Source organism: Hemibagrus wyckioides, linkage group LG29 (assembly GCF_019097595.1).
Source record: "Hemibagrus wyckioides isolate EC202008001 linkage group LG29, SWU_Hwy_1.0, whole genome shotgun sequence".
Taxonomy (NCBI): Eukaryota; Metazoa; Chordata; class Actinopteri; order Siluriformes; family Bagridae; genus Hemibagrus; species Hemibagrus wyckioides.
Window position 1 is genome coordinate 14,042,337 of NC_080738.1, and position 65,000 is coordinate 14,107,336.

General features: G+C 40.0%; 2 protein-coding genes across 2 annotated transcripts; both read right to left on the reverse strand.

The window, feature by feature from the left end:
- Positions 1 to 26,528: 26,528 nt before the first annotated feature.
- Positions 26,529 to 35,993, reverse strand: LOC131349187 (leucine rich adaptor protein 1-like). The gene is made up of 2 exons (XM_058384635.1): positions 35,506 to 35,993; positions 26,529 to 28,061 (listed from the first exon to the last, which is right to left on the reverse strand). The coding sequence occupies exons 1-2, from the start codon at positions 35,695 to 35,697 to the stop codon at positions 27,678 to 27,680; spliced, it is 576 nt and encodes a 191-aa protein (XP_058240618.1). The 5' UTR covers positions 35,698 to 35,993; the 3' UTR covers positions 26,529 to 27,677.
- A 2,915-nt stretch (positions 35,994 to 38,908) lies between these two features.
- On the reverse strand, positions 38,909 to 43,450 carry LOC131349186 (5,6-dihydroxyindole-2-carboxylic acid oxidase-like). The gene is made up of 7 exons (XM_058384634.1): positions 42,811 to 43,450; positions 41,801 to 42,123; positions 41,473 to 41,677; positions 40,910 to 41,077; positions 40,617 to 40,793; positions 39,595 to 39,741; positions 38,909 to 39,431 (listed from the first exon to the last, which is right to left on the reverse strand). Exons 1-7 carry the CDS (start codon positions 43,166 to 43,168, stop codon positions 39,229 to 39,231), a joined length of 1,581 nt encoding a protein of 526 aa, XP_058240617.1. The 5' UTR covers positions 43,169 to 43,450; the 3' UTR covers positions 38,909 to 39,228.
- Positions 43,451 to 65,000: the final 21,550 nt, after the last annotated feature.

Consider the following 65,000-nt stretch of genomic DNA (forward strand, 5'->3'; position numbering starts at 1 on the left):
TGCAGGCCAAAATAGCAAGTAGTAAACTTTTAAATGACAAACGTGTAGTGCCCCTAGAAAATTATATAGTAAAACCCATTAGTATACTCACCCTTAACGAGCCTTGAGGCAATCTTGGCAACTGCAAAAATCCTGAGAAGGTTCCTAAAAGAATAGTCCAGCATACGTTATCCCTATCTGCTCCATTTGTAGTGTACACTAGTTAAGAAGTGCAGGTTTTCAAGCCTACAGTAACTCAAATAAATACTCTTTACAACCGAGGTAAGCAGAAAAGCATCTCAAACATGTGTTTGAAGTGGACAGGTGAAGACTGGGAAAACATCAACTAGTTAATCTGTTCGGTCGACCTAAAGATCTTCTGCTTGCTGTTGGTTTTTCTGCACCATTTTGTGTAAACTTTGGAGGAAAACAGGAAGCCGTTTACAATACGAACACAGAAATTTTGCCTGCAGTGAAGCGTGAAGGACTGCTTACCTCCTACAAAATCACTGGAACACTCATTAGAGGATGTGTAGGTGGATGAAATCCTTCGAGGACTGAAAGGTAAAAGTTTCGTTCCGGGAAAAAAGCCAAATTTGCATCCAGCAGTGGAATTTTGTGCTCACACCCATGAGTGAAAGATTACCAACAAAAGACTTTTGACTTTTATGTGATGAGCATATGATTGCCTTTAAGTATCAACCACGTCAATCACTACAGAAGCAATGGCAAGAAAAATGGGAACACACCTCCATAAACATGAACCAGCAGGAGAGGGTGTTTCTGAAGCTCTTGAAAGGGCTGGGTCTTGAAGGTTGGAAGGTACTCTGCTGGTAAATGTCTGATTATGGGGGAATATAGTGATTTCCCAGGTTATGTTGGGTTGATTGAGTTATTTGAGAAATGGACCTGTGGCAAACTTGGTGCAAGCCATCATTTAAATTAACCCAGTCCCTAAAGCCTCACTGGGGTTCTCAGTTGCCATCTTTCCAGATGTGGAGCCTTCAAGAACTATCCAAAACACATATAGGGCTGAAATAAAAGGAACCTTGGAAAGGAATCTTCTCCACAGGTTTGGCAGTCCAGCAATGACGAATCAGTGTAAAAATCCGAAGAGAAATCCAGAATGTATCAGCGAGTATCATTTAGGTTCCTCATTTCCCTCAATTCAGTGTTGTAGTGAAGGACCACAGTTGTTCCTCCTCCGTCTGTTTTGGCATTGTAACCGGGAATTTACTGAATCAAGGAAACACAAAACCTATGAGTGTTCAAAATTTTTACTTCTGAATGACTTTTTCAGATGAGCTGAGACATGGGACTTGAGCAGAGCTTCCTAGGTTTCTGCAAGTGCAAGCAGCAGCACAGCCAAAAAGGTTTCCGTTTTCAGTTTGGATTGAGCTGAAAGAAGGCGAAAAAAAAATGTGGATTGTGTAAGAGAGATATTAAGATACAACGAAGACGTGCAAACACAAGTAACCAAGACTCAAAAGCCACTTGGTCGATTTCATTTAAAGAAAACGACATCGTGTGAAAACTTGCTTAAGACCTTCGTCTCAACAAAACAAATCCCTCTCCAGTCCCTTGCGCTGTCTCATAACGCCTACTCATACATCACGTCTTATCAGCTGTGTTTTTAGTGCTTTCAATGGATTTTACTGAAAATACACTGTAGGTGGAAAAAAAAAAACTTGTCTGAGCTCATTTTAAAACAGTCAGCGGAGCAAGGTCATCTAAGGATACGTTCAACAAGATACCCATAGGCATATTGCAAAGGTGGCGAAGATCTGAAATAAACAAGTACAAAGCTAGCATAGAGGTGAAATATCTGAAGTAAAAAGCAAGCACAGAGATAAAGTGTACAAAAGCTATCATAGAGGTAATGTACAATATGCAAAACTAGCAAAAAGCTGAAATTTATGAAGTAAAAAGCTAGCATTGAGATGAAATTCGTGAAAGAAACAGATAGAGCGTAGAGATGAAGTGTACAAAATACAAAGCTAGCATCAGTAGGAAGTGTACAATATGCAAAACTAGCATAGAGATGAAGTAAACGAAATAAAAAAGTTAGCATAGAGATGTAATTTCTGACATAAAAAGCTAGCATGAAGTTGGAGTGCAAAAAAACAAAACAAAAAGCTAGCATCGAGAGGAAGTGTACAAAATAAAAAGCTAGCACAGAGAGGAAGTGTACAAAATAAAAAGCTAGCACAGAGAGGAAGTGTACAAAATAAAAAGCTAGCACAGAGAGGAAGTGTACAAAATAAAAAGTTAGCATTGAGGTAAAGTGTACAAAATAAAAATTAGCATCAAGAGGACGTGTACAAAATAAAAAGTTAGCATTGAGATAAAGTGTACAAAATAAAAATTAGCATCAAGAGAAAGTGTACAAAATAAAAAGTTAGCATTGAGATAAAGTGTACAAAATAAAAAGTTAGCATTGAGATAAAGTGTACAAAATAAAAATTAGCATTGAGAGAAAGTGTACAAAATAAAAAGTTAGCATTGAGATAAAGTGTACAAAGTAAAAAGCTAGCATCGAGAGGACGTGTACAAAATAAAAAGCTAGCATTGAGATAAAATTAATCAAATTAAAAGCTAGCGTTGAGATAAAATTAATCAGATTAAAAGCTAGCGTTGAGAGGACGTGTACAACAAAAAAGCTAGCATTGAGATTATGTACAATATGCAAAACTAGCAAAACGCTGAAATGTACAAAATGCACAGCTAGCGTAGAACTGAAATGCACAAAGTAAAAAGTTAGCATAGAGATGAAATTTTTTAAAATAAAAAGCTAGCATCATGATGAAGTGTAAAAAATAAAAAGCTAGGATAGATATAAAGTTTAAAAAAAAATAAAAAGCTAGCATAGAGATAAAGTGTACAATATGCAAAGCTTCAGCGTCGAGATAAAATTCATGAAATAAAAAGCTAGCATTGAATTGAAATTCATGAAACCAAAAGCCGGCTTAGAGGTGACGTACAAAATGCAAAACTAGCATCGAGGGGAAGTATACAAAATAAAAAGCTAGCATTGAGACAATGTACAATATGCAAAACTAGCAAAAAGCTGAAATGCACAAAATGCAAAACTAGCATAGAACTGAAATGCACAAAAAAGAAATCCTAGCACTGAGATAAAATTCATGAAATAGAAAAACTAGCATTGAATTGAGATTCATGAAGCCAAAAGCTAGCTTAGAGATGACGTACAAAATGCAAAACTAGCATAGAGATGATCTGGATGAAAGCTAGCTGCTATGATGTCATATAACACAAACAGCTATGATGTTCTGTTCAAATATTTAATCGTTGTTCTGTGGCTTAGAGAACATGGTGTAAGTACACACACACACACACACACACACACACCTACGAACCGTGCAATGGGATTAAACAGAGCGTGCCGTCACAGATAGGTCTGAGACAGAGACCGGAGAGAGTCTCGCTCTAATGCTCCATTATTATTTCCATGGCGACAAACCAGCACACCTTGGCACACGACGGTTCGAGGTGTTTCAGACAGTTTCGCTTGCACGATGTGTCTCTTATCTGCCAGAGGATTACATTTTAGAGAACATAAGAAGCCTGAGGCTTTCCGAGGCAGCCAAGGTGTCTGCAGAGAAAAACATGCAGACGCATTGTATCGCAACCGGATGATCGGGTTTCGCCTCGGCTCACTCCGAGGTTCAGAGGTCAGATGTGACGAAGGCGGCGGGGGAACGTACGAAGGGAAAAGTTAATGAGCTACTCGATACGGTGAACGTTTCATACGGGCGTGGCCGTCTGCCGGTATAGGTTTCCATCCATTTTTACAACGCCTTAATTAGTTTAACCTTCTGCAGTCAATCACTCTACGGCTTTATGTGTCAAAGGCGATAGAGTGTAACCCTCTGTGTGTGTGTGTGTGTGTGTGTGTGTGTGTGTGTGTGAGACAGTAGCTGTTAGTCATTTCCGACGTGTTACTCAATTTGAGGCCAAGTTTCTGAAACATACAGCTGATTCCAAAAGTATTGGCACCCCACACAGGTGTAGAGATTTGCATCAACGCGTTCTAATAAGAACTCAATATTTCTTATCATGCTCGTTATTATGTAATCAAATTAATTATAGTAGTCCATTTGTAAATGTTGTTCTATTTACAAGTACACCGATCAGGCATAACATTATGACCGCTGAGAGGTGCCGTGAATGAGACTGACGATCTCCTCTTCACGGCACCTGTTAGTGGGTGGGCAGCAAGTGAACATTGAGGACAAAGTTCATGTGTTAGAAGCAGGAAAAATGGACAAGCATAAGGATTTGAGCTTTGAGTTTGATGAAGGGCCAAATTGTGATGGCTAGACCACTGGATCACAGCGTTCCCGGTCTGCAGTGGTCAGTATCTATCAAAAGTGGCCCAAGGAAGAAACAGTGGTGAACCGGTGACAGGGTCACGGACGGCCGAGGCTCATTGATGTATGTGGGGAGCGAAGGCTGGCCCGTGTGATCCGATCCAACAGACGAGCTACTGTTGCTCAAATTGCTGAAGAAGTTAATGCTGGTTATCTCTGTCAGGAAATGAGGAGTTTTTTTGGTATTTTTGATAAATAATTAACTCTAACGATCGTCCAAATTCTCACATGCAAACGCAGACATGGTTTTGTGCTTAAGACAAGAATAAAAATAATAAAGGAAAAGGAAATATTCTGGACTAAGTGAACACTTTAGCAAATATGAATTGTGTTCCGATACTTTTGAAACTCATATTACAATTTTATTGATGTTTTTAGAATTTGTTTCATTCTGGAACTGACTACTTATTATTTTGTCTTAATACCCGTCCACCTCTTTACATAATTCCAAATATATAAATACAGGATACAGTAAACAGTGTTCCCATGTGTGTAATTATGGGTGCCAATACTTCTGGAGTTAGCAGTATATTGTCTGTTACCTTTTCTTCTTTTATCAACAACCGTTACTCATTAGAAGATTAGAGTACACAGGAGCTCTCTCTCTCTCTCTCCCTCTCTCTCTCTCTCATTCTTTCTCTCTCCCTCGCTCTCTTGTCCCGCCCTTGCTTCCTCTCTTGCTCTCCACCTCCCTCTGTCTTACTCTGTCCACCTATCTCCCTCTCTCTCTTTCTCTCTCCCTCTCTCTGCCTCTCTCTATCTCTCTCTCTTTCTCTCATGCCCCCCCTCTCTCTCACTCCCTCTCTCTTTCTTTCTCTCTCTCCCCCTCACTCTCTTCATCTCTCGTGCACTCCTCTGCCTCTCTCTCTCCCCCCTTTCTCTCTACCCCCCCCTTCTCTCTCCCTCCCTCTCTCTCCTGCTGTCCACGTCCCTGTCTGTTTCTCTGTCTTCCTCTCTCTCTCTCTTTCTTTCTTTCGCTCTCTCTCTCCCCCTCACTCTCTTCCTCTCGCTCTCGCCCCCCCCTTCCCCCTCCCTTTCTCACTCTCTCTCTCCACGTCTTCCTCTGTCTCTCTCTCTCTTTCTCTCTGCCCCCTCTATCTTTCTCTCTCTCACTCTCTTCCCCCTTCTCTCTGTCTCCCTCTCTCTGTTTTCCTCCCCCGCCCTGTCTTCCTCTCTTCCTCTCTCTCTCTCTTCCCCCTTCTCTCTGTCTTCCTCTCCCCGACTCTCTCGGTCTTCCTCTCTTCCTCTCTCTTTCTCTCTCTCTCTCTCTCTCTCTCTCTCTCTATTGTTAACTCTCACCTTTAAGATAATACAGTGATCTGTGCACCACATCCACAAACCACTGGATTGTTGGCGTTCATGAATAAGTGATAAATGTCTCTCGTACAAAAAGCTCTTTGAAATGCGACCCCTCCTACAGCCCGAAAATTTCATGTAAAAACAAATTACTATTCAGTTCTGCTCTTTTCTCCTCCAACCATCTTGGACTCGAAGAAATAATTCCAGCCTCTGTTTATTAGAAACGGACCGATTTTAAAGGTTGGGATTTGCATGTGTGTGTATTTACATTCAAAGAAATAGAATAAATCTATGGGTTTAACCTTCAAGATATAAGTTGGAGATGCTGTGATGATAAATAACTCTTGTCTTAGGTGCTAATGAGATGGTAAGGAGTATATTTATGAGTCTGACTCGGAAAAGTATTATATCTGTATCAGCAGAGTCTTTAGATTTGATTTACAGCAAAGTTTTGTGGGGAAAAAAGGCCTTTAATCGCTTTTTAAATATAATAAATTGATTTAAATAAATGTATTTATTAAAATCATTTTAATTAATAAAATTAATAAAGTGTACCTGAAGTATTCATCTGGGAAAAAAATTCCATAAAAGTCACAATAATTAATTTAATTCTCCATTAAAACCTTTATTAAAAAGAAAAATTTTTAGTTCATGATTAAAAGGCAGTTTGATGGATGCATTAATTTATACACAAGGGTGTTGATTGTGAGAGAATCCAGGCTATGAGGTTTCCTCAGGCATTTTTATTCTCCACATCGAGCCCTCTGCGTTCTCTGATATTTTAGCCGAGGTGACCTTTGACCCCTTCTCACTATGCCTGGGTCGCACACGGTCCACTGTTTACACACCAAAGAGCCATTCAGAAACTTGTTTATGGCTAGAACAATACTTGGGGTGACTTGAAACTATTGCTAGCACACACACACACACACATTAACATATTAAGCTCTAAGCATACAAATTACGTTACCGATAAAGATAAAGGCCGGGAATAAAATCAAACACACCACATTTAGCATAACTAAGTGTGTGTTTAATGGGCGTAATGACTTCCCTTGGAGACTGCACGGCTGATGGGAACAGCATGCATCCATCCCTCATTTAACATTTAGCATTAAACCTCCAGCCGGCATTTATAGTCTCGTTCTCCACCAGCACTGACCACAAGATTACTGACACGCACATATGAGAAAGGCATTACAAGGGCATGAGAATGGTCCGAGTTAAATGGCATTGACGTGACTCCTTAACTGTGACTTCACCCGAGAGGACTGTATAGAGGAGATCATAAATGGCTTATGCTGCAACTTTTTATGCACTTATTATTTTCAGTATAAGTCAGACCGGCTATCAGAGACTCGCTTTCCATAAAACTGAGACAGATCATCGGATCATGTGTGGCTCATTACAATGTGTATTATATTTGATTTATTTGTACTTACTATTCTGTTTCCGATAATCAGATCCAGTGTTTATAGAAATCCAACCTCACAGACTAGTCATATAACTCAGTTAGACACAGACTGTGTATTTCCAGTGTGTGTGTGTGTGGATTCCCTCCTTGGAGCCACTCCTATGGTAATAAACCCACAGTGTACAAAACTGACTCAGTGTTTACGCTAAGTTTACAAGATTTCTTTGGTGTGTACACGTGCGCATGTGTTTCTGTCATTCATCAAAGTCCAAAAAAAAAACAAGATTTCGCCAAATATTCGTGATGATTACTGCTTCCATTTCCCTCAAAGCATTGTTTTTTTTTGCATAAAGTTGAATGAAACCGGCTTTCTGCTGTTCAATTTTTGCTAAGCACAGCTTTAGAATTAGATTAAGCTGACGGTGGTGGTGGTGGTGGTGGTGGTGACGGTGGTGTACGTTCAGCTCTATGAGCTAAATATACACATGTAATGACTGTACACACATCTGTATATTATCTATATTTGTACGATGTTCCAAATATCTCTGTTTGGATGATAAATGAAGTACACTCATGTCTTTGGAACCAGTGGAAAAACACTTGAGGGGGGAAGAAAAACAAAGCAGTGGCCAAATAAATGTGGTAATAAAAGTGGCCTTTATTTGTCTGGTAAGATTCTTATTCACACGAAGGTGAAAACGTCTTCCTCTGCCTGAGATTTCTTCTACTAGTACTACTACTACTTGTACTAAATATAAAAACAAATAGTATGGCCCATATTTGTATTTGTATTCATCTGTATATTGTGACTGCACACTTATCTACAGTTGTGGCTGCTCCCTGTTCAGGGTCACCACGGCGAATCATTTGGTCCGGGTTTCTCGATTCGATACAGGTTTTACGCTAGATGCCCTTCCTGATGCGACCCTCCCATTTTATCCAGACTTGGGACCGGCACTGAGAGTTAGCTCCCTGCCCGGGAATCGGACCCAGGCTGCACCAATGAGAGCACTGGATCTTGCCGCTGGACCACAAGGACGCTGTACACTTATCTACAGTTAAACCTAGAAAACACAAACTGCTATTTTATTTAGACTTATCACGTCTTTCTGTGGCCCTGAAACAAGAACGTACCATCATGGAATCAAGGCAAGACCTCACAGCTGCAGTCGAACACATGACTCAGCCCTGAACCCCAATGACAGGGTGCTCGCTGTTGGTGTTGTCGGGATGAGTAACGCCTAAATGCGTTTTAACATCAGTGGTCTTTTTGTGGTTTTCATACCGTGCAATTACATGACTCAAAGATCTCGTATAGCTGCGCTAAACGTGCTATCAAGCTATCAAAACAAGCTGGAGTTGACACATAGTCATAAGAGCTGATGTCAGCTTATACAGCTACATTAACCGTGTTACACCGATCAGCGCGAAGAGCTGACAGCGTCCGTGTCTGCTCAGCATTTCTTAACGATTAGTGAAGATAAAACAACGCAACTAATAGGCGGTTCTCGACGATCCATCCAGGTAAAGTTAAGTAAACAAACTGAAGTCCACTTGACAGCGGTCACATCCTGAGAAAATCTATATAAACTCAAATCTCTAGCCGTTTACTAAAAGTTCAGTCCCTTCTCATATACAAGTTCTATCTGTTATCATTTGAGTCCTGGAGAATAAACGGTTAAAATAATTTTCCCAGGAGTCTTTGTAGTGTGTTATGTGGGCCATTAAAACAGCTGTTAAAAACTAGCCATGAAAACATGAACCTTTGATGCGTTAATCAGCGCACTGGAGTGTGTTCATGAACACGATCAAAGCCTCGGGTTTAAAAGCATAGCGTAAAGCTTGGGCCGTGCTCGCAGTGCTGTCACTCTGATTTATTGAACGTGTTGAAGTTTCCCCCACGCTGGTATTATTATCTTATCGCCTCAGCCGGGGCTTAGAAGCTTTACGGAGTTTGGATGAACTGTCACGCCGGAACATTCTCCTCTGATGACGACGTTAGGGCACCGCAGCCTAGAGAGACTCTGTAGATGTGTTGGGGAACGCCTCAGAGCGTCAGTGTCAAGTGTGTACAGTTCTGTGCAAAGGTTTGTAGCATCTTTGGTTTTTTACGGGGGTCGAGAAGTGCAAAACACAATAACAAACCCCAAAAACACACAATATCAAAGACACAACGACAATTCAGACAAGCCGGAAAAGGTAGGTATAGTTTGCAAATGGAATTCTTACCTCTGATTGGACAAGACATCTGTCACTCAAGATATACAGCAAGTCCAGCAGGCTGCAGCAGTAGAAAGTTAATTCGTGTGTAGCTATATGAACACAGCTCTGCTCTTATAACTTATCTTATATCCTTTAATCTGGAACAGTTTGGTCTTCAAACATATCTCCGTTCTTCAGGTGTGTTTTTAGAGATCGCAAACTAATCTTTACGCCATGATACGCTATCAGTATATCCACAGTCATGCCACACAAAATCCTTCCTCAAAGTAGCAATGAATAAATTCCATTTTCTTGTAAAGATACATATATACAGTATATATCTTCTTCTTTCGGCTTTTCCCTTCAGGGGTGGCCACAGCGAATCATCTCTCTCCACCTATCCCTATCTTCTGCATCCTCACCACTTGCACCCACTAGCTTCCTCATTTATTAGATCCATATACCTCCTCTTTGGCCTTCCTCTTTGCCTCTTTCCTGGCAGCTCCATGTCCAACATTCTCCTACCAATATACTCACTCTCCCTCCTCTGGACATGTCCAAACCATCTTAATCTGGCCTCCCTAACTTCATCCCCCAAACGTCCAGCATGAACCGTCCCTCTGATGTACTCGTTCCTAATCCTGTCCAACCGTCTCACTCCCAAAGAGAACCTCAGCATCTTTGATATATATATATCAAATTGCACTACTGAAAAAAAAATGGTTTAAAGTGAAGGCAGAACTCCAGAAATGTACAAGAACTAAAGTTAGATACACACCTTCTTGTATATCTTGAGTGACAGATGTCTCGTCCAATCAGAGTTAAGCATTCTATTCAGTAATTATACCTAGAGTACGTTTTCTGGTTTGCCTGAATTGTCGTTGTGTTTAGTTGAAAATATTTTGCCATGATTTAAAGCAGAAACTGTCCAGAAGACTTACAAGACAACGAGACTCCTACATTTAAATCAGGTTAAGTGTAACGTCCATTATATGTGACGTATATATACGTCTCTAGGAGTTCACCTTTCTAACCAATCAGATTCAAGCTGCTCAAGTTAAGATGAGAAAAGAAGCAATAAAGTCAAAACATTTCCTGGAATAATACTACCTTATTCTAAAAAAAAATTACAATAAAATGTTCCATGCTACGACGTTTTATGAACTACTTCCTTCATTGTGTTGGTTGAAGACAAGAAGCTGACTTTATCATAACGGTGTATTATAATCTTTAACTTACTTAACTATAGTGTCATTTATTCACACATGCAATGGTTTACTCACACAGACGTCACCTAGCACGGCTAAGAAGACTGCATCAAGACTCTAGGTGTTTTATATGTAAGACATCTGGGGCTGTGTTCATGCCTATAAACCCATAACATCCCGATTTACAGGCATTCATAAGAACATCATTTCTGCACTTGTGTGGAAAAAGTGGCTTTGCTCTATCAAAGAATTAGCAATGGATCTTAATTAATCTCCATTCCAACTTTTCCAAAACCCAAAATCACTGTGTGTGTCTTTAGTCTCTGTCTCACACACTGAGATCCTTTCAATACATCTACTGGAATTGGGATGCTCCCTCATAACACTAGTCCCTAAAAAACTCAATTAATTAAGCCCTCACCCTGGACAACATATGGCGGCCTTTTCACCAGACGTGTTTGACTAGATCCTCTGAGCGTAGAAATGTGCTACTGGCTGAGCGTCGTCTCCTCTGGTGGGCCGCTGTGGAATCCCGAGCATGCGACGGATGACAAAGCCTTCGGGGTTCTTCCCACGGGAGCGCGTGCTTCATAATACAACAAGTCACATCGGCAACCTGATTGAGTGTGTCGTTCAGCCCGAACCGTGCTAGCAAGCTTCAGTTACGTAGTGTTAGCCAAGACTTATTTGTCATGCTAATGATGGATGTTTGGATAGACGAAAAGGATAAATATAACGGAATAAAAAAGGTTTTTTTAGTATGTCTTGCTAACATTAAGCTAACTAAGCCAGTTAGCTTCCAGTGCTAAATAGATATATAGAAAGCGAGGAAACCCCAAGAGAGCTGATAAAAAGGTTAGCAAACACTAAAACAACCCTTTCAGCTGTTTATACCAGTGCCCTATTGATGCAAATAGCTGCTAAGGCTAATGCTTAATTAATTATTGACACTGATAACTGCTAATTTTGCACACAATATTCTCCTGAGCCGCATCGCTAAAGGCTAGGTAAACACAAATCACGACATCCTTGAAATTCTTCAGCTATTTCAGGAGCTTTGTGGCCTTTATCTCTCCGTTCTATAAATTCCAGGCACACACGCTGATGCGATTTACACGTAGCATTACGCCGATCTTTATCCCGGAGTATATGTGTGCACCAGATTTCTCATTAGCACTTGTGGATAGGAAAGAAAGCTTCAGGATGTGTTACACCGCCTCAGGAAGGCTTTGCTTGTTAGCTAATTATCATGTCAGTCACATGCTAATGGATTTTTTTTCATGCAGTTTATTGATCACATCCCAGCCTGGTTCCACACACTAATTAGTCCAGGGCTAATTACATGGACTTAACAGCAGCATTGCCTCTGGTCTGACATGACGTGACTTAAGCTAGCGTTGCTCTTCAGGACAAGGTCAAACACAACAGGATGCTAGATGAGGAAAAGGAGGAGCACATGTTTATATAAGTCCGGTTTGCTGCGTTAGTATTAGCTAATATTGGCTAGCTAGCGTTACTGTGTATACTGGTTTTCTTGTGGTTCCTGCAAAGCTCTGAGGAGGTTCAAGCTCCACCGTAGCGGATTTTATACGAGCGTTGAATAAATATAGAACGGAATTGATGTTTTCGTCGTCGCTCTCTCGGAGGAAAATCAGTCAGGATTCGAATCTGACTGAAAATTTGCACATGGATGTAAAGGGAAAAAATCCTGAATGAAAGATGGACCAGGATCCTGTGACATGTGCTATATTCCTATTAGCACTGGTTTTGAAACATTCCCTTAATTAAGTCTCAAAATATCACCCATAGTGTCGTAAAGGTAGAATGTAAACATAGACTGTTGGGGGGGGGGGGTCGATAAATGTGGTTTTGTTGGACAAGCGTAAGCTTCTTCCCACTTCCGACAGAAACAGTCTGATCTTTTTATGTCTGTAACATTCGATATCCTGAGCACACTTCCTCTCGCTCTCCCTCTGAGATCCCTGGAGACGTATCGCTCAGCCTGAAGAGGCTTTTCTAACCGTCACAATGGAGCAGTGTCAACTGGAAGGACAGGTGGTTCAGTCCATAGGGGCTGGGAGAGAAAACACACACACACACACACACACACACACACTGAAACATACACACACATGCACATACTCACACACTCAAACAGACACACATATATTCACATACATTCAAACACACACACACACTCTCTCTCTCTCTCTCTCTCTCTCTCTGACACACACACACTCTCTCTCTGTCTACCTCTCTCTCTGACACACACACTCTCTCTCTGTCTACCTCTCTCTCTGACACACACACACTCTCTCTCTGTCTACCTCTCTCTCTTTCTCTCTGACACTCTCTCTCTCTCTCTCTCTCTCTCTCTCCCTCCGACACACACACACACACTCTCTCTCTCTGTCTACCTCTCTCACTCTCTCTCTCTCTTTCTCTCTCTCTCTCTTTCTTTCTCCCTGACACACACACACACTCTCTTTCTCTCTGATAATCTCTCTCTCTCTCTTTCGCTCTCACCCTGATTGTACTATATATAATGTGACTTGTATAAATAAAGGATTGTATAAAGTCAAAAAGTAAAAAAAATTCCCACCCACCCACACACACACACGCACACACACACACGCACACACACACACACACACACGCACACACTCACATACACACACACTCTCTCTCTCTCTCGCTCTCTTTTTCCCTCTCTCTCTCGGACATCCACTCACACACATGAAGAAAATTTCAAATGCCAATTCCTGACTCGGTAAAATGAAAATTCACCCAGTCAGGATTTTTTTTTTCCTTCATGCTTTCTCAGTAGCTAGAGCCATGTTTGACAGAGTCATTGACTCATCACTGACTTTAACTATCCTTACATTCTCTTCAAAGTTGTGACTCGCCTCAGCTGAGCTCCATCTGCTTGTTTTATTTTTAAACCATTAGTCGCTGTTCATACTTCATCACCATCACCACCAATGTGTGTCTGATTGAATTGCTATTTTTTTTTTTTTTTTTTTTCCAGCAGATGGAAAATCAAGAAGATCCAGACCCAATAATGACACAAGATTGGTTTTTCATATAGCTTCAGAGTGGCTTGGTCTTTCTGGCTGGCAGCCGACTCCACTCATTCATCAGGCAGTGTTTAGACAGAAATATCCACTGTGAAGACACGGCGCCAGTAGGGATGTGCTGCTTTGTGTGTATGTGTGTATGGGTGTCTATGGTGAAATCATTTGTAGGAACTGGAGTCCATCCAGAAGCACTTCAAGTGCTATCTCTATAAAAATACCTCCTCTTCTTTATCCTTCTTCACGGCCTTTCTCTGTCTAATGATATCCGGATATAATGGTTTTCCTGCTCCTTGACCCACCTAAAACGGTGGAGATGATATCTCTGGGTTTAAGCTACACGATTGTGTTTAGTCTTTCAAGAGAGACATGACAGTTGTAAATGACGTCACACGTGACTCTTACGCAATACTTCTTCTATATTACGTCAATTCCACAATACACATAGTATACCGTGATATCTTCTGGCTAGTTCAAGTGTTTTAAAGAATGGTGTGAAAGCAGAACGAAAGCAGATTACACAACGGTCACGATAATGAACTATGCTTTGATCTTTCAAACCAGTGCTATTTATCGAACCGTGAGAAACATGCAAGTGGGAACAAAAGTGCTGGAGAGAAATGAAACACAAAGGCATTCCGTTTTAAAAAGAAATTTTTGAGCAGATGTGATAACAGAACAGCAATTTAAAGGCATTTCCAGCGCAGAAGGGACTCTCCCGAAAATTTTCCTGTATCTGTATCAACGCCTAGAAATCCCGCATTCATGCATCCAGAGAGAAACAGATTTAGTTCTCTGTATTGTGCAATTTAAAACTTTATTAATTAAAATGTTCTGAAAATGGTTACCACCTAGAATTACACTGTATCGCCAAACTTTCTGGGACGTCTGCCTTTACATGCACATGAATGTAATATGGAGTCGTCCCGCCCTTTGCAGCTATAACAGCTTCAACTCTTCTAGGCAGGCTTTCCACAAGGTTAAGGAGTGTGTTTATGGGAATTCCTCTAGAAGCACATTTGTGAGGTCAGGCACTGATGTTGGACGAGAAGCTCTGGCTCACAGTCTCCGCTCTAATTCATCCCAAAGGTGTTCTGTCATGTTGAGGTCAGGACTCTGTGCAGGCCAGTCAAGTTCCTCCACACCAAACTCCATGGACCTTGCTTTGTGCACTGGTGTTGGAACAGGAAGCGGTCATCTCCAAAACTGTTCCCACAAAGATGGGAGCATGAAATTGTCCAAAATGTCTTGGTATGAAGCTGAAGCATTAAGAGTTCCTTTCACTGGAACTAAGGGTCTGAGCCCAACCCCTGAAAAACAACACCTCAATTCAATGATTTGGAGGGGTGTCCCAATACTTTTGGCACTATAATATATGTGTTTGTTAAAAAAAAAAATCTGTCTGGACTACATTACCTATCAGCCCCTGCATGTCCCATGACCTATCTTACTGAGCACTCTTGTGCCTTTCACTTAATCAGCAATAGCGCCTCATTGTCGTGTTTTTGTTGACGTCATGCTCAAAGCCTTGTACATAGTCTGTACATTTTGCTAATTTGGCTCAATTTATTCTTCCAAAATAAAAGTCTGCGGTTATATCCATCGTCTCAACAATTCCTAGAAAGGTTGCTGCAAGCAGCGATTTGACGGGGCCCAAGCACCGAGGCTAAATCGGGGGAAGTGGTGAAGCAGCAGGTATGTGTGAGGTATAACGTAGAAAAACAGTTAGTCAAATTCACATGCAAATTTTATTTGTCGAATATCCGGGTTCTAAAAACAGAGTCAAATGAAAAAAATGGAATTTAAAAGTAAAATAAAATAGAAAAAATTATAAAGAAATAAAATGGAAATTTGCTGTACAATAAAATGCGATTAGGTGTGCAAAGAAAAATAAATAAACAAAATATTTTTAAAAAATCTAGCATGTGAGAAAAATGACTTATCTTTATATATATATATATAAATATATATAACATTCATATATATATATATATATATATATATATATATATATATATATATATATATATGAATGTTATTTATATAGTTTTGCTTCAAAGTGCAAATTGTGTGCAGATTTTAAAGCTTTTTAACTCTGTTTGAGGTAACGGGGGTTAGTCCTCCCAAAAAGGTATTTATGCCCTGTTTGTCTCTAGGCCTGGTTCTACTTTAGAGTAAAAGGGGAAGAACAAATGCACATGTGTCATAAAAGAGAGACGGAAGCAGATGCAAATGCAGTTTAGCTGTTTATTGAAACGGCACTGGCAGAAATATCCCAAACATGAGTCAGGAGAGTGAGTCAGTATTTTTTACTGGACTTTTCTCCATACACCAATTTCAAGAGGAGCGGCTTTTAGTGGCTCTGTATATTTTCACCAAATTAGATCAAGAAACTTGTTCATTTCGTAAAGTCAAGTTGTTGTGAATGTTTCATTAAATTTGACATGAAAATATTAAGCAAAATATCTTTATCGATACACTGATCAGGCATAACATTATGACCACTGAGAGGTGACGGGAATAAGACTGATGATCTCCTCATCATGGCACCTGTTAGTGGGTGGGATATATTAGGCAGCGAGTGAACATTTTGTCCTCAGAGTTGATGTGTTAGAAGCAGGAAAAATGGACAAGCGTAAGGATTTGAGCGAGATTGGTGATGAAGGGCCAAATTGTGATGGCTAGACCACTGGATCAGAGCGTCTTCAAAACTAGAAGTTTTGAAAATCTTCAAAAGCTCTTGTGAGGTGTTCCCGGTCTGCAATGGTCAGTATCTATCAAAACTGAATCTATCAATCTATCAAAATAAATCTGATTCATTCATTCCAGATAGGTTCAAGCCAAATTAGATTTCTTGTCATCAGAAGTGTCAATCATTTATAGTGTTTCTTCGCCTAAGAACAATATAAAATGAACAGGACAGGATCCTTTTCTAAACCTAGCAACTACATCGCTAATAGCAGTGTCAGCATCTGGGTTACTTGCTAACTGGCTCTGATTAGTGAATATGTACTTGCGTTGCTGTCTGAATCGACAAATCACATTTCGGTGTGAACACAGGCTTATCGAGATCAGGCGAATCTCTAGTTCTCAGCCAGATATAACGTCACCCATCTCTCCTGAGTCTTATCACTTTTATGTCTAATGGATAATGCAGCACCATGTAAGCAGGGCTCAGGCTTTGGCATGTGGATTAAATAAGGTTTTCTTTCTTTCTTTTAAATGTTAAACTCCAGCAGAGATAAGGTGTGTGTGTGTGTGTGTGTGTGGACGCTGCGGATCGATTAAGTAAAGATTAAGCCAGTTGAGGGTTTGAGAAAAGACAGTCAACCCTTAACCCTAGTACATACTGAATCACAAAAATAAACTCTTTTATCTGAAGGCGTATCAATTAACAAATCTCATGGGGAATCTGCTCAATCCTGGCCTCATGGGAAATATTGCAGCCGGACTTATCACTAGCTGGACTTTTGGTTTTTGCCTTAATATGTCCAGATAAATGGTGCAGTATTCTCTCTGGTCATTTTCCGTAGAAATGATAAAAGCCTTTCTGTAAAAATGGGTGTTTCCTGGTTTAGGGGTCAACCAGAAGCAAGGTGAGAGACAAATCAGCAGAATGAGAGTCAGGAGATGGTCAAAGATATGGTTTGTTGTGTACAAAGACAGTCCATAAGTTGAAATCTTTTGAGTTTTATCTGTACTGATGTGTACGTGCAAAGGACACACTCGAGATGATGTGATATGAGAGAAAGACAGGAAGCATGAACAATGACAGAAGCATGATGAATGAACAAAGAACAGACATTTGTACATCATGTACGTTCGAAAAATGACACAGAGTTGATCATTAATAATTAAATAAATAATATATCTTTTATCGTGTAATCATGAATAAGAAATAAAAGACCTGTGTCCAGAGGTCCAGACTAATTCACATAGTTCACATAATTCAAATAGTATTAAATAGCTTTCAGATCAATCACAGACAAATAAAATGATTGTTTAAAGGATTACACCAGACATTATATAAATTAAGTAATAATTAAGAAGACTTCACGACTGACAATTCTGTCTCGTTTCCTGTTTCCGGATTTTATTCTTTAATTCTTTCTAATGGAAATGATCGACGCAGGACCAATGCATCCAGAAATTCATTCTCTACTGTAATGACAGTACCGTCATCCAAACAGACTTATTTTCATCCCTAGCTGGATGCCAAGTGTGTCATTATGCGAGAGAGAGAGAGAGAGAGAGAGAGAGAGACGGGAGGGACGGAGAGTGACAGACATAAAGGGAGAGAAATACTGAGCTGTGGAAAAGGAAATTTGAGAAAGTTTGGGGAAACTTGGAGAAGATGAGAGAGAGAGAGAGAGAGAGAGAGAGATGGGGGAAAGGGAGAAATAGAAACGAGACACAAGGGTGAGACAGGACGAGAAAGAAAGAGAGTGACAGACATAAAGGGAGAGATGTTGAATGGGAGAGAGAGAGAGAGAGAGAGTGAGAGAGAGAGAAACAAGGGAGGGATGGAGGGTGAGATGGAAAGAAAATGACAGCCATAAAGGGAGAGATGTTGAATGGGGGGAGAGAGAAGGAGAAAGAGAGAGAGAAAGAGAAATAGAAACAAGGGAGGGACAGAGAGTGACAGACATGAACGGAGAGAAATATTGAGATGTGGAAAAGAAAATTGGAGAAAGTTTGGGGGAACTGGGAGAGGATGAAAAGGGGAGAGAGAGAGAGAGAGAGAGAGAGAGAGAAGAGAAACAAGGGTGAGACAGGACGAGAAAGAAAAAGAGAGAGATATATATATATAAAGGGAAAGATGTTGAATGCGAGAGAGAGAGAGAGAGAGAGAGAGAGAGAGAGAGAGAGAGAGTGAGTAGGGGAAAGAGTTGGAAAGATATAGAAGGAGAGGAGTGGGAAAGAAGGAAAGAAAAAGATGGGAAGAAAGCGAGAGAGAGAGAGAGAGAGAGAGAGAGAGAGAGAGAGAGAAACAAGGGAGGGATGGAGGGTGAGACGGAAAGAAAATGAGAGATGTTGAATGGGGGGAGAGAGAAGGAGAAATAGAAAAAAGGGAGGGAAAGAGAGTGACAGACATGAAGGAAGAGAAATACTGAGATGTGGAAAAGAAAGTTTGTGGAAATGGGAGAGGATGAAAACGAGAGAGAGAGAGAGAGAGAGAGAGAGAGAGAAACAAGGGAGGGATGGAGGGTGAGACGGAAAGAAAATGAGAGATGTTGAATGGGGGGAGAGAGAAGGAGAAATAGAAAAAAGGGAGGGAAAGAGAGTGACAGACATGAAGGGAGAGAAATACTGAGATGTGGAAAAGAAAGTTTGTGGAAATGGGAGAGGATGAAAACGAGAGAGAGAGAGAGAGAGAGAGGGAAAGGGGGAAGAGAAAAGAGACACAAGGGTGAGACAGGATGAGAAGGAAAAAGAGAGAGAGATATAAAGGGAAAGATGTTGAATGAGAGAGAGAGAGAGAGAGAGAGAGAGAGAGAGAGAGAGAGAGAGAGAGAGAGAGAGAGAATAGGAGAGATGTGGAAAAGGAAATCAAATGAGAAGAGGGAAGTGAGGGAAAAAGAAGAAGAAGAAGAAGAAGAAGAGAGAGAAATTAACGGAGAGAGACAAGGATGGGGGGATGAATAAAGTGTGTGTTTGTGTGTGAGAGAGAGAGAGAGAGAGAGAGAGAGAGAGAGATTTAAAGGTTAACAGCTCTGTTCTCAGTTATCATTAATTGTCTGGGTTTTTCCTGAATTATTTTTTGTGCCAAACTTCATTTAGGAAAAAATCCTTAGCTGAAGCAGAGAGTCCAGGCCTTTAAATGACATTTCTATCACACTCTATAATTCAGACATCTCATTTATTACACAGAGTTCTGGATAAAGTCCCTAATAAAAATAAAACACAATATTTGAATGGCATGTTTTGTAGCCATATCGCCTTCTCTCTCTCTCTCTCTCTCTCTCTCCCATAACCACGGCGACCACAATCACTTCCTGTTCACTGCATTCCAAACACGAAGCAATGCCTTATGGGAAATGGCAGCTCGCTGCTAAGACACCAGCTACATGCTTTGGCTTGTTTATTTTTTATTTTTTTGTACGGGTAAAAATAACCTCGCCCCGAATGACACATCTCAAGCAGCCTGTGCGTATAAGGCATTTCATTTCCCACAGCTTCACTCGGGGCCTCGATTTAACATCCACGTTCCTTCCATCCCGCTGTAAATATTTACCACACGGTGACTCTGGGAAGCCCTTTAATGGTGATACTCTATCTGATTCCAAATGTTTGGACCGAAGTGAATGTAGCATCTGTCTTTTTCATGTATATTTATTTATTTATTTATTCTAGCTACTGTCCTTTCCACTTCAGCTCATTGAACTTGTAACTGTAATGCAATAACGAAGCTGTGAGTTTAATGACGTGCTTCATTTGTTTAAATAATCAGCATCGGAAGACGCCGATACTTCCACTTAAGGTGGAAAAAAAGGTGCAGAAAATTGCTTAAATGGAATAGAAGTGGGACGGTGGCTTATTGGTTAGCACTGTTCAAGACGGTCCTGGGTTTGAACAGGCAGGGGCCTTTCTGCGTGGAGTTTGCTCTGGTTCCCTCCCACAGTCCAAAAACATGTACATTACATTGATTGATAATTCTAAATTGCCCATAGGGGTGTGTGTGTGGCCCTGTGATGGACTTGGTGACCTGTCCAGGGTGTACCCCTGCCTTTTGCACAATGTATGTTGGGATAAGCTCCAGCAGACCCCTGTGACCCTAATTATATAGAGGATGGATGGAATAGAAGTGCTTGTGGCCTGTAATAAAAACACCCTGATGAATGTTGATCTGTAGCTGAGTACAGTGGAATCTCAGCATATGAATGCCCTCCCTTGTGAATTTTCACCTTAAGAATTGAAATTTTGCATCGGCATTTGAAGCATTTTCGCCAAATGAACGCCGGCTAAGTTGTGCGTACGTCTGGAAGCATGTTTGCACCAGTGGAAAGCCAAGCGAAGCGAGTTTACGAACTTTTTTTCAGTCAGTGAAAGCTGATTGGAAAGAGTCGACCAACATTACCAACGTTGCCTTTAGCATGCATTCAAAAGCTAGGTGATTTTTCGGGCGTTTTTTTGTGTTGACAGATTGGTGCCGTGGGTGGTCTGTTCTATTTTTAGCCCAAGCTTTGTGGCACAACTTCCTGTGAGGACCCTTGACATGGAATTCTTGGCTTGGGTCAGTTCTTTGTAAGCAGCCATACCGTTTACACTGGGAATATTGGTCATATTTTTAGGTGGCTGGAACAGATTATCTGCATTTACATTATTTCTTACGGGAAAAGAACTCTCCTCCAGAATGAATTCAATTCATATGCCGAGGTCCCACAGTATTCTGTTTAGCAGTCAGTGGTGCTTCATCCATAGGGGCAGGTGCTAGCCTATGTTATTTAGTGTCATTTTTAGTTAAGAGCTGACCGTGTATGAATCTCTTGTATACCTCATACACATCCAAACCTGTTAGAGTTCCCTATTATTTCACAATGGTTGCCAAGTCAGTGAGTCAGCATCCGTGAGTATGTTTACACACATGCAAGATGATCGGCGGATGATATCCGCTAAAGAAATAGCAATGAAGTGGAACGAGTCTTTGACAATACAGAGTTGATGTATTGTGTAAGCTCCGTCTTCCTGTACACCCTCCACCATCGTACACACTTCCTACCTGCAGCTTGCTCTAGCATGTAAATCCCTCCCTGTTGTCCTACCTTCTCTCTCTTTCTCTCTCTCTCTCTCTCTCTCTCTCCCTTAGGCATTTTTCCCTCTAATTCCTTTATGCCTTTGCATTTAAACAGGCATCCAGCAATAAAACCTTGTATAGGTTATTAGACTGCATCACTGCTGCTTGTTGCAGCCAAGTTGCTGTTCATGTAATCATTAAGACTGGATTTGATGTTTTGCCTAACATATAGTCGCGGATAAAACATAAGACGTAAAAACAAACCCTAAAACTTTATTCTTTTTTACTGTAGCAAGTAAGTAACGTAAGATTATCTCAGACAAAATTGCTTTCCATTAAAACAAGTACAGATCTTTATATAGATTAGATTAGATTCAACTTTATTGCCATTGCACATGTACAAGTACAAGGAAATGAAATGCAGTTTAGCATATATATATATATATACAGTATTATCAACATAATATATAGATGTGTGTGCTATGGACATAATATACAGAGTGGACAGTATACATAAGTGCTATGAGCATATATACTGCACTGAGGTCATTAACCTGCAAAATCTGTTTCATTTAGTTTATTTTTTATGCATTAATTTCCAATTTCAAATGCATTTCCACTTGGTTTAGTGAGCAAAGGATCAGTTCTAAGGCTAATCGAAATATCCGCATAACCTCGTAGCTTTCTGCTACATGAACAAGTTTGGCTCACGTCTCTAAAGAGAAGTAAAGCTTGAGTCGTAATACACATAACCAATTTGTTAAAGCATCCATGCACATATTTATGCATTGAGCATTCATGTTTATGTGCCTTAACGACTGATTTCTAACAAACTTTTTATACCAGAAAGCTGGTGAGTGCTCGATGTTGATCGCTCAGACGGTGCTGATTCATTTTCTATCTCTAACAGTAACACAACAATAAATGTAAGTAGAAATAAATAAAGTAAATGATGTGGTGTAAAAGGAATAAAACGCATAATAAATTGCAAAAAAAAAAAAAAAAAAAACACAAATCGATGAATCGGTTATGCTAATAATATTGAAAAAGTTTTGCTAATGCGAATTATAGAAGTTATGAGAAACGTTTAGTTTTGATTTTCTTTTATTTCAATTATTTTTATGTTGTTTATAAGCTCGTATTTATTTTCTCTTCATATTCCACTTTTGCTCAGTTCACTCATGCATTGTTCCGAAAGAACAAATCATTTATGACTAATGTCCTAAAACACTACCTAGACATGACATCTATTGTTTGTCACAAACCCTCAGTCTTATTTATAAAGCCCTCCCGATGATGACTGTACGAGCCAAGATATTCTTTTTAACCCGAATGCCATATTTTCACAGCAGTAAGTAATGAGCCTTGGTCATGGAATCTATTTGGTGGAGTAATTTTCCACCCGAGAGGCATAAATGCAGACGGAGTGGCATATTTTCCTCCAAACTCGCAGGATCGCGGCGCATTTTCCAGCGGCGCACGTTTTGGATCATAATTAATGACAGCAATGAGGTTTTCTTCAAGGCAGGGGTATGATATTGGGATTCTCTTCTAACTGACCCCAGTCGTGACTCTTTTCTGGATGGTAAAACCTGATATTACTGGCATGGCCATATGATATATTTTCCAGACCTTCCCACACTTGGAGCATTCTATTTGCTTTACAGAGCGAGAATATAAAAGCGAGTGCTGAAGAAGCAGTGGGTATAGCCTGCATGTCCGTGCACAGTCACAATCAATCACAAAAAGCATTTTTTATTTCCAGCTACCAGTTCTTTCACTGAGTTTAGATGAATGTGCTTTCTTTCAGGGGAAATTATGCTTGAGGCAAAGCATCCTTTGCAGGCTTAAGTCTAAAGGAGTATAATGCATAGCTTTATGTAGAGAGGGGAAGTTAAATATGTACACGGTCATACAAAGGGGTCTGTATTGTTGGGAGTCTGCTTGTGTGAACAATCCTGCTTTCCATGGCGCCTCTTTTGCTTCTAGAAAGTCTCTCTTTCTCTCTCTCTCTCTCTCTCTCTGAGATCAGAGGTCTTTTTGAAGTAACCCGTATCCCCATCCTTACAGTGTCCTCCAGCCCCCAAACACTGACAGGTTCACACAGTTTAACCTGGTTTTGGTTTCCCTCGCTCTGCACTGTTTGGGTCTAATTTGCTAACGGATACCTTTGGAGATTCTCTTTCTCGCTGTGATTATCCCTGAGCCCTGAGAGAATAATTATGTTTAATCCAGATGAATAAATGTCTGTTTCTCGTGGCTGATATTGGGACATGGGGTTTTGCCTTCTGTTCGTTCTGATGCAGACTTTGAAAGCCTTGTTATGCAAAACAGAATTGCAGACAGGATGCATTTCCATGCCAAGTCTGAGAAGATGATCAGAAATTTCTCACAATGGACCAGAGATGTTTATTAGGAAGACCTAATGGTTCACACACTGGCAGCTCAGTTCTATATATGAAATCATATACTATATCTATCTATCTATCTATCTATCTATCTATCTATCTATCTATCTATCTATCTATCTATCTATCTATCTATCTATCTACCTCTACATGCTATATACACACTCTGTGTGTTTATTTGACTTCATTTTAGGGCTAGAGGCCATGATTTCTGGAATATCACGCCTAAAGAAAATAATAATAATATATAAAATGTTCTATTGTTTTTTAATATATAAAATAAATGTATAATTTGTTAACATCTTTACGGTAGGCACGATACTCCAGAAATTCTGGCGATTTTTTTTTTAGGGAGATTGCTTTTCAATAGTAAAGCAACACATTTAGTCATGAACCTAAATCTGACAGTAAAACATTTCTAACACTGCAATATAAAAAATTAAATAGCAAGTCGTTTTTCTAAGACTTTTGTTTTCCCTAAGAAAAAACTACAATATCTATTCACGCTGTATTATCCCACACAAGCCAAGCCATTAAAAAACACATCATCAGAATCCTGCAGAAAGGTTCATTACCTACCTACAGTGCTGTGTGTAATGTAGTGGAGAACAATTCAATGGAGAAAGTGAAGAGGTAACAGCTTCTCAGATTTCATGTGCACACAACAGCTGGGTGACTAAAGAAGCGTACAATAGAAGCTACATACAATCAAAAAAGACTAGCTGTGTGCCCTTGTATTAACATGTTAGTGCTTGCAGCTGGAGCCCTGTTTTGTTAAATCAGAGAAGCATGCTCGTGGAGTTCACTTTTGCCTTAATCCAGAGTAATCTCGACACCATTGACGATATTAAAGGAGTGGCGTCAGGGTGCTCAGAATGTGAAGGGGTAAAATTTCCCAACAGCTAAGGTGTAAAGTAGAGGGATTGTAAAAGGTGTGATTGGCAAGGGCACCTACAAAAGGCAACCCACCCATGGAAAGTAAACTAATTCTTAGCATCGTCAGTGAATAAGTAGCCTGCAGTGGAATTTAAACTCCAGGCCGTTTGCCCAACCAGATGAACCAGTTCCCAAGACCACAAGTACTGAAAGACCAAGAAGGTGAAATGTTTCTTTTTCTTCAGGAGGTTCCTCCCAGAGAACAACAGCAAAAAAAAAAAAACGAATGCCAAACTGCTCATTAAGTCTATAAACTATCATACTCTTTGTGAGCTGATCGACTAGGGTTTTCATGTTAACGGGCCTGGAGACACCTTTTAATCGCTCAACGTTTGTTCTTTTGTCCCTGTTCTCACGCTGAGTGAATTATCTGCAAAGACATCAGTGCTGAGTTCGCATCAACACACTGTAACATAAAACACATTTATTTATCGTCATTTTTGACATATGACTGATGACACAACTGTTTCAAACAAGTTGATGTGCGTTAGTTAGTCAATTTCCGTGAAACCATGGCAGTTGGATTTAGCGGTTAAAGCTAATTAGTCTAATTTTTTCATATGGAGCCTTTTCTTCATAATTAGCCAACAAATCTGAGGTGAATGTTGATATTCGTGACAGTTATAGACTACCGTAACTGTACATTATCCGTTGACAGCTATATGTTAGCTAAATTGTCATAATAATTCTTAATTCTTCCCTTTACTATGCTTCATTGTAATATTAAACCCAAGACACTCCTTATGACTTTTTCAGAAGTTTAAAGAAGAATTTCCCAGATCCTGAGGTAATGCTGACTCAGAATCACAAAACCCATATAAGGCTGGTTCGCTTTATTGTAATTGTTCTCAAATTGAAAGTCATTTCTTAATAATTTACCAACTAATCTGAGAGAAATGTTGATATTCCTGATTCTGTTTCATTTCTATTGTTCTGTGTCTCGTATAAAAGACTTGCAAAGCTACATGCATCTTTCAGCGGCCATTATTTCTAGCTGGCAAGCCACAAAAGTTCAATGTTAACCTCTTGATGGTGACTGAAATGCTTAACACATGTGGAATTGTGTTGATATGTGTTTAAAAACATGCTCATTTATTTGTTTCACTTAGCCGGGCTGTAAAGTGAATGTGGCTAGCCATATAGCTTGCTATTCAGCATGTATATGGATAAATTGTATGCAGAGTGCTCGAAATGTTCGAAATGTTAACATTTACCTCAGACATGAAAAGACGAGAGTTACACTTTACTTACACGTAGCGTTGTCTGCTATTCAAACCCATTAAGAGACATCAGCATTGCATCCCAAGTTATGAATATTGTTTGTCTTAGAAAATCGTTAGCTCTGATAGGAATAACAGATGTGACTTGCACAAAAGCTAACACAGGATCCATCCAGCTGTGTTCGTCGTCCAGGGGAGTTGTCCTAGCCAAGGTCGAGCACGGATTTGTGTGTGAAGCCCGGTTGCTCTATAAAGTCAGCTGCTTACCTGCAAACTCTATTAAGTGCTCAAACAAGGGGGAAGGTAAGGAAACCATGTGGAAATTCATGCTGAAGTTAAAAATATGGACTTCGACATAAATGATAATGTACATTAAGCTAGGTTGTGAGGTGATTTTTAAAAAAAAAATTGTGTAATGGTCATGTAATGAATAGTCACCACAATGGTCATAACTAATGCTAATTGGCAACAAGCTCAATATATGGAGAAGGTAAGAAGCTCAGAAGGCTCAGGTTCTCAAATTCAGACAATGGAAAACCAAGTAAATAGTACATCAGTACTACTACATGACTGATTTAATTATGGACAAAATGATCTAAATGGATAAATGTCCATGTACTAATATAAAAGAGGCTTTAAAAACACACAAGGATACGAGGAAGGCTCATGAAAACAATATATTATAACATTTTCACCACAAAATACAATTTAAAATCGGTACAGTAATAAATTAGGAACAACTGTACAGTACAACAGAAATGTATAAAATCTCACACGCTCACACTCGCACTGAGACATGACGTGAATCCAGGTTCAAAATGAACCACATGACTCAGTTACGTCTTTAGTGGGCTGCTCATAGAGTACACAGTACAAAAAAAAGTTAAAAAGTGGACAAGGAAGTCTCAAAGGTCCAAAAACAGTGTTAACAGTTCAATAAGTAATTCAAATAAAGACGAGGTTAGACACCGGCAGGGACAAGAATTCAGTCTTTTAACTTTAAAACTAAGAGGAAACTAACGTCTTTGTTGGAAGGTTTTGGCAGATTAGCAAAAAATTGCACTTTCTTCAAAAGCCTCACTGACCAGAAAGTGCAGCGATTATGACGTACGCCGTATAACGCAGGACGTTAGCTGCACGTTCATGCTACATACTAATCCCAAAGGCATTTCTGAAGATTTTATTCACCTTTTTTTCATCTGTTTGACTTCAAAGCTTCACGATTCTACTGGAGGTGTTCTGCTAATATGTGCTAGTTTTACTTTATGGTCAGTGGCTTCAGTGTAGGAAATGTCCACTCGGGTCCCATTTTAAGTAACCTATAAGTAAGCTAGAAGCGTTAATCCTTGGACCTAAAGCATAACCCTGGCGCACGTTTGGACTAGTTGCGGAGAAATAATATAAGACATGAACAGTTTTCGAATAATGAAGAACTTGGTGCACAACATAAAATGTTATTCCCTGGAAATGCTGTGCTTCTGAAACAAACAAACAAAGAAAAGAGTCATGTAGCAACTGCTGCTATATCTGGATTTTTCTCCAGATGAATTCACTTAGAAATTTTAGTTCAGCTGAATAAATTCTGGTGACGTGTGAACAGAATCACAGTGACATTTCTGTATCAGCAGTAGCAGCACACGCTAACGGCTAATAGCTAACATTTAGCTAGGACTACCTACACCTTCTCCCCACAGCTGCTTCTCCTCCCAGCTGACTGAATATTTTCTGTCATTTATTATTCATAAAATAACCAACTGATTCAGGATCAGCAGCTTTAGAAGCCCCATAATCCTTTGCAGCGCACTTTAGTGTTATCCGAAACAGTAATACTCATCGGAGTCCACTCTGGGTCGAAGCGGAGATTTACTGAATGACTCTTCCGCGATGATGGATTGGTCATTGAAGCTATCTGATTGGTCAATGGGGGAAGAATGTTCCAAGTCCTCCCCTAGTGTGTCCAAGTAACTGCCGATTGAAATTCCGTCCAGTTCGTCTGTCCGGTCTTGGAGGCTGCTGAAGCTCCCGTGATGGGATGCCTCCTGGCTGTCGGAGAGGCTGTACAGACTGCCGTTCAAACTGCTCTCCCGGCTGGCCATGGCTCCTCGCTCCTCCATCACCCAGCGGATAGACTCGATTCCTTCATTGATGGAAAGGAGTTGCTGCATCAGTTTGATGTCGATGGCGCGGAGATTAGCCTGTGTTTAGTAAAATGAGTAAATGACACAAATTAGATCATGCCATCAGTATAAAATTTCTTTCATTACAAAGAAAGCTAATGTTTAGCTAACTCTAGGAGGTGTTACTTCTGACCGAACAATTTCTTTTATTCATTCATTAAAATAACCAACTGATTCAGCAGATCAGACACCCCATAATCCTTTGCAGCATAGATTAGCGTTGTCAGAAACGGTACCATTCGTCCACTCTGGGTCGAAGCAAAAATTTCTGAATGTCCAGTCTGTGATGCTGGACTGGTCAATGAAGCTTTATTTCTAAAGAAAGTTCAATCGTGTTGCTTTGATTAACCCACGAAGACAGACTATATACTAATTCAAGCTAATATAAGTAGCAAGAATAACAAGCTATATACCTACCATTCTTTAATTAGATTTGATTACACTGTGAAATTTTGAACAATAACAATCTCACCATGGGATACTTCTGTGTAAATCATGGTAAGGTAGCAATAGCGCTAACTAGCATATTAGTAACGCTACAACAGAGGATAAATGATTGGAAATGTAATTAGTTTTTTGTTAAATTCTAGTTTAAAAAAGCTAATAATATGTAGAATACACTTGTTCTTGCTTGATAAGTTGATATTTTACCTCAGAAGTGTTTCTAAACTGACACTTATGGTTTAGCATTTTAATCTCCGCTACTATTCAGTTTCTTTTTTTGTTTTGACATAAGACAAAAGGTTTAGAGTGATTCCTTCATACTAAATACAAAAGCATAACATAATCATGTGCGTTTTTAAACTGACATGAACTATATATTGCCTGAAGTGATTTCTACAGGTCCTTTAATAGTAGATAATCTTCCTCGATGCAGGAATGTGCAGACTGTAAAAAATTCAGATGGGACTAAATTCCTGAGCTACAGTGGTAATAATTATATTACCACACCTCACCATGTGAACCTAGAAACAGTATAATCTAAAAATAACCGTTAAGTTAAATGCAACAATGCTACGCTGATTAAAGTCTCATTGAGGTTGTGCTTTCAAACATCATGTCTCTTGTTCGCTAGTGAAATCAAGCTTTGACTCAGTATTAAAGTCGAAAAACAATCAACAAACGGTATTGTCTCAAGTGAAAATATACCGCTTTTACATTTGTCTGAGGTAAAACAATCACTAATCCAGTGAAACCACCTCAGGTATACAGTGAAACCACCTCAAATTAGCCTTGTTATTGTTGCAGCATGAAAAGAATTAGCATGCTACATTTATGAGTTGCATTTAGCTTTAGCTTTACAAGAATATTCCAGAAAAAAAGTGGTGATGTATACACACGTAGGAAATGTTGATTTTTGTGATATGTTTAGTCTTATTTCCATAGAAAATAGAAGCGCCTTTGCTTCCATGCAAATGGTAAATATTTAATGGCTACATGCTAACCTGGTGCATTCTATACGATTCGTCTACTGATTTCAGTCATAATTTCAGCTTTTTCTTAAACCTTTCCAACACATCTGAGGTAAATGTTGATGTTTTTTATATTTTTGTTTAGTTTCCACTAACACTTTGTGTGTATTTTCTCTAAAAATGTGAACAACAAGGTACTAGCTAGCTAAAGCATTATTCTAAAGTACAATTCAGCAATCCCCAACCATTACCATGGCTTAAAAAGGGATATGATCAGTATTTTGAAAAGGTTTTAAGTTGTCGAAAAATTCAGCTGAAGTGGGCCAGTCATGACATCAGGTTGAGTTTCAGTCCCGTTTACTGAAAAGACCCTGCCCTTGAGCTATAGTCTGCTTTTAAAAGCAGAAATGCAGCACTTCATCACTGCTGTATTGACATGTCAGCTAAAGACACACAAAAAGCAAAAAAAAAAAAGAGGCTTCAGCTCTCCAGCTGCAGGGCGCGCTCAACTGTGACACAAGGATCCAAATGGGATGCAAAATACAGCACAGTCTGAATCCAAGCAAAATAGCCAGTGGCACAAAAAGCTTCACACAAATGGCATTTGATGATAAATGCTGACAAACATAAAAACAAACGCAACTGATCCAGAACCATGGATGCCATTTATATGTGTTAGAATTAGTGTCTGGTCTAGGAGTCATGTACTATATGCTATGATAATAGTCACATTTTAAACACAGAGGCTCTCTCTCACGAGCCCGATAATACGGCTAGTGTTTGGGCCGTGACTACGTCCTGGAGTTATGAGATCACCAATTCGCCACTGTGGAATTTTGTCCTCACGGAGATAATACAGAGACTCGGGGTGCGTGCGAACGAAAAAAGTGATGACAAATTAAGTGCTAACGCTGTCAAACACTGTCACTGTTTTCTAAAGGTTTCTTGAGGTTTATGGGTTTGTCTTTAGTGTGCCCTGGGATGGTTTATGTACTGACCGGAGTTTGCACTTTCGTCTTTCACAAAGGACAATAGAAACCTTAGTAGACGGTCCCTCAAACGAGCAGCCTGCTGCACCACTGGTTTTCATGGAGCGAATTTGGTTAGTGTGGTTTGTAATGGTATTTCATGATTCGGCTAAGATTATAACATAACATAATACATATCCTAATGGTTTGACCGGTTCTGCGGAAATTCAAATGGACTTGTGGTCTCTGATGGCGACTCAATATAGCTACTATGATATTTGAAGACGTTTAAGCTTTCCTCAAAAACGTAGTGAAGTCCTGATTATATATAAAATCCCATTCCTGGAAAGACAAATACAGTTATACTGGAAACCATTAAAACCAATAAATCCCCCCCCCCCCCCCCAAAAAAAAAGTTGGGAATGTTAAAAACAATTGCTACCACAGTTGCTAGAACTACAGGTCACTCAGGACAGGTGAAGGAACCTGAGCGTCTCAACACGCGCTGAAATTATTAACACATGTGTAACCAATATCATGACCCGTTATTGGTCCATGACGCACCATGACCAATGACATTAGCACATGCTAGTAGGCTGTGAAATAAATCAAGGCTGTGCATGTGTTCTCAGACGATGCGTGTCGAGACAGGGTGACGTGGATATGGTTACACTTGGCCTCTATGACAATTTGACTAAATATAACATGCTACGACAGATGTTCATTAGCTGACTGAGCTCCTGTCCAGACGCTTCTTTGAGAGAGAAAACCAGCGGATATTTATTTTTTATTTATTGATGTTTTAAATAACCTACTGCTGTAGTGAAAAACTCATCAACTTCTTTCAGTCTGAATAAAAACACAGCTTCGGAGAGAGAACTAGCAAAGCGTATCAAGAGAGTATTTGTCGATTAGCTTGTGCTGCTAATAGATAATAAAGCCTAGCATGTAAACGTATAGAGATTAATCTTTTTTTTTTTCACACTGAGGTGTTGTTTTATAAGTAAGAAATGGATGCATGTGGTGTCCCTGGTGAGTGTACTTAGCTAGCATGGTTAGCTTGTACTGCTTACAAAGCTAATATGAAGCGTGGTGTTTGTGTCTTTAGATTTGCACTGATGTCAAGAGGCTCATGTAATTGGTTTTAGGAGTCAAAATCTAGGAAAACAGAAAAGAAACTAGACTATATTTAATATCTTGGCTAATTAAGTACCAAACTGATTCTTAACTCTTACTTTAATGTGGATGAAATAAAATGTCATTCAGTTCTGTGCAACACAGGAGCAGAGGGACAGTGGCAGCTGTAACACCAGAGCCGCGGTCGCCTTCGGGGTCAACCGACAAAGCCCTGATTGGATTAAAGATTAAGCCGTGGTGTGTGGAAACCAACTGTAGCTTGAGCTTCACAGCCTGCAGCCACATGTGCTCACTAAAACAAGGTGAACTATGAAGGAGAGGAGGAAGAGACATGAATTCTGAACACACTAAACATGTAAATTGCCTTATATAGAGCTAAATGTTCACACAGGGTTTATTATGGCTCTGTGTGTGTGTGTGTGTGTGTATTCTGATTCATGGATACTTGCATTCAAAACTGTGTGTGTGTGTGGGTATATTCTCATTCCTGGATAGTTGCATTCAAAACTGTGTGTGTGTCTGGGGGTGTTTGTGCATGCAGGAGTGTGTGTATAGAGAACCAGCTGCCCTGAGCTACTGCTCACTTTTAACAACTGATCTGAGACCTGGCCTCTTGACCCTCAACGTTATCGCTCACACTTACGAGCAGGACAACCAGACAAGCCCCTGGCCAGCTGCTTAGGTCATGCACACACACACAAAGTTTTAGTTTTTTTATGTTTTTTTCGCTGAACCCCGTGACCAGGGTAAAGTCTGATAGCGGGAAGCTGTACTATCCGGGAGCTGTTCCAAGGCCAAAGACAAGACAGCAGACATAATAAAGACAAATGACAATAAAACACGATAACACGGGATGCCTTCGAAAAAGAAATGTAGCTGAAATGCCAGCTTCAGTCAGTCATTCATACCCTGACCATCTGCTCCACTGTACAAATTGGACGGTTCTTCAAAAGCAGGACCGGCAAAAAAATTTGCCTTGGGGAACCGTATTCAATATTCATAAGCTGTTTTTGATTGAGATTTCCAAAACAAAGGCTTTCATGTGACATGTTTAAATTTAACAATTAGATGCTGTGACTTTTCCGTACTCCACCACCTGCTGCACTACACACATCGGTCGGCATGCAGAGCTAGATTTACTTCAGCTTTATTACTTCAGATTATCTGGATTGTAAAAACACAGGTAGATGGAAATACTTGCTAAACTGAGCAGCACAAAGTTGGTATCTATCTTTCTCGCTAGCAAACGGTGCAGTTACCTCCGGATTTTGTCCTCAAGACTGAGACAACATTTTTTTCGTCCAGTGAAAACGCAGCTTTTTTTTTTGTCTCAGTCAAATAAATATAGAAACATTTTTATTTTATTTTTTTCCCCATGTTGTAGTCTGGACTATGAAGCGATACAAACACAACGACGTATTTTTCGCCTCGTGACCCAAACAAACAAATTTATAGTCATTCGGGTTACCCGTAGCAACAACTCCGCCTCTTTCTTAGTCCACTTACCACTTTTTTTTTCTTCTCAACTTCAGTTCAAAGAGACGTCCAGAAAGGTCTCAGGGAAATAAGGAAGCTTCTTAAAAATGTTACGCATCTTCCGAATGTGGGACGAGCAATTTTTGGAAAACGGCGGTGAAGACGGCAAGCGTTTTAAAATGTAAATGTAAAAGTTTTTAAATCTATACGGATTAATTTTAATTAAACTTGGACATAGAATCAGGGTTAAACCTATCGAAAGAAAAAGCCAAAATAAATGAGTAAATTAAAAAAAAAAAAAAAAGGACTTCCAAACACTTGCCTATTTTATTTATTAATTTATCTAAATATGTATTTTTATTTATTTATTTTATTTATTGTTTACTTATTCATCTACATATTAATTAATAATCGATTTATTTTTATGTTTTTAATAACTTACTTTTTTTATTTATTTATTCATATATTTATTTATCAGCCTATCTAATTATTTATTTTTTATTTACTTATTTATTTTTATGTTTTTAATAATTTACTTATTTTATTTATTTATTTATTTATTTATTTGAGGGCACATGATCTGCTACACAAACATAAGCTATCTATCTATCTATCTATCTATCTATCTATCTATCTATCTATCTTGCTGTACATTGTTTTGTGAGCTACATCTTTTCGGCTTAGCCAAACTTCCAAGCAAACAAAACATGAAACTCAGAACAATCCAGAGGATTTTACTTACCTTGTAATAAAAATAAATAAATAAAATAAAAATAGTCGTGTTATAGCATAGTAATAGATGTCCAGCTTATACTACATGATCTGAGTTACAAAGGTTACACTGAAGGTCAATGTTTATTCATGGATTTGTGTTTTTGTAGCCTTTCTCCCAATTTGCTCAGGATGAAACCCCTCCCCATTATGGTCGTCATGGTAACAATAAATACACCAACCCAACACCGCAGTAAATAATAAGCTTCAAAGCTTTCTAGCTGATTATTTCAAGCTACACAGTAAAAAAAAACAATAAAAACACTGTAACATTTCTGCAGCAGAAGGTTTGATACAAACCCCAGAGGATACATCTGGAGTCGGTGACTCTTCTCTGACCTTTAACCTTTCATGAGACAGGGTGCTGATTTAAGCTCGGTATATTTTACAGCACCCAGTGCAAGGAGACGCTGTGGTACGGTTTTTGTAGATCGCGTTTGGTTAAAACGCGAAGGCTTGAGATAACACACAGGTTCACAGAGTGTGGAGGACGAGACGTGTGGACAATAACGTGTGAAGTGCGCTCGGACGAGGCGCTAATCGCCGTCTGTGTCGGATCTTCTGCTGAAAGAAAGGAGAGATGGCCGAGTCGTACAACTGAAAACTGTACTACTACTCTGTGTGTGTGTGTTTGGGTATATGTATGTGTGTGTGTGTGTGTTTCTGTGTATGTATGTATGTTTGCATGTATATGTGTGTGAGCATGTTTCTATGTATATGTGTGTGTGCGCACGTTTGTGTGTGTATGTGTGCTCATGTTTGTTTACGTGTATATGTGTGTGTGCGTGCTTGTGTGTGTGTATATATATGTATGTATGTTTGTGTGCGTGTTAGTGTGTGTATATGTACGTGTGTGTGTGTGTATATGTATGTATGTTTGTGTGCGTGTTTGTGTGTGTATATGTATGTATATGTGTGTGTGTGTGTGTGTGTGTGTGCGCACACATTTGCAAGTCTTAAGCTTTAAACCCATATGTTGGCCGCACTGGTTTGCCTAGGGAGTGTTTAAGGCATGACGTTTATTTCCACTGTACGTTCTTGGGATTATTAGTTACACAGACGGAAGCAGTCTGCAGTCCTAATCGCCAGCTTCCTGATGACTGCCATGCGCAGAACGATGTTATCACGGGTCGGCGTCCCACAAACCTCGCTCTCACATCTGCACAGGTCATGATGGACAAAATCCCAGCCTGTGGGAGCTGTACCGAGGCCATCTGGATCCCATCGTTGGAGATGAACTCAAGTTTGCTTTTGCTAATGTAGCATTTACTGAGCTGAGGCATAACTTATAAAAACGCACTTAAGTTAAACGAGTGTACACTTTACTGATCGAGGAAGGATGTGATCATAAATAAGTCTTAGCTAGGATTTCTGAGAACCAGGTAGCAGGTGTGCATCGGGTTACCTGGTTCAGGTGTGAGGAAATCCAGGGCCTGGAACATTTAGGTGGCATTGAGGACTATTTAGTTCCTAGTTTGCATCTTTTACACGGTAATGAGAATACAGTGTACCTTGGTTCACAGTATCGGACCTTTTAAGGAGGAAATGTTTATTTTAGTCAAAGGAAATAGTTTCTGATCAGAGGAACAGTGTTCACAGTAATGACTGCATTGCTGTTGAGAAATTAAAGCTTTTGTGAAGGTGTTAAAAGCATTAAGTAGATAAAGGAAAGATAAGAGGAACAAAAAAGAAGCTCACCATTTCCTGTTTAAGGAACAGCATCTTGCTCTCCAGTTGTTTCAGCTCGGAGTTGGTGCAGTGACTCTGAGATCTGCTGGACTCCAATGGTTTTCCTCTGTGCGTAATGGACCGGGCCAAGCTCTCCGGTACTTTTCGGCCCATTTTCACCTCGATGTCCCTGAAATCCGGAACAGTGCTGTCTTCCTCCATAGCCAAACACCAAAATGTCCTATCTGGACACTCAGACACGGACAGATCCCAGTGTGAATAATTAAAACAGCGCTGAAATGACCAGCCTGGGATCCGGTTGCACTTCAGAGGGATCTCCTTTCCGTAATCCGGTTTGTCTAAATCAACCTTTTGTCTAAATCAATCTGCAGTCGAAACATTTCCGTTTAAAACCCAGTGTTTATTTGTAGGGAGGTTGGTTATAAAATAGTTCTGCTTCATGGACCAAGACGAGCTGTTTGAGCCGCTGGTCGCGCACTTATAAAGACAGAAAGTCTCCGCGTGCGCGCCGTGAGTTCACTGTGGAAAGCCAAAAGGTTCACAACCACTCACGATTGTAGGAAAGATCCCATTCGTCGGTTGGACGTCTTTGTTCAGGTTTCCTTCTGCGCATGCGCGAAATCGCTGCCAACAACACATTATATTATTACTAGTATTACAACAACAGTATTATAAATACATGACGTATAAATAAACTGCCGTAAATCGTTCGGTCATACTTCACGCAAGACGCATTTCCACACAATTCCACATTTCCACACATTTCACACTCTTCACCCTCCTTCACACTCTTCACCCTCCTTCACACTCTTCACCCTCCTGCCCACACTCTTCACCCTCCTGCCATCTGGAAAGAGGTACCGGAGCATTCGGGCCCTCACAACCAGACTGTGTAACAGTTTCTTTCCTCAAGCCATTAGGCTCCTCAACACCCGGGACTGAACTGTTCTACACTCTCACACACACTCTCACTCAGGACTGAACTGTTCTACACTCTCTCACACACACACACACTCTCACTCAGGACTGAACTGTTCTACACTCTCACACACACTCTCACTCAGGACTGAACTGTTCTACACTCTCTCACACACACACACACTCTCTCACTCAGGACTGAACTGTATACTAACTCTCTGTCTCTCACACACAGATACACACACTCTCTCTTGACTGTGTGGACGCACACACACACACATAATTTATACTGTTCATTACTTACTGCACTACCTCTACCTGTCATCCGCTGCTATAGTTGTTTATTCTATTTGCACTACCTCAACCGCTGCTGTGTATTTTTGCACAATATTTTTGCACAATACTTTTTTTTCTACATCATTTCACTTTATCTATTTTATTTCACTTACATTCCAGTACACGTTCTTTTATTTCCTTTCAGCGCTAAGTGTCCTGTGTTCTTTTGTGTTGTCTTTATTGTATTTATTGTCTTTTTTGCACTGTCTTGTCTATGCTCTGTTTGCATCTAGCTGCACACTGTGCACTTTACGTGGCTAAGACAAACTTCTGTCCTAGCTCTGTGGTGTTGTTTGTTGTTTTGTATTGAACTAGTAGTTGCATGTTTATGTAGCACCAGGTCCTGGAGAAACGTTGTTTCATTTCACTATGTACTGCGCCAGCTGTATGTGGTTGAAATGACAATGAAAGCTTCTTGAATCTTGAATCTTGACAAGTACAAATCGTGTATCCGGTACGGATCGAGTATCGACAGCACAGTCAGGAAAAAGTGCTTTAAACATAGCGAGATTGCGATAATGTATTTTTTATCGTAAGATTGAAAATGTTACAATTAGCACTGCACGAGGAAGTAAGTGATATTCAGAAATAGTTTAGATTCTTGAAAAACATAAAAGTAGCAAGAATGCTAGATAGCGACTAGCATTCTAGAGTTAAAACATTGCTTTAATAATGCTGTTTACTTACCAGAGATAAATCTCTTATTAATTATCACACATTGTAATATTTTAACAAGATTTTCACCATGAAAATAGCTATGAAAGCTGGAATAGTATTAAACCACAAATAAATCATGAACTCTTGTCAACAAATGTGCATTAACAAAAAATTAACTAACATTAATAAATGCTATAAAATGTTCATTGATAGTTCACTATACCTAAGCATGATATCTGTTTTTTTTTGTTTGTGAGTTAATACCATTTTACTTGCTAAAGTGTTACAGGGTAAAACGCAGTGGTTGTACTCGTAGCTAGCTAATTAAAAAACAAACAAGCAAAAACACTCGTGTTTGATTGTGTATGCTTTTCTTGCTGTATTTCCTCTCCAACAAAACTTTAGACTGATGGTATTCTTAGTCCGTGACCTAGTGAACTGATATCAAGATGTATTCATTGATAGAGACTTCAAAACACTTTTGGATAAGGGATAAGGGCGTCTGCCAAATGCTATCTATCTTGAGGTATTTTAGAAACGTCGGTTGAGTTCAGAACTTTTGCTGCTTTTTGTTTAGTCACGGTTGACGCAGATGGCTAAGTTATAACGTTTTATCATTAAAAAGAAAATCATTAGTATTTGTGGGTTTAGTCTATAATCTATGTATCCTGTATCCTGATTTGACTTAATCCCGATGTGTATATATTTCTGGATTATTATTATCTTATTATTATTATAAGTCATTCTAGCTTCTTTTATGTTTTTGACACTCTCCTTGCTTTCTAGTTACTTAGCCTGTTTTCCTGAATACTGTTAATATAAATGTTGGAAATTCTAATCTTTACAAATTTGTTTCCTAATCTCCTCTACCTACTTTTCAACATTATCACAGCCCTTTTTTAAAAATAAAAAATAAAATCAGGGATCCTTAGCAATGACGTAAGCTTAGGTAACATCTTTTTTTGCACCCTTTGGCTTTCCATAACAAGACTTCTCTTGAGGCTGGACAGGTGTTCCACGCCCACAGCCGCTTTAGTCACGCCCACCCACAAATCACTCTGCAATTACTAACAGCACGACCTGCTGAGAGAAAACTCGGCATTGGAGTAATTATAATGTTTGTTAATTCAAATCATTAAGTGCTTAAACCTGCCAAGCCTTCAATTTCAGCAAGATGGTTCATCCATCATTATCACACCAATGCTTGTACACTTATTTCTTACTAAGCAACACTTCACTTGTATTATGTGCCATCATTCTTTTAGGTTCAATCCCATATCCGAGGCCACGAGTATGCCGATGACCTGCGTTGTCAGGTGTGTCGGAAGCTTGGGCAACCGTTTGGTGTTTATTGGAAAACTATGCTGGGAAACACTTCCCAGTGTGACATAGGCACAGTATTAGGTGTGGTTTTGGATTCAGGGTCAACAGCTGATTTTTTTTCCTCTGTAAGAACCTGCCATCTAGTGGCACAAGGAAAGCGATACAGGTGTAGAGCATACAATGAGATGGGAATATTTCCTGGTAAAAGATTTTCTTTATTGTATTTAATTCCAGGACGAGACTACACTCCTGCAAATTCATTCGACTGTTAAATAAGAATCGATTACATTTACAGAGAACACTTACTGAAGTAATGTTAGCACCGTCATTTTAGTTTGTGCCTTTGCTGCTGTAGTTCCACGCAGACTTTGGCTAAAATATAACTCGAGGCACTTCGGGTTTCATTTAAAATACATACAAAATCTAATGACAGGGTTGTTGTCATCTATCAATGACTGGGGTTATACAAAACAGGCCAAAGTTGTAGCTCCTGCATTCTTAAACTACAGACTGGCTCTTGCTGCTGTGTGTGTCATGATCGTCATAGCGTTGGTACTGTTCCCCGAGGAGATGCTGCCGACTCTCGGAGTTATGAGCCCGTGAGCGTACGGCACACGTCGTGACGGCGAAGATGATTGCTACGACGATGAGCGCCGCTATGACGGCGATGGTGATGATCTCGGTCAGAGTGATGGGGCGGGCTGGAGAGAGAATTGTGAGCACATGATGTGATGAACCTGGAGTTTGGGTTAGTAATGCATGCGTCATGCGTGTTTCAAAGACAACAGGAAGAAAAACAGAACAAACATGCAAACACAAAGACAAAGAGAAATGTTTTCATGCTGTACATGCAGTATAGCGTACCGGGCCAGTTGGCTTCGTAGGAGTAACCCAAGTTCTCCGGAGCTGTTACGAACATTTCTGCGTTGGTGATAGGAGGCCAGAATGGCACCATGTTGTAATCTCTGTTATGGCCAATGGGAGCGTTTTCCAATGGGTATTCGTGAGCGCCTAGCACAAATACACACCAAAAAGAACACTTAACTTGGTAAAATATAGTTCACATATATAACACTTAGTATTAAACACAAGATTATAATCTAATAGTGATAATTTGAGGGATCACATGTTAGAGTATGGTTTAAGGTATCGTCTGATGTCTCTTATATCCGTACTATACACTTTGTCAGTTCCTAAACATTCTTTTTGTAAATTGTGCCTCAACAAATATAACTTTCTTATTTGTTGCTCACTAATGTGCACTAACAAGCCTCGGCGTCTTACAAGGCTTACACGGCTCATAAAACAAAGCCAATTAAAAAAGAAGCAATTGAATCATCTCTCATTGTACTCGCTCGTGCAGCACAGAAAATAAACGTGCATGTAATACATCTGCCTGAGCAACTGTTAATTAGGTTTCAACAAATCACTGAACACAATAAGGAATTAGTTCAATTTGAGGAAAAAAAAATCCACTGTTTCATGAAAGTTAAGGCCACACTGGGATTCTCAGTGAAGGAGGTGTGGCCTTTGTTGCTGTGGGTCTGACTGGTGTGACTGGTCTGACAGACACAGAGGACATGCCTGTTTGGCTAGCACTGATAAGTCAAGGTCATAAATCAGCACTAAAGCTGTAGCTGTCCTATTAAAGTCCTGAGGCCACACCTCTTTATTTTGATTGACAGACACCTTCCTTACTAGTCGCTTAAGCACTTTAGTTGAGAGAGGTGTAAAGAAAGAAAGAGCACACAGTAGTGCCAAAGATAAAGATTTGAGTGAAATACTCCTAGACACATTCAGTCAGTCGCTACACCAATGCTAATCACTACAACCGTCCCTCTTTATTTGCATCTGCTGCATGAAATAAAGTGATTGAAGTGTGTTACGTGGGTGTCTCCGAAGCCACTCGTCAAAGATGGCGTCAGTGAAGGTGTGGAGCAAGACGAAGATGGGGTCGTTAGGGGACAGGTGTGTTTGTCCACCAGTACCATTCAGGAACAAGTGAGCCAAATTGTGCAGGCTTCGGACCACAGGATCGTAGGTACCCTCGGGGGCGCTGTAGCCTAGCAAAACACCTGCAGGTTAGCCGCCTTACACACAGCTTAATTAATTGATTAAGTAAAATATTTCTTAGCATGGAACAACAGTAGCAGTGTTTTGTGTGTGATGATCTTCCTACCCTCGATGGTGTTTCTGAAGCTGCCGGTTGAAGTCGAGTAAAATGGAGGGGTGTCGAATGTGGTCAGCTGCAGGCAGGCTTCTATGTCCTGAGGCTCTGGAAGTTTCTGCACCATGGGCCGGTCCACGTTCCCTGCTGGGTTCCTCCTGATTGGGTTGCTCTCGGTACCTGAAAGAGAGAGAGAGAGACAGAGCATCAGACAGGAAGTTCACAAGACAACAAGGGAAAAAAAACGTGAGAGAGAACAAGACTATAATCTGCTAATCCACTTAGCGCTAACATTTGGCCCATAAACAAAGCACATGCTGATAATCCTTAAACCCCAATACGGGCTGAGATTATTCCCTGGAGTTTTTCATCATGTGAGACCCATTAGCATGCAGTGTGGTCAGGTGGAATTCACATGGGCTCACGTGCCAGGTCTGATATTTCAGCGAACGTGAAGAACTAGATAGCTTTGAAATCACTTTAGAAAAGTGGAAAAATACCTAGGGGCTGAGGAGAACATAAGGAATCTTTGTGTGTGTGAAATGGAGTGAAGAAGAAGGAGAGAAGGAACTGACTGTTGCAGATGGTGCCCAGCGTGTCATAGTCGTCCAGGCTCTCACACACGACACGCCACTGGGAGAAGATGGAATTGGAGCTGATGGCATTTTCATCAAAGCTGCTTCTGGCGCCCATCAGATCATCAGTGCAGATGTCACACTCGTTTCCTCCGATGGCAAAGTTCCAGTAAGGAAGAGCGAAACTCGGGTCTCCTAACATGTCCTGAACAAATAACGAATCACTGCTTAACAGCTTAAGACAAATGTTTTAATCTGTTTTTCTTTTCTTAACATTGTAAGATGTTTAACAGATATTAATGATATCTGAGCATGACAAGCTTCTTACCTGAATGTCATGCTCCAGCTGCAGGAGGTGGTAGCGGTGCCACGTGACGAACCCGGGTCCCTCGTGAGAGAAGTCTACGCCCCCGAAGGGGGGCTGGCTGCCACCGAGAAACGTCTTACTCACCGAGTAGTAGTGCGACCACACGAAGTAGTTGTAGATGGTGATATTTTCAAACAAAGTGATGTTACCCTCAGGGCCGAACACCTCCTCGTAGCGTCGTGTGGCGATGACCACTTCCGGGTGCACTGTCCGCTTAGCCTGGTGCAGAGCATTGATGAAGGCACGCCTCTCAGTGGGGTTCAGAGATTGAACATTTCTTCTGACTGAGAGAGAAAGAAGATGAAGTCGATGAATTTGCACATACCAAAATTAAACTCAGTAACAGCATAAGACATTTAAGTCAGTTATATCACAACAGTTTAATTATTTAATACAAGTTTATTTATAGTGTAATTCGGTTTAAATCCTACAAGCGGCCATGGACTCGACTAAATCAAGTTTCAGATGTAGTATTAAGTGTATAAGCCAAGACTATTACTATTTTACCTCCTATATGTAGCTTGTGTACAGTATAAATGATGTTTCTCTGTGACTAGGGTGCAATACAGTATAGACCACAACGCAGTTGTCGAGTACACAAGACTTCATAAAGTACACAAATACACAACAAATACAGAAAATAAATACACAAAACTATAAAGAGTGTTGTGCAGGAAAGCTATTGCACAATGGATTTTAAACTGCTATGTAGTGTGGCAGCAATACCTACAGAAATACAACAGACAAATAAAGTGTTGAATATTTTGTAAACAAGTGAGTTTGATAACTCTAACTCTTCCAAATAAAAGTTATTCATATTTCTAAAAAGTATTAAAAGGAAAAACATCAGTCCCATTATTAACTTACAGCAATTACTTTTATCCTTAATAAAGCATTGCTATAACTATTAGTTAGAGATTATTATAAAGCATGCTCATGCATGCACTTATTGCTCATTGAACTTTACTCACCGACTGGCACGGGTGTTTCGCAGTTGACTCCGGTGAATCCGTGCTTGCACCGGCCGCAGTTGAAGCCGCCGAAGTTCCCGGTGCAGCGGCACGCACTGGTGAAGAATCGAAGTGGCCAGCGCTCGCGGTCGTCCTGCCCCACATGTGGGTACTGCGGCCCGTGAGCGCGCGTGTCGGCCTGCACCGGCACGCACTGCCCTCGGCCAAGGCTCGCGCCGCACGGGTCGTTAGCGCGCCCGAAAGGGGACGGACAGCAGCGCGCGCTGCGCAGAACGTCGACGCTCGTGCACTCACGCGGGAACTGCGCGCGCACAGCGAACGCGCAACAGGACAGCACTAGAGCGGCGTGTATCCACATTGTACAGAAATACGTAAATAAACAAACAAACTCTTAACGGTTTGATATCTGTCTATTTGAACGCGTAACTGGACAAACCGAGGTTTAACAACAATCACCACAATATTTCACTGTCCAAGATTCCCCCTCATGGAAAGGTCCATTACGCACCTTATCTGGCCCGGGAACACCAGAGTGTCCGAGTGAGTTTAAATAGAGGATCAGCGCGTGACCGCCGAAAGCCTCAGCTCTGTCTTACCGCGTGATCGCGTCACATTTTAGCAGAAGCACTAGTTCCACAGCATTTAGTGGGAATTATATATGAAATCCCTGGCATACACAGACAGAAGCTCGTGCTGGACTGAGGGTTTAAAACGTGCTGCACGTCTGATGAAGATCTGAGACAAAAAGCTTACAGTGCACACAATTAAAGCACGTCAATTACACCATGCCCTAATACAGCGCCTTGCATTGATATTCCCCTTCCTTAAACTTTTCCACCTTCTGCAGTGTTACAGTCTGGAATAGAAGTGGGATCATATGCCATAAATCTATACAAAATACAATAACGACATTTTGGACACTACAGTTCACCTGTGTGCAATTTAAGTGTCACTGTGAGACCCACTGTGAGTTTATTACAGACCATGCCTAAAGAAACATCAACATTTGATCAATATATCAAAAGAAGCTCAGCACAAAGTTCTGAAGTACACCATATTGCCAAAAGTTTTGGGACACCCCTCCAAATCATTTTGTTTTTCAGGGGTTGGGCTCGGCCAGTAAAGGAACTCCTAATGCTTCAGCTTCATACCAAGGCATTTTAGACAATTTCATGCTTTGTGGGAACAGTTTGGGGATGACCGCTTCCTGTTCCAACATGACTGTACGCCAGTGACCAAAGCAAGGTCCATAAAGACATGGATGAGTGAGTTTGGCATGGAGGAACAGAGTTACAGAGTCCTGACCTCAACCCTATAGAACACCTTTAGAATGAATTAGAGCAAAGACTGTAAGCCAGGCCTTCTAGTCCAACATCAGTGCCTGACCTCACAAATGCACTTCTAGTGGAATGGTCATTAACACACTGCAGGCCAATCAAGTTCCTCCACACCAAACTCACTCATCCATGTCTTTAAGTTGGGAGCATGAAAATCTAAAGGGCCGAGCCCAACCCCTGAAAAACAATACCTGAATTCAATGATTTGGAGGGGTGTCCCAAAACTTTTGGCAATATAGTGTATCAACCGCTTTTGGATCTTCATCAAATCCATTAATAAAAATTTGAAAGAATATTTCACAGCCATGACAGTCCAGAAGAGGCCATCCAGCAAATTTCAGTGACCCTGAAAAGAGGGCATTAGTCAGGAAGCAACTAAGAGCCCAAGGGTAACTCTGAAGGAGGTGAAAAGATCTACAACTCAGATGTGTAAAGTCATGATTAGAAAGCCATTATTGAAAAAAGGCCCCATCCTTATAGGCATGTCAAAGTAGGTTATCTGGTCTGAATCTGAGATCATCCCATGCCATGTTTAGCAGAAACCCAAGTGTGCTCATCACTCTGAGAACACCATTCGAAAAGCATGGTGGTGGTAGCATTATGTTTTGAACACCAGTGACTGGTCAAGCTTGATGGATAGAGCCAAAGCAAACCTGTGAGGTGGAGATTCACCTTCCATCAAGTCTAAACACAATTCCAAAGCTACTTTGAAGCGATTTAAGATCAAGAACCTGAATGTGTTCCTGTTAAATCCAGACCTGAATCTGAATCTGTGGTAAGTCTTGCAAATTGCTGTTTACCAAACAGTCTCCATCCAGTCTGACACAGCTTGAGGGATTTTTACCAAGAACATGAGGAACTAAAGACAATATCTCAGAAGACTTCCTGCTGTCATTTCAGCCCAAAGTAGTCCTAATAAACACTGGCCCAGATGGGGTGAATACTTATGTACATGTGTTTTTTGTTCATTTCTTTTTCCCCTTCAACTGTTAGACATATTGTGTTGAATAAAACATCAGGCCAGATTAAAAAGAATGAAATAGTATATAAGTTATGATAATTCCAGTTCTTCTTCCTGCTAAATTGAGAATGCATGCTAGCAATTAACACCCTCGACAAGCTTCTCACACCCTCCAGACCTTGTTAAGAGAGAAGGCGCTACTTTCACATATTTTTTTTGCGAATTCGTGCTAGAACTAAAGACTGCTTTTGGAAGTGAAGCCTGAACCTGCGCAGGATGTGTTATGCCTTTGGGGTTTGTATGGACTGTGTGGAAGTCATGTGAACTGGCTGAGCTTTCTCCTCGAGCGTTCACACACACACACACCGGGTTATGTAGACGCACTCAGATGCACTGTGTCAAAGAGAAGCTGTAGTAAAAGGTCATGGGTCTTTCAGAATCCTTTTTTTTTTACTACATCTTCTTTAGGACATCCTCTAAGGCTTATAGGATGGTGTAGTTCTTTTTCATTATTGAATATAAATGTGTATTTTGACTGTGTATTTTAAATGTGTATTTTCACACACACACACACACACACACACACACACACACACACACACACACACACATTCCTGTGTGTTTTGTGGAGCTTTGTGCTCCACTGAACTGCTGTTTGCCCAGAAGAAGGATTAACATAGGGAGGAATGAGGGATGGGAGGAAAAGGTAGGAGAGGGGAAGGGATGGAAAGAGGGTTGAGGGAGAATGAGAAAAATGTAAAAGGTTTAATCACGAGTGTGTGTGTGTGCATGCGTGTGTGTGTGGGGGGGGTGATTCCCTGGCACCCTTACTTCTGGATGTATTGTATGTATTAATACATATTGTTGGATGCTGAAGGAATACTAATACTTCTAGTAACTGGTACTTTCTGGTTCCTGATCCACACACAGAATATCAGTGTTGATGGATACTGAATGTGATAGAGAATTTAACTGTTAGTGTTTCATGATCATTGTTGGAGAATGTCATTGCTGGTGTTTGATGGTGGTGTTGAAGAATGGTACTTCGGCATTCGATGATATTTAATGGTCAGCGGTGTGGTGTTTGATGGTGGATGATGTGCGTGTTGGACAATGTTACTGTTGGTGTTTGCTAGGGCAGCATGGTGGCCTAGTGGTTAGCACTATTGCCACACAGCAAGAAGGTCCTTGGTTCGGCTCCTGTGTTCGAAGGGGCCTGTGTGTTCTCCCTGTTCCTGTGTAAGTTTACTCTGGTTTTCTCCCACACCCCAAAAACATGTACATTAGGTTGATTGGTAATTCTAAATTGCCCATAGGAGTGAGTGTGTTGGGTTATCTGTCTATATGTGGCCCTGTGATGGACTGGTGACCTGTCCAGGGTGTACCCTTGCCTTTCACTTAATGTGTGCTGGGATTGGCTCCAGCAGATCCCCTTGACCCTAATTAGGAATAAAGCGTGTATAGATGATGGATGGTGTTTGATAATGTATGTTGTGATATTTAATGGTAGACGCTTTTGGGAAATGTTGGTATTTGATGGTGAAAGTTGCGTTGTTGATGGTGAGTGCTTTAAAAGTCATTGTTTGATCGGGTATGTTGTGGTGCTTCATGGTGGATGCTGTACGTATTGAAGAATTCTATCACTGGTGTTTGATGGTGGATATGTGAAGAACGTTGTTGTTGGTATTTCATGGTAAATATTGGGGTTTGGTGGCGGATAATGGATGTGTTGAAAATTTATGTTGGTATTTAATAGTAAAGTTGTGGTGTTTGATGGTGGATGATGTGTGTTAGGAAATGTTACTGTGGTTTGACTGGGAATGTTGTGGTGTTTGATGGTGGATGCTGTACCTGATGAAGAATCCTATCACTAGTGCTTGATAGTGGATGTGTGAAGAACATTATTGTTGGTATTTCATAGTGAATGTTGGTGTTTGATGGTGGTTAACATATGTGATGAAAATGACTGTTGGTATTTAATGGTAAAGGTGTGGTGTTTGATGGTGGATGATATATGCCTTAGACAATTGGGGTTTGGTGTTTGATTATGTATATATATTGTGGTATTTAATGGTAGATGTTTTGCTGGAGAATGTTATTGTTGGTGTTTGATGGTGAACGCAGTATGTGCTGAATTGAGAATGTCACTTTTTGGAATTTGATGGTGATTGTTGGCGATTATTAGAAAATGTTGGAGACTGGTAAATGATGGCATTTGATAGTGGATGCTGTGTGTCTGAGGATGTTACTGATAGTATTTCATAGTGAATACATGAAAATGAAGATTTGTCTGTAATGAAAATGAGGGTTTTTCTGTAAAATGTCAGATAGTTTGTCTATATCTGCATGAATGTTAATGTGATATCTTGCGGTTGTGAACAGCAGTAGCTCAGTGGTTAAAATACCAGTCTACTGATTGGAAGGTCATGAGTTCAAATCCCATCACTGCAGGGCCCTTGAGTAAGCCCCTTAACTACTCACTTGTGTAAATGAGATAATTGTGAGTCACTCTGGATAAGGGCACCTGCCAGATGCCATCAAACTGGATGCTGCTTTCACTAAGGAGGTTAGGTTCTGCTGTAATTATTAATACAGTCATGTAGCTGTTTAGCATCTATATCTCCTTCTACAAGCTCTTGTCAGTGAGTGATGTGCACCCACTGTTCTTTTCATTCAAGACATTTTTACTTGCTTGGCATGTCCTGTCATGCAGGTTGGCACCTCTCCCCCCAGACATCCACCTGACTGTTCTTATGTTCCTATGACTGACACAGTAGCGCTTGTCAGCTAGCCCACCAGGTTCTGTCACTCATCTCATGATGAATTCAGAAACACGTATTAAAATGCTGAATTTCATTATGGTTCTTCAAGCAGGGAGCAACAGGCATTCCTAATGGAAGTTGAGCCGTTTTAAGATGCATCGGAGCTGTTTCCATGGATTCCCTTATGGACAGCCAGTATTAGCTATGGATTTAATTTTTTAGAGCATTTGGGGCTGCTGAAGCTGAAAATCAATCGGTGAACCACTTGAATTGGTCAATAACTGCAGTCTAAACTCATTAATCAATCCCAGGCTATGTCTTTCAGATGAAATATGATGGTGAATCCCTTCATCAACCCCTATTACCCCTATAGAGCATTTAAGAAACCAGGCTTAGTGACTACATCAGTAGATTAGGCTCCTACGGTAATATTTCTTTAGAACCAGCTGCTTTCAAAAGCACATTATAGCATAGTTCCAACTGATCTAGCCTGCCTGTTCATTAATAAGGAAATGTTCAGTTTTCTCTAACCAGCTTCTATAATTATTCTGTCATGGATCGCCAAAGGGCGGCGAACGCAGGTGCAGGCTTTTATTGTGTAAGGTGCAGAAAGTACACTAGAACCGTGAGCATGGACCAAAACAGCAAATCATACACACCATGAGCAAAGCAACAACAAAACGCAACATCAACCCACACAGAAACTAACACTTAACCACCTGATTAAAAGAAACACAGAACAGGTGTGAGTGCTCAATGAGCCGAAGAAGATCATGTGACATGCAGGGGCTGATGGGTAACGTAGTCAACCCGTGATTCAGCATAACCATGCCATGCTGCAAAATCAGCAAGAGGTAGTTTGGTCCAGATGGCTCAGTTGTGGTAAGTGAAGAATGTTTTATTTGAGATTTTTAAGAAGATACACCAGGTGGAAAAGGTTATTAGATATAAAGCAGGACGTTTAAACAGTTCGGGAGGATTAAGAGGTTTCATTTCTTGGATTCTGAGCCTAATCAGATTTGCTTGGCAGTGAGAGAAAATAAAAACATGACACATCCAAGGCAAGCTTTTTAGCTTTGTATTCAATGCTAAGAAATCTCCAGATGAATCTCTAGATACAGATATCAAACTTTATCCAGTTCAACAATATTACACAGACTTGTATTACACCTACAGGGATCACTTTTGCTCAGCGACGCAGTTAAAACTCCTGGATTAATAGAGGAAAAACTCAACCCTGGTGCCTTTGCAAAACATGGCCACTACCTGGCCATGAGCAGCACATGGCACCACTACACTTCAAGCCTTTAGGCCCTTTTACAAAGGCATCTAATATCACACACACATCACCACATACTAGGCTCATTCTCGTGGGTGTCTCAGTTATAATACCCATATTGTTCTCTTGGCAGAGGATATAGTCTCAGGAGATATGTAGGACTGTAGGGCCAAACTCCCACTCAGCCCTGCAACAACAAGCTTTTTGTAAGCACGTGTACTGTAAGACTCCTAATGCCTGATGCTATTAATCATATTTAGTAGTCACAGCTTATCAAAAAAAAATGTTACTTGGATAAGGAAGTATGAGGTGCAATGCAGGAGGCGACGATTAGTAATTGAGGAATAAGCATAAGAGGAAGGAGCTGGGGGCAGATCGTAAGCTGAGGAATAGATTTAGAGTGTGTGTATTGTCATTTAACTAACCTCAGGACAGTAAGGGATATGTAAGGTAGTCTATATGAATAAGTAAGAAATGAAAAACATTGATTTAATTACACACTTGATTGTAGAAGCAAATGTGTTCCAGCTGCTTGAACCATCTCCAGATGTAACCCTATGAGTCCGAAAGCAGCCATGGGAAAGCCTTTACAAGTCATTTAAGCCTACACCAGCAGATGTCCCTCTTAGAACAAGCAAAGCTCAGGCTGGCTGATGTAGGATCATGTGCGTGTTTTCATTTGAAGTCTTATATTTCGGAAAGCAGATTCGTCTCAAATCACATAATTTTACTAAATGATGTAAATTCGGAGACCTGATACGGATGGCTCACTGTACACAGTAATCAGTATCAGTCATTTAGAAGGCTATTATATAGAGGTTCATGCATATATTGGTTATACTTGTGGCATACAACAGTGTTTGAAGGTACAACTCAATTAGATGTAGTTTTCTGGAGACTCTTCATCTCTGTTTGCTTGGTCCTGTTAACTCTGTAGACTTTGCATGATGGCACAGGTTAATGCAAAAAAAATAAACATAATCGATAAGTATACAGTATGATCCGTATCTCTAAGTTTTTATTGCTTATGTCAATTAGTGAAGGATTTAGTAATTCAGATAGAATTCTATTTGATTGAGTCAAAAGGCAGCTGAAGCCAAAATTCTGTCAGGAGGCAAAACTGTTAAGATCTGAGAGTGTGAGAGGAGCTACTAGGAGGATGGGATAGGATGATGGAAAAGTTACAGGAAATCTCAGAATATTATCAAATACAAGAACGATCAGGTTGCGACGACGATTCAGGATTTCATTCCACACCTGATTTTACATCAGTTTAATCCATCAGGCTTGGTCTTTGAATGAAGAAGGCTATGGTTGTTTGTATAGATATAATGTATGCGATGCACATATTTCTACATTTGCGTGAAAAATATTTCCTACTTGTTGCATCATGGGACTAAAGGTCTACACTGTGTCGACCTGAACTAAAGCAACTCTCTAAGACCTTTTTAAATCAGACTCAAAAAACAGTAAACAAACTACTTTTTCTGCAGTTAAAGTACACAGTAAACATAGATAAGGCTCAACTACGTCACTGTAAGCAAAAATCCATACAGGCCAGCAGCAACTTAATTTAAAAAGGTGCGCTTGAATTTGTACGAAGAACTTTCTGGTCTGTCTTGGATGAACTGGCTGCAGACTCAGTGATAAATGCTCTCTCTCTCTCTCTCTCTCTCTCTCTCTCTCTCTTTCTTTCTCCTGTCCTCCTCCTCTCTCTCTCTCAATCCCTTCGCTCAGCTCCTCATCTATCGGTTTCCTGTCCATTTAGCAATTCTGCCAGAACTCTTAAATCTGTGCCTCTTCAGCAGTAAGGCGTTGTGTGTGATTTACATAGCCATCATTTATGCACAGAGACGTCAGAGTGACCCGGAGTGAGCAATAAAACGCTCAGATTGAGTGCCGCACGGTGACAACGAGCGCTTCCCACCGGTCATCACTTAAGAGATGGGGCGAGAGATGACGGAGGAGTGCGCCCACCAGAGAGTGACGGTGTGGGGTCAGTGGTGAGGGAGAGGGAAGTAAAGCGAGAGAGTGAGAATGCTAGAGAGATTACATCAGCTGTTGTGGTTAAAGAGCTTGATGAGTAAAGTCAGCAGGGTTAATTAGTGAGTAATATCGGCTCACCTTCACTGACCATGACAGGCTTATTCTCAGGAAAATTCACAAGAGTGAGAGAGGTTCTGGAAAGGCACTATTATATGCTACACTATATGGCCAAAAATATGTGCACCCCTGACCATTATACCTATATGTGGTTACCACAAAATTTTATGGAATGTTTTTTAATATCCTGTAGAGTTACAATTCCCTTTCCCTGGACCTTAAAGGCCCAATCTAAGGGTGTTGCAGCATGACAGTGCCTCTGTGCACAAAGAAAGCTCTATGAAGATATGATTTGCTAAAGATGATCTTGAAGAAATCAAATGTTTTTCACTGATTCTGACTCAAACTCTGACTCAATTTGAACACCTTTGGGATGAACTGGAACTTCCGACCCAACTAACATCATCTCACTAATGCTCTCATAGCTGAATGAACACAAATCCCCGCAGCAACACTCCAAAATCCAGTGAAAAGCCTTATTGACCTGGATTTGGTTCCGAGCACAGGAAAACTTGATAACAAAACAGAGAATAAGATACAATAGGAGCGAAGTCTAGGTTCGTGGACATCCCCAGGACATTACTTTTGGCTCTGTTGTGTAAGAAAAACTGACAGCTAAACTCATACGAAAGCTATTTAACTCCTCATCACAGATTGCTCCTGAAAAATCATATTCTATTCTCTTTCTCTCTCTCGGAGGCGAAGCGCTGAGAAATATAAAACTTATAGATGCTGAATATTCAGATCATCAGCAGAAGATTGGAAACTCTTCTTGTGCCTCAGATTGCTGTTCTTGGCTGACTGGATCAGAACCTGATCTGTTTTTCTGTAGTTCCTCAAATGCAAAGTAAAGAGTGGTTATTTAAATGACCATAGCTTTATTTCCAGCCTGGCTTCTGATCAGGCATTTCCATCTACAGAATTTTTTTTTTTTTCCCCCTCATACCTTTATGTGTAAACACTAAACACTGCTGTGTGTAAAAATCCCAAGAGTCATCAGTTTCTGAAATATTAAAACCAGCCCATCTGGCACCTACCACCAAGCCATGGGATGACACCCCCCCCCCCCCATTCTGATGTGAATTAACCATTTTCTGTGCTGCACGGCACTAATTATATACAGGTGTTCCTAATAAAGTGGCCAGTGAGTCTAGTGTGTATATATAACGCAGTGATCATGGATGTGACACAGAGGAGAAAGTTCCTGTTAAATTAATGCCAGCTGAGGCTGAGAGGTATGATCTGATGTGATCTCCACAGGCTGGGATGTGTGTCGTGAGGCTCCCATCCCTGATTAGTGCCAAAGTTTAATTAAAATGAAATGTCTTGGGGCTTACGACACCGTCTTCCTCCCTCCTCCTCTGTGTCTCGGTAATTAGAACATAGGGTGATTCTCAGTCTGTCACTCTTATAATTGGGGATTTATAAAGGACGAGCGCATCGACATGCTGAGGCAACATTTAGAACAATTTTTCAACACTTTTCTTTCTCCTCCTGGGAACTGCACTGATAAAGCTTTAATGTACCGTATTATCCAGATGCTTCTTTTTCTAAGTCCCTAACCACTCGGTTGCGATAATGTCGCAGTGACCGATTTCGGCTTCCTGCATGCGGACAGCTTTCGATAATTGAAGTGAAAAGAGAACTTCGTACATAGCATGGTTTTTACGCTACCATGTAAAATTATTGATATTTATTTCTCAAACCACACCTCTACTTGATTCTGATTGGTCAGAAAGTGAGGATTGATTTTTCTTAAACAGCAGCTCTGACCATAGTTCTGTGTAGAAACTTTTTCATATTTTTTTTATAAAAATGTTTAACATTTTTTGGAAGGAGTCTCCAGTGTCAGTTAAATTTTTAAAAATATTTTTATACAAATTTTTTAATAAAAAATTTTTATTTTATACTGTTTTACATTTTTTGGAAGGAGTCTCCAGTGTCAGTTAGAGCAGTTTATCTTTATTTATTATCTAGAAAAAATAGAGACTAGTAAGGAAATGACTATATAGCTGCTATAACGTTGTCTTGATATGGGGGGGGGTAGTTCTTTCTAAGGTGTATGAGGGGGAAAAAAAGTAATTCTTTCTAAGGTGTATGAGGAATAACACACTTTTTAGGATGTGTTCCTATAGTTAAGAATTCACATCACGCAAGTTATAGTATACACACTCGAATGCCAAACGTGATCATGTCAAATCACCACTATTTTTTTCCCTTTCATTTCTTTAGCTTATTGGATGTACCGCTTACATAGCATAAAATAGGTTTAGTGATATAAATCACATTACATACGGCAGTTAACTTAATTTTTAGCAGTATGCTGGTGTTCGGTTCTCCCGGCAGAATGGAAATCATCTTATGGGACATTTTCAGTATAGATCAGTATAAACAAATGAATTATTTGATCACTGGTTGCAAGTCTGATCGAAAATGAATCGGGACTCTGTTAGCTTTCAGTGTGAGACGTTTGTTTTTCCCCCTCTGTTGGATAACCTTACACAGAATTTCAGTGGTTGAAGATAACTGTATTAGATTTGAGATGTTTATGAACAAGCACTTGGGGCATCTCAGAGAGCACAAATGGGTTTGATAGCACCATTTATGTGGGCAAAAAATGAACCGTTTTGTTTTTTTTTCTAGAGCTTTTCTATGAATATATTACTCTGTGTAGGCTAGTTAAAGAAAGAAATACTCGATGATAACTACAAAAGCTCTTAAAGCTCTGAGTGTCTACTTTCATATGAGCTTGATATTAACCGTCACTGTGGAGTGGGACATGACAAAGCTAAAACAGTGACGCAACAAAACGGGAGCAAATTCCTTTTCTTTTGGCCTCTGGGAAAAGTGTTAGTTTGCTAGGGAACTTTGCTAGTAGTTATGCTAACCGGATACGTAATAGCAGCACGAGTTGCTTCAGTAGTAGTTATCTGATATAAATAAGCTAGCTTATATCTCTAGTAGTTATAGGAAGATTGTTTGAAGAGAGAGAATCATGTTAGCTGCATGCTAACACTGAAAAACACTTTACAAAGTTAAGCACTAGCAAAACTCACAACTAGACACTGACAGCTACAGAAATAACGTTCAGTTTAAGCAGTACATTTGTTTTACCTAAGATCCTGAGGTGGTAATTGATGATCTTTTTAAAAATCTTTCTGAGAAGAAAAGAGCTACTGTACGTGCTAATTGTTAGCATGTTCACACACACATTGACTTGGGTCTTTAAATGAATTCTCATGTGCATTAAGACTTGGCACTAAGAGGAATTCTGTCTTTTACACACACACAGGCTTATAAAGACGTATTGCCTCAGCGACGATGACAGATGCCACTCCAGTCAGCAGAAAGCATGCTCGGGAAGCTGTTTACAGAAGCAAAACGAGTACTTGACAAAGGCTTAACGCCACGAACAAACGCCACGAACACCTCTGCTTATCACAGCTACACACATGACAGGATTTCCTTATTTTTGCCGTCCTGACATATTCAGATCACCGTTGTGAAAAGAAACACTGAAGGCATTCAGTGAGCTGTGAAGGAAAATCAATGAGGAAGCTTTTTTAGGGTGTTATTTTCCACACAAATAAAAGTTGATAACAAGCTGAGATTTATTCAAGCAAGAAAAACATGAATGCACAGTTAGGGAAATGTCAAAACCGGGCTGGAAAAGAAACTTCTCGTGGTTATTATATATAGTATTACTGATCCCACAGCAGTGCTGAATTCATTTAGTTAGTTCATTTTCTATAAATGAATTATTATATATTATATGCATTAGCTATGTAATGGAAAAAATAGAATTTCCGCCTGTTTTGTTGTGTTCATATTCATCATTGAGGGTCTTTGTCATGTCCCACTCCACAGTGGTGGTTAATATGAAGCTCATATGAAAGTAGACACTCAGATTTAAGAATTTGTAGTATTTCAAATTAGTAGTGTTTTTTTATCTGGCCTACTACTAGCAAAATATTCATAGAAAAGTTGCAAAAATCCCTTGAACAGTTGAAGTAAATGTTGATATTAAATCCATTTCTGCTCTCTGTGATGCCCCAAGTGCTTGTTCATAAGGAACTAAAACTTAAAGGTGTTATCTTCAACCACTAAAATTCTATCCAAATAAGGGAAAAACACACGACTCGCACTGAAAGCCACTGAGAGTCATTTTATTTCCGACTTGATATAATTCATGGTAAAAAGGGTTTAAATGTTGATTGAAGCTTTTAGAATGTGTGGAAGGAGTCTCCAGTGTCAGGGCTTCAATGATAAATCAGTGGTAAAGTTGTATCCCAGTTTTCCAGCAAGAACATCTTCAGGTCTGAAGGCTTTGTGGATTAAATGTAACTCTAAACGGATTAAAAAGTACAGGTTAAATGTTTAAAAAAAGTAGTCACCACAGTCTAACATAAATCTCGCATATAGTTTTATTCTAAATAAAAGTTCTAAACCTCCTAATAAGCCTCGATGTTCAGTGCTGGGTATTTGGAAAGGCTTGCCCTTTCCAGATAAGACTTTTCAACAGATTTAAAAAATGTTGATTACCATCTGTTGATTTCCATCACGTGACCATCCCAGGACTGATCAGCGAAGTAGATGATCATTTTGTTTAAAATCGGTGGGGTCCACTCAGGATTGTGTACATGTTGTCTTGTTGTGTTTTGTAGGTAGAGCTACTTTTTTTGCTAGTTTGGATATATACTGTGATTAGCAATAAGCTTTTGTAACATATTAGCAAACTTTTATATTCAAAACTATGCTGTAGTCTGTTCTGGTGGTTCTGAATTTAATCTAGGTGACCAGCGACCTCTGCATTAACAATCACCTTTTTGTGAACTAATAGGATGGTGCTGCTGTTAGCATGAAGAAACAGAAAACTTTGAGGTAATATTTTTTCCCACCGTGTTATGCTGCTTGGATTTATTTTCTCCTCTGCATGAATTTTATCTCTCTTTATTCAACATGTTAATTATATATATATATATATATATATTTAATTATTTATTTGTATTTATCCCTAATGAGCAAGCCTGAGGCGACTTTTAAGGGAAAAACTCCCTTAAATGGTAAGAGGAAGAAACCAGGAGAGGAACCAGACTCAAAAGAGAACCTCATCCTTATTTGTTGACACCAGAGTGTGGTTATAAATTATTATAAACACCGGAGAGTGTGAGTTACCATAAACAGTGGGATTATAAATAATATCCTTTCTACAATAAAATACAGTCAGTTGGAGTTGAGTAACCAGGAGCTCCTGAGCATCTCATAAATTAACTCAACATCTGAGTTCATTATAGATTTAACACTAACTCCTCCATGCCGAAGCCTTCAAATGCTCAATGATGGAGATGCAGCATACATAGAATGTTATTTTGTGTATTGATTAGGAAGGTTATTATCCTTAAAGTCCACATGGGGTTGCCATCTTTTCAGTGAAGGTCTGAAATCTTCAAATACACTGGCATTGGTTACAAAGATGCCTTGAAAGGAGAGGGAGAAAACACTTCAAACTTTTCAAAATCATTTAAAAGATATTTAATCGTCTAATCATATATAATATGGTGTGTTTAATATTCCTCATCTTAGTTGCTTAACTTCATCAGATTAGAACATCTTGATCTCTCCACATGCCACTTTTATTAGCACCTGGTCTCCGAATGTCCCTGGTTTTGACAGAGTAGGCTTAAATGGAACTGCAATGAGGGAGAGATGCATTTGATGCGAGGTTGGTCTTTCCGATAAAATTCAATCCGAGGCCATTAGCATAGTACTTTTCATGCTACACTTTGTCGCAATATTGTCATATGAACAATGCGTCTTTTGTCCTCGGTGTCTGCCGTCGTTTGGTTTGCCACCTGCTGCTGATCTGCTAATACGCTGATTCTGCTTGGACAGGAGTGGCAGCGAGGTAGTCTTTTCCGCTGGGACGCACTTTCGACGAGGTTCTGCTGTCAGCTCTGATTGGTGAGGCTATTAGCTCGAGAACAAAAGAATAGCGGAGGTGGGGTGGGGGGTATTTGGGAGTTGAGGTGGAGGGAAAGCCCAGCTGAGATTATGACAATGACTTGAAATCTCAGCAGGTGTGTAAAGCAAGAGAATAAAGTGAGTTATCCTTTCTTAGCCGCTGTTTCCATAGACAATAGTGAATTATTCCGCACCAGGAAAGATAAATGGATTAAACAGAGATGCCATAAGACTTGTTACTTAATGCAGCTGTATCATGTTTACGGCACCGTGGAAGAATGATGAGGAATATCAACCCACTTCTATCATGATTAACAACCTCATTAAATACTAATTGTGTGTTTTTTTTTTAATTGCTATGTAGATTTTTACTTTCTGGTAACCTCGAATAACTTTCCAGTAAAGAGTGGAAAGACGACCGCATCATTTCTATTGAAGGGGGGGTATAGGCATAGAAAGAAAGACAAACTATGGATGGAAGAGGTTTAAATTTATCCCAGCTTTTGCTTTAAAATGCCAAAGATCGCACAGCATTATACCCTATGCATTTTGGCAGACTTGAAATCTCTCACGATCCAAGATGAGGAACTTATGGCACTTCTGAAAGTGTAACATTTTAAAAAAAGAACAAGGGTGCTCCGCAGGCCACTCTGCTCCCCCCAGACCCCCCCCCATCCCCACCCTCTTCCTCCCACTACCCCGTCATTTGTTTTGCCCATAAGCTTGAGCCCTAAAGACTATCCTCACATCCTCCTTGACTGAATTGGACGCTTATGTAACCTCTGGCTATAGATTATGCAACAGACTGCTATTAATTTTTTATCCTACCTTTCTTTGAAGTCGCTATAATTGCCCGTTTATGTGTTTTGTACATGGTCTCTGAGGGCCTTTCAAATTTTAGTGTTAACATTAACACACCTTGCAATGTCTGGTGATGTGAGCCAATTTCTAGCGCTTGCTTCATCATACCTTGATTATAACTTTGTTATTTGGTGCAGAAAATAATGCCCCGTTTTTCTGCCGCACTGTTTCTGGATGACTTTATTACAGCACCCGGGAGAATAACGTCCCTTCTTCTGAGCTTAGGAAGACATCTGCAAGGCCTTCCAACTATTAGAATTGATGGTATACATCCTGACTTTTGCATTTTGTCTGTTCCTTCTGATACGTCAAGAAAGTATGGGATAGAATGGAGAGTGGGGGGGGATCACAATTAGGAATAAATGCAATAACACTACAGGCCCAGGCACAAACTCTGAAAGTCTTTACTAAATAGAACGGAAGATATATGCCCGTACTGTTTGCTTTTGTCAGGTCATTGCTCTTATACGAAAGCCACGAGCTAAACTAAAGCAGCCTGCAGGCAGCACCGATTCTTGGAGCTTTAAGAATCAATTAGAAGGAAGTAGCAGAGTGTCTAATAGGGATGGGGTTATATGGGGGGAAAATATTTCCATAATACCATCATTCTTTTCATTATATACACATCCATCCATCCATCCATCCCCCTTGAGCTCCTTAAATGTTATATATGTTTATTAAGGAGGAGTGGGCAAAAATCCCCAAAGACAGACATCAACAGTTCCTTGCCAGACCACCAGGGGGTCCTAGCAAGTGGTTTATTTATGCATCACTGTGTTGTTCCCATGTGGGCAGTGCCCCACCGTTTCCTAATGCATGTTCCTGCTTTCTCACCTGTCCCTCATTTTTCCCTTGATGCGCTGCTTTATATATGTCTGTCTTGCTGTCCTGGTCATGGTCAGTCATAATATTTATATATGCATGTTGACTTGGTCAACATAGTGTTGTGTGTGTGCCGTAAGTCCAGACACCATGTCATCCAGGTTTATATTTCATAGTCATGTTTTGTTGAGGTTATCCAAGTTTCTATGTCCTAGTTATGGTTTGTTTCTGTTATGTTGAATGTAAGTTGTGTTAGTCTTTGTTTTGTTAAATGAAAGCAATGCACGTAATGAATCCCTGTGTTTGGGTCTGATCTGATCTACTGTGGGCGATCAAGCTTTCGAGATCCGGGTTCGATCCCCGCCATCAATGGCATTTGTCCCTGTTCGTGACAGGCAGATGGGAGAGACTAGTTAGTGGTTACAGATGTTTGGTTGAAGTAAAGCAAAAGGAGGTGCCACAAGCTACTAAATAAAAGGGTTCACATACTTCTGCACAAGTCTATCAAATCTATCAAAACTGCTTAGTAGTCTATAGTACAAGATGAGACAAAGTAGGAAGACACTGAATAGAATACACTTACTTTTTAACATTCAAGTTCTTTAACTTCCTCAAATCTCAAATCAGTAAGGACTCTCTCTGTGTATCCTGGTCTTCCTGTGAGACAAAGAAAGATTAACATAAATCATCTTGCCAGACTTTGTAAATTTAGTTATCTCTTTGAGCAGCCTTGAGTGATAATCTCCTAGGCATACGTATCATATCTGAGCTACACTTTAACCTCACATACTATAAGGCCATAAGTATGTGGACACATGATCTTCATACCCATATATTTGGGCCTTCCCGAAAAGGTTGTTCCTCCATTTACCTTCTCAGATTCTGACAAGATACCAGAATGACTTTCTGACGTATCTTCTTAGACCTTGACCAATCACCTACAACCTTGATGAAATAGACCAAGCAACAACTTCACAGATATACGGTTAAGTAACTTGAGGTAGCTTCTGCCAAATAACTAAACCTACATGTAAAATTCATGATCTCTTTTCTGTCCGTTTACTTATGGTCCTTTTTAGATCACATTATATCTTTCTCAAGTATTTGCACTAAGCCCAAACTTGTCTTTATGTGAAGTGTTTGTACAGCTCATTGATTTTCTTTCTAGCTCTGGCTCTTTCCCTGTATCAGTCGTCCATCTGCACTGTCTTATATTGCAAGACCTTTTTATGTTTTAGCCATATAAATAAAACATTTGAAAATATTGGGAAGTCGTCAATCATTCTGCAGCGAGGTTGGAAAGTTTTAAGATCTTGTTTACCGTCTAATTTGACTGGATCATCAGCGCCAACACTTGACTCTGATTGCGCTTGTGATATGGAAATTCACCAAAAACAGCAATTCAGGCAGAAAGAATGTACTGGAGAAACCCCAGCTTTACGTAAAAGAGTCAGCGACTCGAGTGAAGAATGGCTTTTCTTTCAGACAAGGCCAAAGAGTTCAGTGAAGATATCAAAACAGCCTGCAGATGAACGGTGTTGGCGTCGCTGCGTGAATAGCAGTCATGCCAACAAAGCTAGTGCTAAGCTGGATCTAGATTAATTCAAGATGTTTTCTAAGTGGCTAATCTGATAGTTGCGGCACTGCTGAAGCATAGGATTTCTAAATTGATGCTTCCTATTTGTACTTAAGAATGATTTCTCACAGAAATGTATTTTGTCTGTTGGCACATCACAAGGCTATTCCTGAAGACAGATTTGAATTGATCTAACTCAATTTAGGTAGGCTCGGTTTAAATGTAGGATCAGCGATTTTTAAGTAAGAACATATTTTGTAGTATTTGGCAGTTCTATTCACAGGAAATCCTGTCTCTGTGGCACCACAGGCTCTGTAAATAGGAGCGAAAAAAAAGTTTTGGACCAGTAACAAGCAAGCTATCAGGGCTTCTTTCCGATGTTGCCTTTGGAAGGATGTTGTTAATCCAGGACTGTCTGTTACAAGCCTGGCTCCCACACTACTACTACTTTTCTACCAGGTGTTGAACCCCAGACTAAGATTATATATGTGACCCAGTCATCAGATGCTCACTTGTGGACACTACCCCCAAGCATGGCTCCAAAAATCTGGATAGGGTACACTAGTCTTTGTTTTATAGCGTTCATGTGAACCTCTTACCTCAGATCTTTTGACCAAAGCACCTCAAACCTTTGGCTGATAAAGCCCTTCACCTTGACAAGGCCTTCCCATGAGAGTGACAAGAAACTTCCCTTTAGTGCATTAGCATTCAGGTTTTTCCCACCTAAGCAGCTCTCGAGCATATGTTTAGGTGGAGGGCTTTGAAGGGAAAGTTTATAACACACTCAGAGAAAAGGTACTAAAGTTACAGCAGCTTGTACCCCCAGTAGGATGTCTTTTGTATGTAGAAGAAGAAACATCTGTAAGGTACATCACTGGAACTAGAGAACATGTGTGATACCTTCAGGGTACGTTTGCATTGCATTTTATCTAAAGTATCAGTACAGTAATTTTTATTTTTTTCTGATTATCTGAGCAATGTTTAAGTCCTGGTACCGCCAAGCATGGTTCTCAAAACTGTTTTTCTTTACCAGGGTCTTCTGGTCTGAAGGTCACATGTGCCTTTTGACTGGCATCTTAAGTCATCTAGAAGAAGATAGACTGTCTGAAGATCTGCTACACTGCTGACAGCACAGTGGAGCACTTACAGCAGAGGTGTGTTCTAAATAAACCTGTCACTTCTGCAAATCAAGATGGATTCTTTGATACCCAGGTTAACGGCATTTGGAGTTCATATTCCCCGCACCCATATGAACATATACACCCACACAAGAGTTAGATGGACTCTAAATGTCATGTGGACCAAGGCACTCTTAATCAACTCGATATTGACAGCCAGTAAAGCGAGTTGATATATTGTGTTTATATATGCTCTGTGTCCTTCTCGGCTACTTGGGGCTGACATTATAACAAGGTGACAGGACGGAGGAGGCCAGAAGGACACTAATATTGAAAATAGTTATGCAGGATATTATGAATGGTATTCAAAACAGGCTGAATATCATGAAATATGCATATAATATATTACTTTACTGCTGATAAATCAAATGGTAAAGTCAATAAGGTGAAGGACTTTTCCAGAGGATCCTTCACACTCTGCTATGCGATATTTGACTGTAGGGTGTGTGCTGATCTCTCACATTAACACAGCCCTAGAGCTTGTTCTATCATGCCTTTTATAAAGATATTCAGAGCAGAAATAACCCACTGCATTTCTTCGCGTTTTTTTTTTTTTTTGGATGGTTCAATTATAATAGGAGCAGGGCTCTGGACACGACCCAGGAGAATAACATGCACATTTTACTTTGTTGAAAAGTTTAGAAAAAGAACACAGGGGCCTGATTATTAGGAGTAGCATCAAGTGCTACACACTGAATTCTACAAAGATGATGCAGCATTAAGAAGACGGTAATATAGGATACAGAAAATCCCACCAGATTTACAGATAACATGTACATAGACAAGTCAAAGTGAATTATGTTGTTAAACCAGATGTATGATCCCGAGCTTGGGATCGTCCTCTAAAACAGGGCAACATTTGCTTTATTAAACTCCCTCTTGTGTGAAAGTGTTCAAGGCGCCGACGTTCCATCCACGTATTCCCACTTCACACCCAGTGTTCCAAGGATCGTCTACAGATCCATCACAACCCTGACCAGGATAAAACTCTGCTCTCGGTTGCATAAGCTAAAGAATTTTTGATTCCGTCAAATCAGGGCATACAGTTCAGAAAGTTGTGTGATCTAACCTCAAATTGTTTTTCTTCTATCTTAATTTGCCCTCAGTTTATTTCTAGCCTGATTCTCTATTAAAACCCAGCACAATATATTACATAATGCAACATTGCTCTCCTCATCCAGAAGGTCAGGACGCTCTTGGTACTCAGCATGAAGCCTGCTATTGCTTCTTTCTGAACTAGCTGGCTGTACTTCGCTAATAAGGATCCTATTGTGCTCGGAAGACCAACTATTTTATGCAACATGCTCATAATTGGCATCGGGGGAAACTGGAAATGAAGTCGTTATAAGAGCCACGATGCAGCTTGGATGGCTCGAATATATCTGGTAAACAATTGGTTATTCTGATTGTAAACATGGCTACATGGTTCTATGTGATGCACAGTTTTGCCGAAACTGAATAGCTGCTGGCCAACGTGACGCATCTTTTAGCAAGAATCACTTTCACGCAGCATATTGATCTTCTTTAGCCACTCTCACTATGCCTCTTAGCCAAACACTTGAGCATTATTTGTTTCCTAGTTGCCGCAAAATGGTACTTCAAGCCAGAAAAGATCTCCCGAATCACAGCAGGCTCGATGAACACCAGCGACTGCTTCATCATCTCTACCGATCTTTTATAAACTGTTTATTAAGCCTATAGTGGATAATAAACTCTGTACAGGTTGTACAATCATCATTAATGCCCTGCTTCTGTTTAACAGTGTAGATTATACTGCATGTAAGCCCTATAATTTATAATTAACAACCTACAATGTATAATAAATGCTCTGTCGGATGATTGCTGTGAATAATTAAACTGTTGAATTCTCGAATCTGATTGGTCAGAAGGCGAATTAGGTCAGTTAGTTCTGGCTCAAAGGATTACTTGAATGTGCTATGGTTTCTATAGTAACAAATTCAGAGGAGTGTATGGCTGATGTTCCACATGATCCAGAAAAAATTGTGTTTTTATTAAGGAAAATATTCAGCTTACTATAAGTAGATGACTGGGACTTCTGGTCTCCAGAGTCAGGACAGAGTTTTCCACCATTGGAAAATGTTTTCCACCTTTACTGTACAACACTATTTTGGAACTATAACATAAGCGACAATAGGAAAATAATAAAAAGGCTGACATTTATTAATAAATTAAAATGAAAAACTTCTGGATACGCTGTTATTGGAAAATAGTCAGTGTTAAACTACATCACCACCCCAAAGCTGATTATTTTCCTATAGCAACATCACCATTATATTAATTTTTTTTTCATTCATTCTTTTTATACCACATCATTTTGCCAATATTTTTTTTTAATCATCAAATGACAAAATTATTCATATCATTAATACTATATACAAATCCCCTTATGGCTCCTTTAGTATATGAAAATTTCTCAGCTGGATGATAAACTGCTCCTATATTATACTACTTACAGGTCTGACGTGTATAATAAGTGTATAATAAACTGCTTATAAGCCCTATGGTGTAAAATAAACCATTTGTAAGCCCTGTAGTGTAAAATAAATAGAAGGTTGTTATTATTTATATGCCCTAGATTGTAGAAAACTTTGCCTAAAGATCATACAGAGTTTATAAACCCTAAAGTAAACTGTTATAATGAACTCTGTGACTAAGCTGTCTCACATGCCCATACATACATCATACACACACACACACACACTAAAGAGCACAATTGCTTCTTAGATATGAATGGAAACAACATATTCATTGTTCATATTTGGACTTATGATTGAGTACGCTGTTTTGGAGCGCAGTCGAAATGAATGGAAGAGTCCTATCTCCTGAAGGCAGGTCATGTGCATTTCCTGCATCATTTAACTTTGAACAAAGGCCAAGATGCGTCATTGATCAACCGCACGCTGGTTATTGCCCTTAGGAGTTATTAAATATTAAACCCATTTTGGCCTCCACCAAAAGTTATTTGTAAATACGTTCCGTGGGAACAAAAGCCTCAAAGACCCTCGGCACAACGTGGAGGTGATTGCCAGTCATCCTTCCCTCTGATCCATTACTGAGCTCGTTGAGGATGATGAAAGAGCAGGAAAATTGGCTGTGAGGGCTGCAGGGGGGAATCAGAGAGCCACGGAGAAATAGACGAGCGCAGAGCATGATTTCAATCACACAGTGACAAACGGCATACGAGATGCAGAGTGATACAGTGCGGCTGAGGAGCAACGTACTGGCAATATAGGCGGTGCTTCAAACTCGCCTTAATGAATTACTGTTTATGGAATGAAAGGGAGCGATGGAGTGGGATAGATAACGTGTAGAACGTGCTAGGAAATAGA

What these genes read in the sequence shown, in the direction of transcription:
- LOC131349187 (XM_058384635.1), bottom strand. Translation starts at nt 35,697, where the DNA reads ATGGAGGAAGACAGCACTGTTCCGGATTTCAGGGACATCGAGGTGAAA. An exon ending in TGTTCCTTAAACAGGAAATG is followed by an intron (nt 28,062 to 35,505) that starts GTGAGCTTCTTT and finishes TACTAAACACAG; the next exon opens with GCTAATCTCCGCGCCATCGA.
- LOC131349186 (XM_058384634.1), bottom strand. Translation starts at nt 43,168, where the DNA reads ATGTGGATACACGCCGCTCTAGTGCTGTCCTGTTGCGCGTTCGCTGTG. An exon ending in CGAAACACCCGTGCCAGTCG is followed by an intron (nt 42,124 to 42,810) that starts GTGAGTAAAGTT and finishes TTTCTCTCTCAG; the next exon opens with TCAGAAGAAATGTTCAATCT. An exon ending in AGCTGGAGCATGACATTCAG is followed by an intron (nt 41,678 to 41,800) that starts GTAAGAAGCTTG and finishes TTATTTGTTCAG; the next exon opens with GACATGTTAGGAGACCCGAG.